The sequence below is a fragment of the Marmota flaviventris genome, chromosome 1, assembly GCF_047511675.1.
Source record: "Marmota flaviventris isolate mMarFla1 chromosome 1, mMarFla1.hap1, whole genome shotgun sequence".
NCBI lineage: Eukaryota > Metazoa > Chordata > Mammalia > Rodentia > Sciuridae > Marmota > Marmota flaviventris.
Window position 1 is genome coordinate 118,201,110 of NC_092498.1, and position 69,142 is coordinate 118,270,251.

At 43.9% G+C, this 69,142-nt stretch overlaps 2 protein-coding genes and 1 non-coding gene across 5 annotated transcripts; all 3 read right to left on the reverse strand.

Annotated features, from left to right (window-relative positions):
* Positions 1-9,102: 9,102 nt before the first annotated feature.
* On the reverse strand, positions 9,103-28,541 carry LOC114083950 (SEC14-like protein 4). Of its 3 annotated transcripts, XM_071615289.1 has the most exons (14): positions 28,325-28,541; positions 28,066-28,188; positions 27,759-27,918; positions 24,432-24,507; positions 18,795-18,838; positions 18,450-18,509; positions 18,135-18,323; positions 16,722-16,817; positions 16,355-16,415; positions 15,328-15,411; positions 14,925-15,031; positions 14,708-14,847; positions 14,445-14,614; positions 9,103-12,545 (listed from the first exon to the last, which is right to left on the reverse strand). In XM_071615289.1, exons 3-14 carry the CDS (start codon positions 27,810-27,812, stop codon positions 12,406-12,408), a joined length of 1,221 nt encoding a protein of 406 aa, XP_071471390.1. In that variant the 5' UTR covers positions 27,813-27,918; positions 28,066-28,188; positions 28,325-28,541; the 3' UTR covers positions 9,103-12,405. The 3 variants fall into 3 exon arrangements, with proteins under 3 accessions (XP_071471390.1, XP_071471397.1, XP_071471392.1); XM_071615296.1 differs by lacking the exon at positions 28,066-28,188; XM_071615291.1 differs by having other exon boundaries at positions 27,759-28,130.
* Trnag-ccc (transfer RNA glycine (anticodon CCC)) lies at positions 17,063-17,139 on the reverse strand. Its single transcript has one exon. It is a non-coding gene; the product is annotated as a tRNA-Gly (tRNA).
* Positions 28,542-38,218: 9,677 nt separating the features above from the next.
* Positions 38,219-60,626, reverse strand: LOC114106476 (putative SEC14-like protein 6). Its single transcript, XM_071608787.1, is given in 12 exon segments — positions 38,219-38,331; positions 38,573-38,742; positions 38,835-38,974; positions 39,052-39,158; positions 47,970-48,053; positions 48,175-48,235; positions 49,998-50,093; positions 50,666-50,854; positions 50,933-50,992; positions 52,512-52,555; positions 58,691-58,766; positions 60,573-60,626. Coding segments are annotated over 12 exon segments (1,194 nt in total).
* Between the last annotated feature and the right edge of the window lie 8,516 nt (positions 60,627-69,142).

Genomic DNA, 69,142 nt, shown 5'->3' on the forward strand with positions numbered 1-69,142 from the left:
TGGTTTAGCTTTAGTCCCCGTGGCTGGCCCATGACTCCTGGGCTATCTTGTGCCCTCTATTCTGGGCTATCTCAGGGCACAAGAGGATGATTCAGAGGTACCAGACTCTGTATCCTTCTTGGTCTGGACCCCTGATACAGTTGTGTCCAAAAGAAGGTGGAGGCATTTCTGTCTGTATCCCTTTGTGTGAGGCACAGCTATGTCACTTAGAAGCAGTTAGGTAACTCTCCACACCCTAGCCCCACCCCACTTCACATTCCAGCTTCAGTTTACACAAAGCCTGGGCTACACCCCTCTCATCAGGCTGGCAGCATGCACAGATTGGGTTTCTCCACTGCCCTATCATTAGATCCTAATCCTGCCTGTTTCTCACCAGTCTCCTTTCTCACCTTAATCCCTCTAATGTGAAGCATCCCAGTTGCTTCTGGGGGCATCAGAGGTTTGGCTGCAGGGAAGTAAGGAAGGGTTGCTGATCCTCCCAGAAGCTGTGGACCTTCAGAGACATCTTTAAGCACCTTTTCTGGCCCAGATCACAAGTGCTAAGCAACCTATTGTGTACACTATGTGGTACTGGGGTCAAATCCAGGGCCTCATGCATGCTGAGCAGGTATTCTATCATGAGTTATCTCTAGCCTCAGAAACTGAAATTTTAATTTAATTGAATTCTGATTAATTTTGCTCTAAATTTCCCCAATGTGATTGTAGCTACTGTATTAGACAGTGCAAAGGGATCATATTTCTTGAAAGCTTATTACATGGAAGGGCTCATTCTGAATGTATCACCTCTTTTAAACATTAGAAAATCCCTTGGGGGTAGGTTCAGCCTCATCAGTAAGATGAGGAAACTGAGGTAAAGGGAAGTTAAGCAACTTATCCAAGGTTAAGCTCACGTTATTACCCACTCTGCTTTTGCACTGCTAGGTTATCCCATAGTTTTGGCTCCAGGAGCTTCCACCCTAATTAGGGAGAGAACTCAGGCACAGGGGTCACCCCGATGTGATGCAGGTGGCATTAGAGCCAGGCCTGGGAAGAAAAGGGAAGATGCTGATTGGTGGAGAGCCAAGTAGAAGACTGAGCATCCCAAGTGGAAGGAATAGTTCCTTCCAAGCAAAGATGAAGAGGTGAGAACAGGGGGGAAGTGATGGGGATATTACATTAAACGAGATGGATTAGAACTTTATGTCATTATCAAACCATCTGGAAGCAGATATGAGTATCCCCATTTTACAGCCAAAGAAAAAGGAAATTCAGAGAGATCAAGAAAATTTTCTGAGGTCATGTAGTCAGAATTCGAACCCTAGTCAGGCACAGTTGTGCATTCTGAAGTCCCAGAGATTTAGGAAGCTGAAGCAAGAGGATTGCAACTTCAGGTCAGCCTCAGCAACTTAGTGAAACCCTGTCTCAAAATAAAGAATAAAAAGGACTGAGAATGTGGGCTGGGGTTGTAGCTCAGGGGTGGAGTGCTCGCCTAGCATGAGCGAGGCCCTGGGTTTAATCCTCAGCACCACATAAAAATAAATAAATAAAATAAAGGTATTGCATTCAACTACAACTAGAAAATAAATATATTTTTTAAAACAAGTCGGGGGGAAGGACTCAGAATGTAACTCAGTGGTAAAGTATCTCTGGGTTCAATACGCAGTACCAAAAAAAAGAGTTAGAATTTAAACCCAAACCTGTCTGAACCTTCACTGGAACTACAGCAAGTCCTTCCATCTCTCAGAAGTTTCAACATTGTGGCTGTAATATAGTGAGAGATCAATAAGTGATCTAAATCATCATCATAGCTTAGAAAGCTGGGATCCACCCTCTTTTGGGGGGAGGGCAGGCATCTATCTCTTTGAGTTTCAGGCTGTCTTGGGGCCAATAGGATTAAAGTTCCCTTCTTTAAATCAAAGGCCTGGGACAGGAGAACCCCCCTCCCCCACCTTCTGTACACACCCTCTCAAAGCAAGGCTCCCATGGTGTGTTTAGCAACTTATTTGCCAAGCTCCCAGGGGACCATGACAACAACCACACATAAACAAATTACCACAGGCGGGTAGACAGAGTTGCGAGCTAGGATCCCTCCTTCCAGGCTGTTACTAGGAAACATGAAAGGGCTGCCCCTCTGGCCCCAGTGTCCAGCACATTCCTGTCCACTTGCTCTATGGGAATCATGCCAGAACTAGTTGAGCGAGTATGGGGTGGGTAGAGAGGGTACAGGAGTCTCAACCTGGGGCAAGCATTTCTGGGAAGAAGCAAGCGGGGGGAGAGGAGGGTGTTCAGACCACAGAAATGGGAATTAGGGCCTAAAAAGGAGATTTGGAAAGGGAATTGGGGTGCTCCAGAGTCCCAGTGATGCTTTGAGTCACCCCCTGGGACAGTTCCCGTACCAGCTTTTACCCTTCAACATATTCATCTTATTTATTTAAGAAAAAAATTTTTTAATGGCACTGGGGATCAATCCCAGGGTTTTGTGCATCTAGACAAGTGCTCTATCACTGAGCTACATCCTCAGCCCTTTACTTTCTTTTTTAAATTAAAAAAATTTAAGTGTAATATAATTCACAGACAATAACCATATTTCCCCACACAATTGTCAACACTGCGTAATCAATACACCTTGCTTTTTCAGTCCAAAAATTGATTTATAACCTCTTATTATGTATTCATCACATGGTCTAATTCTCTTCATCATGTGGCTTAAAAGACAAACAGCTCAGCAATGTATTCATTAGAGGAATATGGAGGCACATTTGTCTTCTTGCACACTGAAACCCTAGAATCCTCAGTCCACATGTATTGTCAGTATATTTCTGAAAGCTGACTTGCATGGTAACCACATTTTATATGAATGGTACTGAGGAAGATTAAAATTTGTAAGTCCACACTTGGCAACATTATAGTAAATTTCTCAATAACAGCTGATGTGTTAACATTTTTTCAGACTGGAAAACGGTTCACTATACTGTCACAAAGAAATGACGTGCATTGTTTGAACTATTCAATTTTAAGATATATTCACAAGTATTCCATGCATCCCAATCTTGTACCCAAAGACAATCTAGTAATAAATATTTTTAAGTAATACCAGCACAAATTTTAAAAATTCACATAATGTTTACATCGGACTTTTTTTGCAAAAAATTATTAGCATAAAATCTGGGACAATTATGTGGTGAAGCATGGAATTTCCTTATTCTTAAAAGGTATAATTCAGTGATTTTTAAATATATTCTCAAGGTTGTATGCAACCATCACCACTATCTAATTACACTAATTTACGTCATTCTTCCCCAAGCCCATCATTAGTCATTCCTCACTCCTGCTCCCCTACTTCAGCCCCTGACAAACAATAATGTACTTTCTTTTTTTAAAAATTATTTTTTAGTTTTAGGTGGACATAATATCTTTATTTTTATGTGGTGCTGAGGATTGAACACAGTGCCTCATGCATGCTAGGCAAACACCCTACCACTGAGCACAACCCCAGCCCCAACCACTAATGTACTTTCTATATAGATTTCCCTGTTCTGAATATTTCATATTAATGAAATCTTTAAAAGTATGTTTTCAAAGTTCATCCAATTTGTAGCATATACCAATATAGTCAGGAGCCACATAACATTTTGATGAACAATAGATGGTTATACCACAGTGGTCCTATGTGATTATAATGGAGTTGAAAATTTCTTAGTTTAGTATTTTTTGCTGTACCTTTTCTATGTTTAGATGTTTTAGTACACGAATATTAACCATTGTGTTCCAGTTGCTTATAGTGTTCAGTAACATGCTATACAGGTTTGTACATTTGTACCCCAGGAGCAATAGGCTGACCATTCTATACCCTATAACGCATGTAGGCTATACCATGTAGTTTGCATTAGCATGCACTATAATGTGTGCACACAATAAGAAAATTACCTAGCAAATAATAACCAAGTAATATCAGAATGTCTGTCTTCATGTCTCTACCAAATGGTATTGATTACTCTAGCTTCATAGTAAATTTTGAGTCAGGTAGTATCAGACCTCCAGCTTTATTTTTTCTAACGATTGTTTTGGCTATTTGGAAGCTCTTTGTCTATGTGTGATCTCTTGAAAGTTCATATGAATTTCAGAATTTTTAAAAAATAGTTCTTAGTTGTAAATGGACAAAATATCTTTATTTATTTTTATGTGGTACTGAGGATGGAACCCAGTGCCTCACACGTGCAAAGCAAGCCCTCCACCACTGAGCTACAGCTCCAGCCCAGCAAATTCTTTTTTCTACAAAAATATTATTGGGTTTTTGATAGAGATTGCATTAAATCTGTAACTAGCTTTGAGTAGTTTTTACATCCTAACAATAGTAAGTGTTCCAGTCCATGAAAATGGAATTTCTTTCCATTCAATTTTGTTTTCTTTAGCTTTTTCCTACAATATTCTGTAGTTTTCGGTGTACAAGTCTTGCATCTTCATGAGTAAAGTTATTACTGAATGTTTGATTCTTTTTGATGCTATTATAAGTAAAATTGTTTTTTCTTTTTGATGCTATTATAAGTAAAATTGTTTTCTGAATTTAATTTTCAGAGTGTTTTAGTGTATAGAAGCACAACTAATTTTTGTATATTAATGTTGTATCCTGAAAACTTGATGAACTTATTAGTTCTAATGGTTTGTTTTTTGATTTCTTTCAATTCACTGCTTATTCAATTTTTAACTCAATAAATGTTTATTGCACATTTACCATGTATAAGGTTCTAGTCAGAAATGCAGTATATCAGAGAGACAGTCCAGTGAGAGATGTAGACATTAAATTAATTCTTTATTATTTAATTTTCTTCTCCCTTTATAATCAGAAAATAAAGAAATGTATGAAAATGATGACAATGATGTTGATGATACTATTATTGCTGATGCCTGAGCCAGGAAGTATGAACAACCACTAAGAAGTCAAGACTTTTACTGGAGGAGACCCTCAAAGACACCTAAATCGGCAACACAGCTCTTGGTTAAGCTTATCGGCTCTTCCCTTCCCTCTCTCATATGATGCTCTCTCTGGTTGCTTATCACAGGAATGGGTTTCTATGATTATAAGCATGGAGAAGAGTAACAAAAGATGCCACAAAGTGAAAGAGTTCTTAATATATACCCTGCCCAGGACTGGCACAACCCTTCCCATAGTGCCTGGGGGCACACTGAGGACAAGGAGTGTCCTAAGTTTTTCATATCAATCTTTTGTCTACTTCCATCACCATCCTTGGGGAGACTGGAGTACTCAAGACTACTGGGGAGGGGAACTGGGTCTGGAGATGACCACATAAAACAGCTCAATTAGTGGTAATCACTCTCCCATCACCAAGCAAATAATATCCAAATAGTTCAAAATGGAAGGTGCTGAAATACCATATGAAATGTATGGGTCTGGATTTGAATACTAGCTTTGCCTTCAACGTGCTATGTGATCTTGAGTCTCAGTTTTCTGACTTGTTAAGTTGGGGCTGATAATATCCTTTTCCTATGGGGTTAGCAAGATGGCCAATGGAGAAGAGGGTAGTAATTTGCCTCATTCACCACCTGGTATGTGGTAAAGCTATAGAAATGGGCATGAGGAGGCCCATGGACTCCTTCTAATGATCTATCAACAATGTTGGTTTTTCATGTTATTATTGATTCAGTCACCCAGCCTGCCATCAACTCCAGGACAAGGACACAGTTAGGCAAGTCCATTATTTCTGCTTCCTTCTTTCCTGATATGTTGCTGCCTTGCTCCCCATGTCCTCGAGTATCTCTTCAAGGCTGAAGGACTGGAGGTCAGGGAGGTTGCTATGGTTTGGGTGAGTGTCCCCCAAATGCTTGTGTATTAAAGACCTGAACCCCAGAGTGGCACTCTAGGAAGGTGGTAAAACCTTTAGGAGGTTGGTCCTAGTGTGAGGTCCTTAGGTCACTGGAGGTTTTCCCTGGCAGAAGATGTGCGACTATGTGGGACTGAGGCTCAGACCCTGGGAAACAGATTCAGGATCCTGGCAGGTGAAAGAAGACGTGAAGTGCAGTTGGGATAGTAGACACGCTTTATTCAGAGGTGGCAAAACCTCAGTCCCCCAGTCTTTTTAATATGTTTAGTATACATTAATCTTTTTAATAAAGTCCCCATAGGCTTTTTAATATGCAGACCAAATAAAGAAGGCACATTGCCAACAGGTTACATAAGAGTGCATGCTCACAAGCTAATGTTTATGACCTTGAATACCTATGCTGAATCAAAGTGTTTATGAACTTGTCTACACACTAAAAACATAGCTCACCAGAAGCCTCTGTGAGGGAACCTAACTATAGCCATTTGGAGCTTGCCCTACAGACTCCAGTCTCTTCCTCCTCTGTTTCCTGGCTCATTACATAAGTTATTTTGCTCTGCCATGCACTCCTGGTGTGCTATCTTCACCAAAGGCCTAAAAAAATGGGGTCACCTGATTTTGGACTGGAACCTCCAACACTGGAAACACAAATAACCCTTTCCTCTTTATAAATCAGTGGCCTCAGGAATTTCATTATGGTGATGGAAAACTGACTAACAAAGAGACACATGCCTGTGGAGTCAGATATTCCAAATTCCAGTCCTAGTGCCACCACTGAGTAATGATGCTGTCTCTAAGACTCACTTTGTTTCCCTGTAAAAAATGGAGGATGACTAGTACATAGGGCAGCAGGACTATGCAGGTGCTCAATAAATTGCATCTATTTTATTATTTTTTTTCCAGGATTTATGGAGCATCTGGGGAGTGCAGCTTGGGTTAGCTGCTAGGGGCAAATAGGAGACAAACATAAGATAGATGATGGCTCCATTATGTGACAAAAACTGGTCCTCCATGAGTATGGAGGAGGGACCCTAATTCTGCTAGGCCTAAGTGGAGGTGGGGCCTATGGAAGACCTTCCAGAATAGGACTCCAGTGGTCTTGAGGGTACACAGAATGAAGTTGGGGAGGGAGTCCTCGCAAAGGCAGGGAAGAAGAAAGGAGCTTGAAGAATTGGTAAATTCAGGTTGTTAGGTGAAACTGGAACAGGGGTGTGGTGCCAGATCACTGAGGCTCTTGTAAGACACCAACAAGTCTGATTTGATCCAGGGGGAAGTAGGAGCCAGTGAAGCCACAGGGAGCGATGTGATCAGACTTCCATTTCAGAAATATTTTTATGGCTGCCCTGTGGAGTCAGGATGGAAGGGGATAGGAATGGGCACGAGGAGGCCCATGGACTCCTTCTAATGATCTAATCCAGAGTTGATGGAGGCTTGATAAGGCACAGGAAAGAAGATGAAGTCCAGCCAGCAGTGGCAGAGCCACTTTCTGTCACTCCAGGAGGACTGAAACACCCCAGACCTGGTGAACTTGGCCTCTCAGGCCTTAGCATGCCTGTGATGCAGCCATTCCAGGAGCTGTTTGGAGGCAAGAGAGCCCTATTCATGCTCTCAGAGCAACACTGACCCTGGTGGCTGAAGGCAGGGGTCACCATGGCCGTGTGAGCTCCTGAGCTGGCTCAGTTTGCTTTCTCTCTGAAGCCACCAAGCCTATCTATCCCCTTCCCCCTCCTACTGTTCACATCTTACCTCCTCCTCTTTACATTGTGCAACAGGACAGTTCACTTCCTGCCCTGAGTTTCACTCTCCTCATCAATAAGCTGGAGACGATGCTTTGTGCCTCAGCTCAGCTATGGCACACAGTAGGTGTTAAGGAGTTAAGCCTGCACTGTCACAACCCACTGAGAGGCACAAATTTCTTGGAGGCTTCTCTAAACTCTGAGCCTTCCCTCCTACTCCAGAGACCCCACATGTCACTTTGTCCTATCTTGTGTCCCCATCCCAAGTTAAACCTTCTTATCAGGGCCCACATGCCCACAGCAATCCTCTCCTCTCAAGAAGCAGAGCAGGGGGCTGGCAGCTGATCTGGGTCCCTTCTCCAATTCTGCCATTGGACACCAAGCCTTTGGCCAAGGCAGTACCCCTTGCTAAGCCTCAGTTTTCTGGCCTGTAAAATGGAGTTATAATCCTGGTCTCCTTTCAGGTTGCATATAAAGGATTGTGCAAACTGAAGTGCAGTGCCATGGAGCACTGCCGAAGACCTGCCCTGGACACTTGTGGTGACAGATGTTCCACAGTGCTGTCCCCTCTGGCATGGGTTCCTTGGAAGGTGAACTGGGCTGGGGTGAAGATTTGAAGGACACCGGAGAGGAGACTTTCCAATTGCCGTAAGACACCCCTAAAATCCCCTACCTGCTTTCCTCCAAAGATTGTGAGGAGTTGAGCTGGGAAGAGTAAGTCTTGTCTCCAGTTCCTGGATAAGTGAGGCCTCAGTATTTCCAACACCTCATCTTGAGCAGGAGTTTAAATGGATGGCCTCCTGCTAAAATTTTGCCATTTTTCCTGACTGTTTTTCTTTAACTATTTATTTTTTAGTTGTAGTTAGACATAATACCTTTATTTTTATTTATTTTTATGTGGTGCCGAGGATTGAACCCAGGGCCTCACACATGCTAGGTGAGTGCTCTACTACTGAGCCACAACCCTAGCCCAAGACTGTTTTGTAACCTGCATTATAACATGCTTTAAGTTTACTTATCTATCTATCTATTGTTTATTTACTAGGGATTGAACCCAGGGGTACTCTACCACTAAGCCACATCCCAGCCCTTTTTAATATTTTATCTGGAGATTAGTTCTCACTGAGTTGCTTAGGAGATCACTAAATTGCTGAGCCTGGCTTTGAACTCGCAATCCTCCTGCCTCAGTCTCCTGAACTGCTGGGATTACAGGCATGCACCACTGCCCCTGACTGCCGCAGTCTGGCTGGGCACAAAATAACCACCACACAGCCTTGTAGGTTCAAAACAGGAACTCCTTTATTCTCCGCACTCCCGCGAACGCCACACACACGGCCTTCTCCCGGGACATACCACACCAACCGGAAATCCCTCCTCCGGAAATCCCTCCTCCCGCACTTCCCTAACCAATGGGAACTCTCCGGGAATCCCCAGGAGAACTCCAAAGTAGCAGGCTGAGGCGGACAGCAGGGGTCTAATATACAATTGAATACACAGCTTAACATAACCATTATCATCTCAATGGCTTGCTGGCCATTTTAACCTCTCAACCACTCCATTCTGGCAAAAATGCCATGCATCATTCCGACTCAGCTGTGGCCCTCAACACCTGACTAATTTTTTAAATTTTTGAGACAAGGTCTTACTATGTTGTTGAGGCTATCCTCAAATTTGTGATCCTCCTGTCTCAGCCTCCCAAGTAGCTGGTATTATAGGGTGTGTTACTGCCGTGCCTGGTTAATTAAAAAAAATAATAATCATTATCTAATGTGTGTAGTCATTCTGAAGAAACAAAAAACACTGGGAAGTTGTTATCAGTTTTACCCCTGTTGGGAAAACATATAACGGCAGCAGCACCCCAGAGAAAAACCCCAACATGGCGTCTAATGACCCTCTTTCTCCTCTTTGTTTCTTTCACTGGCGCGAAATGTTCCCGCCGGCGCCAATGTTCAAACCCTGCTGGTGGGAAGCCTTAGCCCCAATAAGAATTAACTTCTTGGGCTCCGGAACTGACATATGGAAGAGCTTGCCAATAAATGGGCGACCCGTTATCTACCTCAGCCCTGCGACCTCTCCTTAGGTCTATATAAACCCACAGCCTTTTGTAATAAAGTGGAACCTCTTTGGTGATCTGTGTTGTGTGGTGCGGCGTCTTCCAGTCTTACAACCCCCAGCCAGGAGAATGCTCCCACCTTTCCTCCAGTCCCAGGAACCCCGTGGCTGTCCACACCTCATTGCTCAGTCTAGAAAGGCTTGCCTGCACCTAAACAAAAACCCCATACATCCTTCAGTGGTCGCTTCCTTAGGCAAAGCTCATTTTACACCTGTCAGGTTTCTTTGTTGGATGGTCCCCGAAAATTCAGCTCCTGCCCCCCACAAGTGCACATGATGACCACATGAATATTTGATTATTATTAGAATCACTTCTGCTTCCTTCAATGTAGGCAAGTTTCCTTTTAGCAAAGTTGGGTCAGTTCAACATCCTTGGTGTCCCCAGAGCTTGTGGTGCCTAGTGCTGGGCATATACTCAATAGATGTTTAAGAATGAATGAATAAATGAAGAAGCAAACTTGGAGTGAGCCAGTGCCCTGCTCTGAGTGACTTCCTTTTTTTTTTTTTTAAAGTGATACTGTTGAGAGTTAAGGATGATGTTGTTGAGGACAAATCCCTTGCTGAACTCTCAATGTGCCCCTGTCCACCTTGCCAGGTAGGAGACTCTGCTGTCACATCTGCTGGTGACTGCTGTACTTATTGCTTAACCACATAGTACACTCACTGTGCCTGCTCTGGGATCTGGAGCCAATAGTGCCCTTACATGGTCTCCTTGTTACTTATCACCCCGCCTCCCAGGCAGCCTGTATTTGTGTCTGGTTTTTGTAAATAGGACCTCAGGAAACCCTTGTGCAAGGGCAGAGCAACATTTGCAACTTGCATGAGGCTGTGCTGGTAATGGAAAATTGGATGGTTAGAAGGGTAAGGGTCAGGGTTCAAATCCAGAAATGTTGTTATTAGGCAGGAGGTTTGAAGGCTGAACTGAAGCACTTCTGAGTCCACATTATGATAACAGATGGGCTTTATGATATCTGGCACAGGGTCCTCCCAACTGCAGTTGCCCACACACCCCATTTTTTTTCCCTTGCCAGTCTGCTTAAACACCATGTTGGACAGGAATTCCTCATGGCACTGGGATTTAGAAGTTTAGTTTAGTTTGTTTTTTATTGCAACAGAGCTCCTGCTCAGATTCCAAGCCATGAACAAAACAGCTGCCCCAGTTGCAGGGGCCAGGAGGGATAGGGAGCTGAAACTCCCACAGGGCTCTCCTAAAGACTCCTTGCCTTCCTCAGCCTTATCATTTTGTCTCTTAAAATACATCTTGGGTAACAGAAAGCACCTACCAACTGAAGAAAATGAAATCACAGAATCTTGAGAGAAGAAAAGGGGCTGGTGCCTGGCATCTTGTTTGCAAAGTGCCTGGCCGGGTGGCATGTGCTGAGACCTTCTGGTCTCTGGGAGGGGCTGTGGCAACCAGAATGCTAATGCTTTGCAGCAAAGATCCCTTTTACAGCAACATCTGACCACTCACTCCAGGGGATATAGCTGGGTACTCAGTATTCTTGCCATGTGGGATAGCAATGCAAAAAGACCAAGAGGGCAGGATCAGTGATTCTGAGCCAGAGACTAAGCCCACCTGGGTGGGACACAGTCTTTTGAAATATTGGTGGCCCCTGGCATGGCCCAGCCAGAGACCAGGGTGCAGGGCAGCATAACCTGGGCTCCCAGGCTCCAGGTGATGGCCTCATTGCCACCCAGAGTCAACCCACCAAGACACTAGCTCAAGTTGATGGCTTCCTCAGCTCATTCCTGGGCGAGGTCTACTCTGTTGGGTACAGTCCACACTGCAGAGCAGGTGGCTGTCCTAACTGGGCACCAGGAGGGTCAGCCTTAGAGCAACCATTGCCATTATAGCCAGCTCCTGGATCACAAAAGGGGAGGGACATTGGCAGCAGACTTTCTATTCTCCCCTTGATGAGATACAAAGATGGAGGAAGAGTTGAATGGTTCTCCAAGAAGTAAGTCTGAGACCAGCATGAGCACCCTGAGGTGGCAGCTCACACTCTTTATCCCAGCACCGTGACACCTGCTTCTAGCTGTACTTTGGTCTTGGCCCCTACTCGATCCACAAAGAACCAGAGCTGAATGTGGCAAGACCCCGACAAGGGTGGAGGGGAGGAGAGGTCATTGGAGACTCAATCTTTATCTACCAACTTTGTGGGGCTCAGCATGGCTTCCCCCAGCACTGATGGTACCCCTGCAAGGACCTGCCTCTTCATTTCTGACTTTCCCTAAAAGGCGGGAGAACAAGCTTAAAGAGGCCCTGTTGCTCAGCTGGACCTGAGCCTCCTACTCCTGCCCCGTCTTCTACCCAGCTACCTCAGCTGGCCTTTCCTATTCCTATTGACCTCCTGCATGCAGAAAATGGGGCTTCCCTGCTCTTTAGGCCTGCACCTAGCAGTGCTCCCTGCCAAATCTGGTGCTCACATATACCCCCTGCCCCAAGCTAGGACACTAAGCATGGGTAAATGCTGGGATGGGTAGACCTTGTGGGAGGAACCTTCCTTGGTGAACTCAGGGTCATGCTATTCTCACTCTCTAGGAACAGGGGATGAGAAGCTCATCTGGTTCCCTCCCCGCTGCTTGGCCACTATGCAAATGGGCCCACAGTGGGCTGAGATGATGATGTGGGATAGATGGCTCTCTGTGACCATCAACACCATCCTACCTGGGAAGGCAGGAGCAAGGAGCAGGGTGTAAAGGGGTTGGAGAGAGCAGGACAGAGGCTGTTAGGGTGCTCAATGCACTGAAGAGGGTTTCGTTGCATTGAGACTCTGCAGTTTATCCTCAGATGCCTTGTCAGGGAGCAGCACCTCCACAGTATAGCTGAGATTCTTGGCATGCAGCAGGCTGTAGGTGTTGTCAAAGCGCAGGACATCTGCAAAGACACGTCAGGCAGAGTGAGCCCAGCACATATGGACAGCTGGTGGCCCTGGAAATGGGCTGTCCAGGGCCTTGGGTGGGGCCTGAGGATCAGTCACTGCCCAGCCCCTAGCCCATTGCTCACTCCTACCTCCTTGGATGGTGCCTGTAGTACATAAAGGAATCATGAGACCCACTACATGCTGTGTCGCCCCTTTTAGCCACTAGGCATTACATCAGCCCTTCCAGCTTCCTGAATCCTCAGAATGACCTATGAGGAAGGTGCTGTCATTCTCATTGCTATGGATAAGTGTCTCCCAAAGGTCCACATGTTAAAGGCTTGATTCCCAGGGTGGTGCTACTGGGACATGATGGAATCTTTAGGAGGTGGGGCTTTGTGGATGTCCTTAGGCCATTGGGGGTACCCTTAAAGGGGATCGTAGGACCCTATTCTCTCTCTCTCTCTCTCTCTTTTTTTTTGCATCCTGGCTTGTGATGTGAGTGGTTTTATTTCACAGTGTGCTCCCACCATGATTTGCCACCCACCAGAGATCCAAAGTAATGGGGTTGCTAGATCTTAGAGTGGAAACTGCCAGACCATGAGCTAAAGTAAACCTTTTCTCTTTATAAGTTAATTGCTTCAGGTATTTTGTTATAGTGACAGAAAGCTCATACATCCATTGTATGAATGAGGAAACTGAGACTTAGAGAGGTGATATGACTTTTCAGTGACCAGAGAGCAAGGGAGAGGAACTGGGACTCCCTTATCCCAATGGCTCAGCCCAAAGAGCAGCCCTACTTCCTCTGGAGGCAAGCACTAACTGAGCTACATGAGCAGCTTTTCCAGCTCACAGATGGAAGGCATTTCCTATAGTGCCAAGGTCTAGCATGGACTTTGGGACATGGAATCATCCAGACTTCTCTTTCACCACCTTCCTAATACTCCCTTTCCTCAGGCTGCACTAGGTAATGTATTGGTTAAAGTTTTACTAACACAAATCCTCCTTCTTCACAGGAAATTGACCTTGTCTTCCCTCCCTCCTTGCTCTACTCACTATGAAAGTGGAAGGTGAGCAGTTTCTTGGTGCTATAGTTAGATTTTGAATGCCCCCTAAAAACCCATGTATTAAAGACTTGGTCCCCAGGATAGTGCTATTGGAAGCTATTGCAACCTTTAGGGGGCGTGGCCACTCCCCCGTCTTTGGTCATTGGGACATGTCTTCAAAGGGGGTTGTGGGACCCTGTCTCTTCCTTTCTTCTTTTGCTCCTTGACTTATAAGCGATTTTGTTCTACTTCACGCTCCTGCCATGATGTGCTGCCTTGCCATAGGCTCAAATCAACGAGGTCCATTGATCATGGACTGGAACCTCCAAAACTGTGAAACAAAATAAATCTGTTCCCTTAAAAGTTCATTATCTCAGGTATTCTATTGTAGTAACGGGATGCTGACTAATATACTGTGCAGTACTGTTTCTGGTAAAATTAACCAAACTGCCTCTGTCCTGGGTGATCTGAGAACAAAGGATAAGCAGCTAGAGGAAGCCACCTTTTGGGGATTCCTGGAGCAGGGTGGTCCATGCAACTAGCGGTATGCCCATGGCTATTTACTCTCCTGCCTCAGCCTCTTATGGAGAGTTCCCAGGACTGAGCTCACAGCCCCAGACTCAGAACTCCAGCTCTTCCTCTGTAGTGAATCTCGCCCTTGTATTCACATGTAGGGGCCACTTTTCAGATCTCAGATTCCAAAACCGACTCCCCTGGACCCTGTGGGACCTAAGAGCTTATAAGGTCCCCAACACACTCCCTGTGAGCTGGAAATAGTGGGCACACAGAAGGCTGGACTGGCAAGAGATGACCAGCTCTTTTCTCTGTCAGGAAGAGGACAATAACTCCAGTGAATCCTGCAGCTCTTACAGACACCAGCCTTGAAGCAGACGAGGCTCCCATCCTCAGGCACTAGGTGGGCATTGTAGCGCTGGCTGGGCAGCACCTCTGTCATCTCCCCAGCCCTCTGCCGCTCCCCCATCTTGGTCTTCAGGAAAACCCCAAAGCCAATGTCTCCACCATCTGATGCAAATTGCCACCTGCAACAGACAGAGCCCCACTGATGACCTCCTGCCCGGGGCCCTGGAGCCTCTTCCAGTTGCACCCAGGTGTGGAGCGGTCGCTGTCCCTACCTGAGCACACAGCCTGGGAACAGGATCTCATTTTCCACATGCTGGGAGGAGCCACGGCCCACGGTCACTGTGTGCTCATACTGCATCCTCACCTGCTTGCACAGGTGGTAGCTCTTGGGCACCTCACCCCCGTAGTTGATCTGTGGGTGAAGGTGGGTGAGTAGACACTAGGCCACGGTGGTCTCCCCTCTGTCCCCATCCTCTGGGCACTCCATACCTTAGTTATGCACTTGGGGTTGCCATCAGGGTCAGTCAGAGTCCCCCCAAACTCCACAGGCAGCTGGTCGGGGCTGACGAACTTTGACAGCTCCTGCTTCCAGTTGTCTATGTGGGAACAAGAGGGGGCCTCCAAGGGGCTCAGGGAGATCAATAGAGAGCCCAGGAAGGAGACATAGTATGTCCCTGGCTGTACCCTGGGCATCTACTCCTAAGAGTATCCAAGAGCTTATGTGGTTTCCAGGCCATTGGTCTAGGAGTCAAAGCCTTGCTTTTGTATACAGAAGCTGACTGGGTCACCCAGGGTCAGTGACTGAGTCAAGATGAGCCAGACAGAAATGGGGCCTTCAGCATTGACCTCTGCAGATGCAAAGAGGGTCTCTCCAGGAGACCAAGTCACTCACCTCCCAAAATCACTATCTTCTTGCGTGTCTCCTCACTCATGAACGATTTAACCAAGTTGAAGGCCACTGGGAAAAGTCTGGGGGCTGAAACACATAAAACTCCCTCAAGAAGCTGGACCAGAGAAGACACTGGTATATAAAGCCATGCCCAGGGGCATGTGCTAGACAAGATTTGGACAGATCTGGATTCTGCCACTCCCTGCTATGTGACCTTCAGCTAATAACTCACCTTCTCTGAGTCTTAGTGCTGTGAAATCATGTTATGGGTAACACTTGGCACAGTAGCTGCCTCTCAATAAATGGCTGTATCCCCTATCCCAGTTGTAAGGGGTTGGGTCCAGTGTCAAAATTGACCCCAGTGGTGCCTCTGTGTACTTGTGATTTTTTTCAGGTGGCTTTGGGATCCTCTTTAGTACAAGTAGATAGGGCATCTGCTTTAGACTTCCTGTCTCATCCCAACTTGGTCCCTCTCACTGAGTACTTTCTGTGAATTGGGCTCTGTGCTGTCTTCTCCATAGAGTGTCTCATACCAGCTTTCTTTCATTGCCTCCTCATCCCACAGAATGAGAAAACTGAGTCTCAATGGTGTGAAACAGACTTAACTCAGAGTCACAGAACTAATTAGATTCAACCCAGATCATCTGATTGCAGGCACCCATGGCGATCCCCTCCCTGCATGACCATTGAACACAGGGATCATTCCTGCTCAAAGAGTGTTCATTAGTCAGCATGGTCCATGGACTGTTACCAATCTAGAATGAAGTAAGTAAGGAAAATAACAGCAAACACGGAGAAACTTAGAACTTATTCGACATTGCTGCAATATACCAGTGTAGGATTCTGCATGTTACAAAAGTATCAGTCTGCCCTACTGAAAGGCCTGGAACTCAGAACCCAAACAAACAAAAGAACCAGTTCTTCACAAAGGATGGTTTGAGAAGCCCTAAACTCAAAGGCTGACCTACTGTCCCTCTTACCCCGTTCCCCACTTCTCCCTCCCCAGAACCCATCCCAGACATGGGCTCACCTCGAACAACAATTAAATTCTTCATTGTCTCAGGATAATTTGCTTCCACCATGGCAAAAAACTGTGAAGTCAAGATGAGGCTGGTCACGGCCTTACCCCTCCATTTCTGTGGCCTCTGACACTGCTGAGACAAGAAGCCCACCCCTGGCCCCTCCTGACTTCCCCAGGAGTGTATGTTCCCTCCTCTGTGTTATTCTAGCTCCTGTCTCCCCTTGGAGGGTGGACTCCAGGTGAGCATGGCTGGCTGGTCTGTGGCGCCCCTGGAAGGCATCTCCACTTTCCCACAGACCAGAAGCTAGTGTGGACTGCAGCTCCCTATTAGCCTGGGAACCACCGCCACTCCAGCCTCTGGCAGCACCTGCCTTACCTGCTGGTAGACCTCCACTGCCGGCTTCCACAGATGTTTCAAGCCCAGTCCCTCCATGTCAAACACCAACAGCACCATCTCAATCTTCCTACCCAGCTGCATAGATCAGAACAGTTATACTGGTCAGACCATAGCTCCTGGAGAGCCTGGCCAGAGAGTTTCAGGCACTTCTCCTGACCTCCCTGCCGCCCACACCCTTGGCATTTTACAAACATCTGTAGTTTCATGACTGTATTCAATCCAGAGCTATGCTTTTGGCAGGCGGTGTGGCCCTGGGTGGATTTTTTTTAGTTGTAGTGGGACACAATACCTTTAATTAATTAATTAATTAATTAATTAATTAGTGGTGCTGGGGATTGAACCCAGGGCCTTTTGCATGGGAGGCAAGCACTCTCTCTACCAACTGAGCTACATCTCCAGCCCCAATACCTTTATTTTATTCATTTATTTGTATGTGGTGCTGAGGATCAAAACCAGCACCTCGCACGTGTTACAAGAGCGCTCTACCACTGAGCCACAACCCGTGGATTTTTAACCACTCTGATTTTTAACCACTAGCTCTCTTTATTTGTGAAATGGAGATAATTCTAGGTTCTGCTAGAATTGCTATGAAAATTCAGTAAAATGATGCATAAAGAACTCAGAGGCTGGCATTTGTTTATAGTATCATCATCATCATAATTATCGACTTCAATTGGGAGCCTCTATGGTCATGATGATGACACAGGACTTGCCCTTGTCATGTGGAGTCAGTCATTTGCCAAATCAGGCCACAGTGACATATCAGCTCCACCAGAGGAGACTTCTTAGCCTCATTACTTATGTAAACACACAAAACCAACTAGGCCACATATGGCATTAGATTCAACCTAAAGGATACAGAGGATCAAAGAGCAGCTCAAGGCAAGGAGAAGAGATCTGCAAAGGAGGATGTGGAAGCCTTCTTGAATCAGAAGCTTCATGCCCCATAAAGCTCAATATCTGTGTTTCAGCAACTCCCGAATAGCTTCAAAGGCCCCTCAGGGGATGCACCTAGTTTCAGGGCTACTGTTATCAGGGACGCTCACCCAGTGGTGTTTGTTGTTATAAAATTTGTAATGGTGGGATATTGTTTCCATAAGCCAAGCTGAGTATCCACTGTTCTCAGAATTCCCAGAAGAACAGAGCTAGATCTTTATCTGCACCCAGATCAGCGTCTCATGTAGAGGCTTTGGTGACCCTAGACTGATGCAAGTAAAGTATGATGTACACCTTGGATACTCACGGAGGGGGACAGCAGGAAGAGCTCATGTTTCACCAGACCTCTAAGTATGAGGGGTAGGGGGACAGGGTGTCATCCTTCCCTGGACCTGGGGCCCCAAACTGGACAGACTAGGTCCCCATGTGCCCCACCCCCACTCCCCAGTTGCTCACCTTTTGACTCTGCAGCTCACACTCCTGCAGAAGCAACTCAAAGGCCTTGATGCGTTTCCGGATCAGCTCCTGCTTGGAGGCTGACAGGAGAAGACCCTTGGGGTCGAGGGTCCCAATGATGTCAAACCACACAGGACAGCCTTCATAATCGTAGCCACACAGACCGCCCGAGTCATACCGCTGGATCACCTGGACACATGGGTAAGGCCCTGACTCAAACTGGCCCACTAGACCATGTCCCTGCTCCCTCAGGTGGTTGTGAGTTGGTGGACAGAGGGACATCAGATGGCCTAGGAGATGCTGCATGGGGCTCACCTCTGAGGGCTGCCATGAAAGGATATTGTCCAAGTCCTGTTGCTTCCGGAACTCCATGTGCTGCAGAGACATGAAAGGGCTTGCCCCCAAAGGCCTCTGCAGGCACCTAGGGACACCAGACCAGGTCTCTTTGCCCACAGCCACCAATGTCCTGTCAGAGCATCTGCAGGCTCCACTACACAGAACTAGGAATAGGGACAGGAGGAGGGCTTGAAGGGGAGGGACCCAGGTCTGATGTAGACAGGAAGCTGAGGACGAAGACATTTGAGAATGGGCACACTTTCTCACTGACTACTCGGGGAACAGCCTGCAGGAAACAGGACCCTAGGGATGATGGGTCCTCACCTTCCGGAGCATGTCCTCTGACTTCTGCAGGTCGAAGTTCCGAGCTGAAAGAAGAATGAGGGAAGAGGCGCTGGAGGCCAGATGGAGAATAAGCCGCTTTCTGAAAGCTCGTGAGGACATGATGGGGGTGTTCCCAACCTTTTCCTGACACTCCAAGAATACTCTGGGGTCTGGAAATGTTTTCTTTTCTTTTCCTTTTTTTTTTTTTCCTTAAGCAAGGATCTTTACTCCTCTGGAAGACACTGGAGGGCCCTTGATTTCTGTTTCCAGGCCTTTGAAAACTTTGAAATCTAGAAGTCAATCTAGCCTGCAATAGTTGGCATCCTCCAAGGAGCTGAGACCCACAGTGTTAAGGTGCTAGGAAGCATGGGATTTGCAATCAGACAGACTTGGGCTTGAATTCTAGTTTTGTCTTTTTTGTTTCCTATGCAACCTGGAACAAGCCATTTACCTTCTCTGAGCTTTATTTTTAAAATATGTTAAATAGGAATAATAATTTGTTTAGTAATTCAAAAGAAAGTGTGAGATAAAGTAGATAAAGTGCTTGGCATAATACCTAGCTCACAGGAGGTTCTCACTTTTTTTGTGTGTGCTAGGGATTGAACCCAGGTGCTCATACATACAAGGCAAGCACTCTACCACTGAGCTATGTTCCCAGTCCACAGTTAAATTCTCAATAAAGAGTAGCTATTGTTGTGATTACTTATTTTGAAGAAATTGTTATATTTTAATAAAAAATGTTATGCTCGATTTGATTTAATTAATTTTTGGAGACAAGCTATGTTACCCAGATTGACCCTGAACTCCTGGGCTCAGCATCCCAAGTGTCTAGGGCCACAGGTACATGCCACCACACCCAACTATGTTCTATTTTAGAAATGCCATGACCATTGCTCTCTAAGACCACTGTCTCACTGTTGAATTTGTTCATTGATGGAGCTGCTCTGAGATGCAAGATTAAAGATTTTCAAGTGGAAAGGGCCTGATATCACCCAGAATTCCTCTGCCCTAATCATGAACCACCTCCAGTAATAACCATTGAGGCCACTAGCTCAATTCTGATTATCTCCCATAATGTACCGTTCATTGCCTAAACAAATAGCCCACAGCTCTTTTTAAGTACTGGAGATTGAAGCCAGAGGCACTTTACCACTGAGTGTGCCCTAGCTCTCTTCTTTTAATTAATTCATTTATTTATTGAGATAAGGGCTCACTAAGTTGCTGAGTGTGGCCTTGAACTTTCATCCTCCTGTCTCAGCCTCCCAAATTGCTGAGATTACAGGCTGTTGCCACTGCTTCTGGCTCCTCAGCAGCTTTGACTGAGGCTAAATCTGTCACACAAATGATCCTAGTCCCATTTTCAGAGGTCATATATATGTTTGTCAATGGAAATCTGTGCAAATATATCAAGAGGAGCTATCAAGTGTAAATGTTTTTTTTACACTTGTAAAAAATATTTTCTCCCAGTTATATATTTATTTTAAAATCACCTCTGTGTCAGTGATGTTCAACAGAACTTTCTATAATGATGGGAAACGTCCTATCTTTGGTTAGTATGACAGAAGATCTCAAGTTTTAATTTGGCTTAATTTAAATTTTAATAATTATATGTGCTTAGAGGCTACTGAACTGAACAGAGCAGTTATATATACTTCAATGATTTTAAGATTTTTTTCATATATAGATCTTCTGTGCTCCAGGTTAAATGTCTAGTTATTTTATAAGCTTTGTTGTTACTTGGAATAATATACATTTTTTCATGATATTTTACAATTGGTTGCAGCCACAGAAAAAAATACCATTGAATTTTGTATCTGGAAATATGGTTAAGTTTTCTCTTTAGATCTAGAGTTTTTCTGTTGATCGTGTGGTTTTCAAGGGAGATATGTAATTAATCTGAAAAACTTTTAACTCTTTCCTTCCAGACTTTAAACTACTGATTATTTTTTCTTTTCTTATAGCATTAGCAAAAGTCTCTAGTTCTGTTTAAATCATAATGTTCACTGGTGTCATCCTCTCCTTGTTTCTGATCTTAAAGGAAATGTATCTAAAATTTACCCTTATTCATAACATTTGTTAGGGGATTTGTGCTATGTTACCATTACTACCAAGTTAAGGAAATTCCCTTCTATTCCTAGTTTGTAAGAATTGTTTGTTTTTGGTTTTGGGTGCTAGAGATTGAACCCAGAGCCCTGTGCATTCTAGGCAAGCATTCTACCACTCTCCAGTCCCCAAGACATTTGTCTTATAAATAGGATTTGAACTTTTTCAAATGCTTCTTCTGTGTTAATTGAGATAGCCATATGATTTTTCATTTCTAAATCTATTAATGATTTCAATGACACTGACAGAGTTTTTAATGTTGAACTATTCTTGCAGACCTAAGATAAATTCTTCTTGATGATGTCACATAATTTTAATACGCTAATGGATTCTATTATGTAATATTTTATTTATATTTATTACTATATTAACAAGTAAAACAGGTATAGACTTCCACTTTTTTGTTTTAATTGTTCTTATCTATATTTGAAATAATACTCAAGCCTCATAAGAAAAAAACCTCATTCTTGGGGCTGGGGATGTGGCTCAAGTGGTAGTGCGCTCGCCTGGCATGCGCAGGGTGCTGGGTTCGATCCTCAGCACCACATAAAAATAAAATAAGAGATGTTGTGTCCACTGAAAACTGAAAAATAAATATTTAAAAATTCTCTCTCTCTCTTTAAAGAAAAGAAAAGAAAAAGCCTCATTCTTTCATATATCCTAAAACAATTCATATAAGATAGTAATTAACCAGTCTTTAAAATTTTGGAAGAATTTTCCTATAAAGCCTGGAGTTTGAGTTTTGGGGGAGTAGAGGTTTTTACTACCTTTTCCATTTCTTTCTTTCGTTTTCTTTTTCTTCTTCTTAATTTTTTCAGTGTTGAGGATCAAACCCAGGGCCTCTAACAGGCTGAGCATGTGTTCTACCACTGTGCTATATCCATAGCCCCTCAATTTCTTTAAATTTATTAGTTTGTCATTTTCTATTTCTTCATGCTGGATTTTAGCCCTATATATTTTTTCCTAGAAATTCATCTATTTCATCTATATTTTTAAATTTACTAGTACATAATTATTCACAATATTATTCTATTATCTGTTGGGGGTTCTTATCCTATAAACAGTGGTTTGGGTGCTGATGATGGGATATGGGGATAGAGTTTTTAGTTGTACCTACTATGTGCCAGACTAAGGGGACCAGGGCAGGCATAGATACTGCCCTTATGGGGCTGGAGGTGACTGGGAGAAACAGACACTTATGAAGAATGGAGATAAAGAAACAGAGGGGAAGGACATCAGAAGGAGGTTTAGGGAAGGCTTGTAATTATTATTTTTTTAAATATTTATTTTTAGTTGTAGTTGGACACTATACATTATTTATTTATTTTTTATTTTTATTTTTTTTTATGTGGTGCTGAGGCTAGATCCAGGGCCTCGAAAGTGCTAGGCAAGAACTCTACCACTGAGCCCCAACCCCAGCCCAAGGCTTGTCATTATTAGGCCTGAGGGAGAAGCCTCTGTGAAGCTCAGCTCCATCACTCAAACTTCTCTTGGTCTATATTCAGGGTAGGTAAGGCAGGGAGTAACATGGCTGACACCCACGTGGATGGTCATATCTACAGTCCTGTCACCTACAGCAGGAAGTAAAAGGCCACACTCGATCTGAGATTCTTTCCTTTTTCAATGATCTGGCAGCTTAAGGTATCTGTGATCTGTGATCTCACTTACTTATCAAGAACACACCAGACACCCAAAAGCTGGATTTAAACCCAAAAAGACTTCACAGGAGGAGAAAAGACTGATAGGCTACGGTTCAAATGCGGTTTGAGCATGTCCCCAAGGTTTCATGAGTTGAAATTTAATCCCCACTGTGAGGTATTAAGAGGGTAGAAACTTAATCTAATTCTGGTATTTAGAGATGAGGCCTCTGGAAAGTGGTTAAGATTAGATTAAGGTCATCAGGGTGGAGCCCTCATGGTTGAATCTTAGCAACTTGATTAGAAGGAGAAAGACCAGAAGAGAGACAGACATGCATGCTCCTTGTCTCTTGCCATGTGATGCCCTGTGTCATCTGGAGACTCTGCTAACAAGAAGGCCATCACCATATGTGTGAACCTCCAAAATGGTGAGCTAAATAAACCTCTTTATAAAGTTACCCAGTCTCAGACATTTCCTTATGGTAATAAAAGAAAATGAATGAAGATGTGCCTTGTCAATTGGTTTCTAGAAATACTCTGTTCCAACTCCTTCTTTAGCTCAGGCACATGACAATGATATGCTCCCTTTTAAAGCAAAACAAAACAAAAACAAACAGAAACTACTACAGAAAAAAGGATCTTAAGGAGACAAATGATTAAATGTAATGTCAATGTAAAATGAAATCTGGCAATAGAAAAACTAAGGAAATCCATATAATATAGAGTTTTTAGTTATAATAATGATGATGTATTCATATTGATTCATTAATTGTAATAAATGTATCATACAAAGATAAGATACAATAATAGAATACAGGGTATATAGACCATTCTATGCTATCTTTGCAATTTTCCTGAAAAATCTATAACTGTTTTAAAAAGTAAAGTTTATAAAAAAAGAATTCTTAAAAAAAGGATGGAACAAAATAAAAGGAAACAACCAGCCTCTGGAGGCTTCCTTCATTTGGGCCTTGTACACATCTGTGACCTCATGTTTGACCCACAGACACCGTAAAGGTAGGGACAAATATGCCTGTTATATATAAGAGGAAAGTGGGGATGAGAGATAATGAATGACTTGCCACAGCCTAGAATGTTGCATAGCTGGGGTTCAGTTGCAGGCCTATTGAAGACTGGTGTTTTGTTTTGTTTGTTTGTTTTGAATAAACCAAAACAAACATTGGAACTTCTTTTAATAATATTTTTTCTCATCCCCACATCCCCACTCTTCCCCTCACTCTTCTCTACACAAACCAGAGTTCTGAAGACTGGTGTTTTAAACCATGCAGTGTGTGTCTAATTTCTGGGCTAATCTCACCTCAAGTACAAAATTCATCCTGTGAGATGCAGTGAGTTAAAATGATTTTTTCCCCTAAACCTTGCTGTGGTTTCTGTTATTCGTTTGTTAGGCTGTTGCTATAGTTACTTCAAGAAACTCTTTCTCTCCCTTTATTTAAATCCACTTTCTTAATTGTTGGCTGTACTCATTGCCCTCGGGGACATGCAGTTTCCTCAAGGAAATAAAATAGCTCTGTCCACAGGCAACTGGATGTAGGTCCAAATGCAAGTCCTGAAGATGGTGCTCAATGGTATCTCATTCAAGGCCAGGCCAGTTAATTCCTGAGGACCTTCTGGGTGTTCACTCTAACTTTACCTCGACTCTGTGCCTACTCACTGACTCATACCCATTTTGCAGATGCAGAAACTAAGATTCAGTGGGGATTTTGTGTGGTGTTAATGCACATGGAAGCTCAGAATTTAACCCGGAGCAGGAGGATGCAAAGCCTGTTATTTACTGCTCTGCAGCATTGCTCCCCAGGTTTACCATGCTTTCTCCTGAGACCCCCCCCCCATTCTTTTCCTCCCTCTCTGCCTCTCCCAACTCTTGCAGTCAAACCTCGAAGCCAGCGCAGGAGGAAGTAGTCATCAGCCTTGGGCAAGGTGGGTAGCAGGTCCTGGAGGTTCTCCTGGAACTAAGGTGGGGATATGATGGTCAGAGATATTCTTGTGATCCATCTGCAATCCTCATCTGCCACCTGGGGACCCTGCATAGTTAGCACCTGCCCTGAACCACTTGGGTATCTGGGAATGGTCCCCCTTTAGCCCACCATAGGAGGAAGGAAGCATTGGGTCCTTCTTAAACTTGGGGGAGCCTTGCCCCCACAAGACTCTCATTCCACAAGTCTGAGGCAAGGCCATGGCATCCTTGTTTTCACACACACACACACACACACACACACACAAAATTAGTAATGTCACCTCCTCTTGGAGGCCTGGATTTGGAGGCAAGTTACATAAACTCTCTGAGGCTCAGTTTTCTCATCTGTAAATATGGATAATGATAAATTTGTGCCAGTCAAAGGAAAGTGTGCATGTAAAGCAGTTTAGCATAAGGCCTGGCTCAAGGCAGGTGCCTCACTCAACAAATGTGGCCTGCTGGATGCTCTGGACAGTGAAGCATCTGGGGACAAAACTAGAGGTCACTAAGAAGGGACTGCAAAAAAGGCTTTGGGGGGATTGGAGGAAAGGAGGGCAGACAGTCCACTGGAAGGTGCCTTTTTTTCTTTCTTTCTTTTTGTTTCATTTGGTCGTAGCTTTTGCTCCTGGCAAAGTTTAGAAAACCTCTAGGAGTTTGGGCCTGAGATTGAGGCTTTGGTCTGGGATAGAAAAAAGATCTCACTTCTATAGGAACAGAGGGACCTGAAAGCAAGGGCCATGTTTAGAGGTGAATCTGTGAATCTGATTTGGGGGTCAGAAACAGATATAAGCAAAGCTACAGGAAGTGTTCTTGATGGTTATCCACCAAACCTCCTTTAGCTTTAGGAAGGATATTTAAAATAAGAATGTATTCCTGTGTTGTTTACACAACAAAAAAGGGAATAATCACTTTACACATTTCTTGGTGTTAACAAGTAACAGGCACCTAAAACAGACATTGTTACACATGAAAACTCCTATAGCCTCTGGGCACCTGAGGAAGCTTTTTGGCAGATATGGAAGGGGATGAACTCCCCCCCACACACACACCCCAGAAAAGCCATAACACTGCACTCCTCATATCCTCCAGCTTACTGAGTTCCCTCATTTGACCCTCAGGATGTGACCTGATACAGGAGGTGCAAAGGTCATATTCGATTTTGAAGATGAAACTGAAGCTGAGGTGGGTGGTGGAGAATCTTCTCCCCAGAAACAGAGTAGGAAAAGTGGCAAGGGCCAGGAGTAATCCATGTCTTCTACCCTTGCCAGGATCACATAATTCTTCAATGAGCATCAAGAAAAAGAGAAAGCTTCCAAGCAGGTGCTGGGGAGGGTCTAAAGTAATGTGGAGTAAACTCTTCTCTACCATGATGCCACACGGAGACAGCAGCATCTAGCAGTGTAACTAGAATTGGTCAACACCTGGTCAGGCTGATGATATGTTGTGGTGTGAACTGATAAATACAATCAATAAGAGTGTAAGTTATAAGTTATAGATTAGTTAAAAAATATAGATTATAGATATAAAATTTTGATGAGTGAGATAAGACAATTATAAAGCAAGAACAGGCCTAAGACTCCATTTTGCTGCCTTCTATAAAACACTGCTACAAGAGCTGTTTCTGAGAAACTGAAATCAAAGCTGTTTCCTTATTTAAAAAATTGTCTTTCTGTACTTTGTATCCCACAAATTGTACCCTACTCAGGATGCAGCGGTGGTCATGGTGAGCTCCCACTGGGTTTGAATGCCCTTGTAGGTCTACATAACTTTGAAGCAGATTCTCGCCCACCATACCCCCACCCAAATTCAGGATGCGACTGTCCAGCACCTGCTTGAACGGGGATTGTTGTCAACTGAACTGCAAAGCTAATGCTTTTTTTTGCTTCTGTTTATCGCTTATTTGCTGACTGAAAAATTCCAGTCCTGCCTAGAGCCCATAGGTCCCACTTATTAATGTTTTAATTTCTATGATTGGCTAGCTTACATGATGCTAAGCAAGTCACTGAGTTGTGGTTTTTGTGCTTATATTCTCTTTGGATGGACCAGGAAGCTGCTGTCCTCCCACAGAGCTTGAGTCTCTGCTGTGGGTGACAGTCCCTAGCCAGGTAATTATTTATCTCTTTTGATTTGAAATTCGGACTTAGAGTGCTTTTTGAGGCATCTCCCCATAACATATAGACCTCTGGGACCATGGAAAACTTTTCCCTATTCTTCCTACTTTCCTCCTTTCTCCCGTGTTTTAAAATAATAAGAATTCATTACGTTAAATAATGGGAAAAATAAGAATAAACTTTTTACATTGTGTAAAGCTCTGACCCACAGGCATATCCATTATAATTCATCCCCAAAGGCCAAGTGTCCAAGTCCCTTTGAAGAGCTTCGTGTTAGGGGCTTCCCTGAGGGCATCAGCAGTGGGAAGGGCAAGGACTCACCAAGGGACCCCATCTCCTTCATCTCAGGACCCTCCTTAACTGGGGACCTCTTTCCTTAACTCAGGACCCTCCACCTAGGGATCCCTCTCTCACCCATAGGTGTTTTTTTTTGTTGTTGTTGTTGTTTTGTTTGTTTTTCATCTAGGGGACCCTGAGTGGATTCCCAATTCCCAAGCCCCTTTTCTTCACCTTGAGTCCTCATTCCTACCTGGAAGTCCTCAAAATAAATCATTCCCCAAGAATTTTAAGCTACCCTTTCCTTCACAAACAAAGTGTGAGCCAGGGTTGTGTCACCTAAGACATATACATTCTCTCCTTTTCCCATGATCGTGTCCCTCCCAAGTGCACCCACCAAGACTATCTCAAAATCATCAAAACCCCCTCCAGTTTCCTTTATTTTTTAATAATTTTTATTTTTTGACCACAGAGAGAAAGCTTAGGCCCCGAGGAGTTAGAGAGCCATGAGAAACCAAATAAACAAATGTCGCAATCTGAGCACAAGATCTGAGAATCCCTTCAGCCCAAGGCTCACGCCACCCCCTCCCCAACAAGCGGGGGAACAAAGGTCAGGGCAGGGTGGTGGGGATCCCGCAGGGCTGGAAGGCAGAATCTGCCTGTAGAGTCTCCCAGGGAGGTCTCCCGCCCAGGGCACTGCTGCACAGGGGCCTCAGAGCTGTGCCCTGGACAGGCAGGCAGGACTGTGGCACTCCCCGAACTTCGAGTTCCCGATCCTACCTTAAGGACTCCAGACCCGTGAGGCGGCGGATGATTGCTGGATCCCTCCCCAAGCCTCCCTGCCCGCCAAGCCGCTCACCTTGGCCAACGCCTCCTGTTGTTGGGGGCTCAGGTCCCCTACTCGGCCGCTCATGGTGTCCGGCGGCACGGAGGGGTGCCGGGCGCAGATGTGCAGATCGCTTCTGCCTGCCCTGCCCGCCGCCTGGCTTCGCCGCTATCACCGCCGCTGCCACCGCCGCCTGGTTTTACCAGTCCGGGTCAGATATTGGTTCCGCCCTGATCCGAGAGCCGCTGGTCCTGCCCTGCCCTGACGGATCCCGTGCCACCACAGGAGTTTCTGCCCCAATCGCCAATCGCACCCTACCCGGGGCGCCGAGGTGACTCACCCCAAGAGAGTCTGGGGCAGCGGGTGGCCCCACCTCCAGGTCTTCTCTAAGTGCTCCTCCCGATTCTCAGGAGGCAATGAAGAAAGGATACGTGGAGGGGTTTCAGATCCCGTTCTGAGCAACCTGGAGGAATTTTTATAAACCTCCGGACATCGATGTACCCAGTCCTTTTGCCTAAGGAACCCCTAGCCCTCTCCCCTGACTTGGAACACAGGCTGGACTCTGTCAGTGCTCACTGGGTAATAAGGGAAACCCTTACCTGACAAATAGCTCTGGCCCTCAAAATGTTGGGAAGGCAAATTGGTGCCCATGAGTTAGCAAAATGCCTGGCATTTTGTGCTCAGGAAGTGTTGGCTCTTAGGAAGAAACTTATGAAACTTTTTAGGAAGTTTCATAATTATTGAGGATGTCACCAGAGCCAGGAGACATAAGGGTAGAGATCCCCATGTGGCCCATTTGGTGAGCCCAAGTGCAATCCCAAGGTTGCTGATGAGAGGGAGCTGAGCTAACTTCCGGGAAGGAGAAGGAGATGGTAAACAGGCCACTGAGAACTTTTCCCTCAGTCCTCCCATTGGGTCACACCAAGTTCTGGATCTGAGATGACCAGTGCCATGATGTGCTGTGAGTATAAAATACAAACCAAATTTCAAGGACTTGGTAAAAGTAAAAAATCTTACTCATTTTTTTTCCTGTTGATTACTTGTTGACATGATAGTTTTTGATATGAGATAAATATAATATTATTAAAATTAATTTTACCTGTTTATTTTTATTATTTTAAATTTAAATATATTTAAATGTAAATTTATATATATTTATATATAAAAATATATTTAAATATAAATTTTTATATATAAATATACATATAATTTTATATAGGGTAGTTTTAGGTTCACAGCCCTTTCCTCTGATACATCTGAAAGAACAGCATTCCCAAATAGCCCCAGTCCCCACATAGCCACCAACTCTAGTATCAGAATGGGACATTTATTATAATTTATAAACCTAATTGATATTCTGTTCTCACCCAAAATTCAAGGCTTATATTAGTGTTCACTCTGGGTATTGTTCATTTTACGGATTGTTACAACTATAAGATGACACGTATCCTATTGTTGCATAATCCTATAGTTCCACTGTGCTCTGTGCAGTTTTTTTCTTTTCTTTTCTTTTCTTTTTTCTTTTTTTTACTTTTTAAAGTCATAGCTGCAAGGGGCTGGGGTTGTGGCTCAAGTGGTAGAGTGCTCACCTCGCACACGTTAAGCACTGGGTTCGATCCTCAGCACCACATAAAAATAAAAGAAAGATATTATGTTTACCTAAAACTAAAAAATAAATATAAAAAATTTGTAGCTTCCAGAATATTTTAAATTACATGTGTGGCTCACATTTGTGACTTGCATTGTATTTCATTTGAATATGTTTGCCCTAGGGGCATTTTAAATCAAAGAAAGAAATTCACAAAAAAATGCTAAAAGATCTTCAATAGATGAATGGATAAAGAAACTGTAATATATATATATATATATATATATATATATATATATATATATACACAATTGAATATTACTCAGCATTAAAAGAGAATAAAATTATGGCATTTGCAGGTAAATGGATGGAGATATCATGCTAAGCAAAGTAAGCCAATCCCAAAAAAACCAAAAAGTCTGAATGTTTTCTCTGATAAGTGGATGCTGATCCATAATGGGGGGAGGGACATGGGATGAATAGAGGAACTTCAGATTGGGCAAAGGGGAGAGAGGGGAGGGCAGCAGGCACAGGAGTAGGAAAGATGATGGAATGAGATGGACATCATTACCCTAGGTACATGTATGATTCACTAATGGTGTGACTCTACTTTGTGTACAACCAAAGAAATGAAAAATTGTGCTCCATTTGTGTATAATGAATCAAAGGGCATTCTGCTGTAATTTTAAAAAGCTAAGAGAAAGCAAAAAAGACACCACATTTATAGAAGGGCATGGTTTGCATTTAAAAGCAATGAAAGAAAATCATAAAGGGAAAATGAATTTATTTGACTATATAAAAGTATGAAAATCTGTTAAACAAGAAAAAATTACGATATTGTCAGTGTTTGCTGATGTGAATTTGGGGAAATGAAAATGTAGGAAAATTCATATTTTAAAAAGAACTCACAAAAGTAGACAAGAGAAATAGTAAGATGCAGATAAATAAATGGACTATTTGCAGAAAAGAAAATACACAGGGCACATTTATTAAATGGCTAAATGCCCAGTGTCCAGAAAAGAAATGTGCAATCAAGTGTTATAGTTTGGATCTTGAAATGTTTCCCAAGGGCTCATGTGTTAAAAGTCTGGTCCCCAGTTGGTGGTGCTATTGGGAAGTGATTAACCTTCAGGAGGTGAAGGCTAGTTGGAGGAAATAGGTCACTGGAGGCCTTGCCCTTGAAGAGTATATTTTATCCCTGATCTCTTCCTCTTTCTTTGCTTCCCCACCATCAGGTGAGCAGCTTAATTCTTCCACACCTTCTAGACTATGATGTTCTTCCTCATTATAGGCCTAACAGCAATGAAGCCAGCCTTTCATGGACTGGAACATCTAAAACTATGAGCCAAAGTAAATATTTTCTCCTTTAAGTTGATTCTGTAAGATATTTTGTCACACAGACAGAAAGTTGACTAACACATTGAGCAATGAGATGTTTTTTTCTTTTAACAAATGAGAAAACAAACAATAACAAACCCCAAACAAACAAAACACAATCTTTTTAAAAATGATAATAAAGTTAGGTAGAAGTTGGTGAGATGGAGATAGTTACATACTGCTGGCAGGAGTAGAAACTGATTGCTTCTCTAGAAAACTACAAGACCATACACATCAGGATGCTTAAATATTTTACCACTTTGCCCAATGATAATCCTGACAGAAAAATATTTTAAGTTTAAAGTAATCTGTATATTGTTAACAGGAAAATCTGAAATAATTTTTAAAGAAACTATGGTGCTTAACATGGTTGATGAATCCTTTATAATGGTGTGAGAAAAATACTACAGAACAATTTGAAAAAAATAGGACCACAGAATATTTGCTATATGCTTCTGGAATGTAAAACAACTCATTCAATGCAGAAAGGTCTGGACGAGAAAAGAAATTTGCCCCAACCTTTCTCAGTCCCTAAGGAATAGGTAAAGCCATATTTTAAAATGCCACAGGGAACGAGTCACCAGCAAAGAGAAGTCTTTATTTAACTAGCACTTACAGGTATTTTCTACTTACCAGGCTCTGCTTGAAGGGCTTGAAAATATTAGTTCAGTGCTGTCCACTAGAAAAATAATGTGAGGGGCTGGTGATGTGGTTTAGTGGTAGACCTCTTGCTTAGCATGCATGAGGCTTTGAATTCAATTCCCCACACTGCAGGGTGGGGGGGGGGGAATGTAAGTCCTTTGGAAAAATGTGAGCCACCCAGGTGACTTTAAGTTTTCTAGCAGACACATTAAATAGTCATTTATATTTTATATCCAGAATGTTATTATTTCAAAATGTGATCAATATGATTAACAAACAAGATAGATTATCTCCTTAATAGTGAATTAATGGTGACATATCATTTTGTTGTTTGTACCAAGTCTTTAAAATCTGGCATGTGTTCATACAGTACACTTCATTCCAACTAATCACTTTTTTTTTTCCCTTTGGTACAGGGGATTGAACCCAGGGTGCTCTACCACTCAGCTACATCCCCAATTCCCAGCCCCTTTAATTTTTCATTTTGAGACAGGGTCTTGCTAAATTTCTGCGGCTGGATTTGAACTTGGAATCCTCGTGCCTCAGCCTCCTGAGCTGCTGGGATTACAGTCTTGTGTCAGCACGCCTGGCAACAACTAGTCACATTTTTGAATGTTCAATAAGCCACATGTGGAGTTATGCATTGAATCATGCCCACCCACCCCCCATTCAAATGGGAAACTCCTAAACCCTAGTAGTTTAGAGTGTGACTTTACTTGGAAACAGGGTCATTGTAGATGTAATTAGTCATGATGAGGTCATAATGGTATAGGGTGGACCCCTACTTCAGGAACTCCTTATAAAAAGGGACAAATTGGACACAGAGAACCACACAGGGAGAATATCATGTGAAGATGAAAAAGGATCAGGATGATGCTTCTTCAATCTGAGGGTTGCCAAAGGTGGCTGGAAAACCTTTAGAAGCTAGGGGAGAGCACATGGAGCACATTCTTCTTCCGAGTCCTTAGAAAAAAACTTATGTTGCTGAAATCTTGATGTTGGACTTCTGGACTCAGGAACTGAAAGAAGATAATATTCTGTTGTTTAAAGTTTGGGATGCTTTGTTTCAGCAGTCTTAGCACACTGGTGAGTGGCTGCCATATTGGATGGAGAAGGGTTGGCTCATTGAACTCCTCCTGACTGTGCTCAAAGAAAGGACTATTATTATCCCCATTTATGGGTCAGGAAATTGAATTCAAAGAGTTTCCCAAGATTTTGTGGCCACTAAGTAGCAAGGCCAGAATTGGAGCCCAGGGAGGTGGTATGGGACCCCATGTTCCAGGTCACCCTTAAGTCCCTGTCTTTCCAATGCAGGGCAGATAGCTTGCGGTCTACCAGTCCTCCTTAAACCTTAAATGTTGCTGGGCGTGGAAGACTAGTTCTAACCTCTGGGCATCAGGGAACCAGATGGTTTCTCTCTTCCATAGTGTACTCTTATCTTCCTTCCTTCTGAAAGGTGGCTCATGCCTTTGGTCCCTCCTGAACTGTGAGCAGAAAAGTTGGACCTCAATGATGCTGCTGTCCTGGTATGATCCACATCCATGCCTCATGGCCAACTCAACATGGTGCCTTTTCCTACCACCTTCCTGATTCTCCTAAAATTCCTGGATTCTCTCTTGGGCCACAGCTGCCCTACTGGGAGTCCTAGCTAAAGCCTATGACCTGCAAAGTGAAGGAAACCCCTTGAGGTAAATGATACCTGTATTCTAGACAGTGAGAGGAAGATTTGCAGAAGCTCCTGCTGGCTGTGCCCCACATTGTGTGTGGCTACATCAGCCCCACTCTGCAGATGACTTGGCTGAAGAGATGCCACTGGATGTCCCTCCAAATGCATGGGACTTGGCTTGGGTGGCCCTGGCCAGAAAGTTGGAGGAGGGAATGTCTGCCTGGTAGATGCTTAGGGAGGTGGCCACAGGCCTGAGCCTGCTTAAAAGGTAAAGATCAGGTTCCAGGGATGCTGAGGGAAGAATTTTTCTGTGCTCCTTCCCCAACAACTCAGGGTGACCCCAGGAAAAGTTTTGGCCTGATTGGTCCAAATCCACTCTATTTCGCAGGAAGGGACATGGCCACAAAGCTAGGAAAAGGGAAAGGGTTTACCAAGGGTAGACTGACTAACTGCCCTAAAGACCCAGCACCAGCAAAAAGTCAGGTTAGAGTGTTTGGGTCCCTGGGTCCCCGCTTAGATTTCTGTCTTTCTTCCCCTACAAAAGCTGGGAGGTCCTTAGTTCTTGTCAGGCCACGTGGCACCAGGTGGGGAGTGTTTGGTGCTATCTATATTCCCTTGCTGCTTCCTTCTACCACAGGGCCATTGCACATGCTTTCCCTCTGACTTGAATACTCTTCCTTTACCTACTCCCTCCACACTACCATTTAGTGACCCCTTACTCTGATCCACCAGAGTAACTGCTCACATAGAATTTTACTTCTCTTTTTTAGGGTATTATTCTCATTACACATAGCTTGTGATTATTTCACTCTCCTCCTTAACTTTCAGGCCCATGAAAGCATGGACTGTTCTCATCATTGTACCTGTATTTTCATTTCATTTAGATGATGACTGAGCTTAAGAAACTAGTCAGGACCAGGTCGAGGTTTAGACACTTATCCATCTATACCTAAGTCCTGGGTCAAACACTTTCTGCCCTGGCTCCCTAAAAATATAGTAAGGTCTAAGAAAAGCATGGAACTAGTGGATCCCCAAATGTCCCCCAGAGAAGGTGAGCTGAGCCCTCAGGGTGGAAATAGGAAGATATTCTAAACAAAGGTGACAAAACAAAATCACAGAGGTGAGAAAAAGATGCCATAGGACACATTGCTCAAAAAGTTTGAGGTCAGGTCACCAAGAAACTTCAGACCATATTGGGGACTTTGGGTTATCCCTTCTCAGTAGTGAGGAGCCATTGGAGGTTTTAGAGAAGAAACCAATGGGACTGTACCTATGCTGAGATAACCTTTGGCCCAGTGTAAAGAATGACCTGGGGACATTCAAATGTTCAGAGTAGGGAAAACAGGAGACTACTGCAGAGATTCATGGTAGGTATGGGAGAGGACTTCAGAGAAGCCAACATGGACAGGGAAAGGCCAGCGCCTTACTTCTGTCCCATGCCAGAGCTGTGTTGGCAGACTTACTCCAGAAATTTTGAGGGCCAGAGATTATTCAGGGCCCGATCTAGGGAAGTTATGTTCTTCCTGTAAATTATAAATTTATTGCAGCTGATTCTTCTGACTACTTCAAATACTTTCAATGACTGGGCACAGTGGCACATGCCTGTAATCCCAGCAGCTTGGGAGGCTGAGGCAGGAAGATTGTGAGTTCGAAGCCAGCCTCAGCAACTTAACAAGGCACTAAGTAACTCAGTAAGACCCTGTCTCTAAATAGAATACAAAAGAGCTGGGAATGTGGCTCCATGGGTAAGTTCAATCCCCAGTACTCCCCACAAAAAAGATAAACAAAGCCAGACACTAGTATAGACCAAAAAGATAGACTTTATTAAATAATAACTATAATTATATGTCATTTTATGATAGGGACATGTTCACAGAAATGTGTCATTAGGCAACATGATTGTTGTGCAAACATCTTAAAATGTACTCAAACAAAGACAGCTGTGGCTTTGCTAGATGATACAGTCTTATGGAACCCGATATATGCGGCTCATTGTTGACTGAAACTTCATCATGTGTCATGTGACTGTATTACAATCAGGAAGCAAAATTAATGTACTTCAAAAGACAAAAGTCAGGAGACATTTTTAAGTGCCAGGATGGGCTAATGAATAACATTTGGTCCATGTGACCAGGCCATTTGGTTTGCTAATGAACACTTATTCAGAAGAGGCACAAACTTCTTATATCTTTACGACATGTGATAGTGGTACAAGGTGCTCACCAAAGTTAGGCCTTCACTCTCCCATAGGAAGTAGGAGCCAGACAGGTAGTACCTCTTGAATGTTTGCATTTCAAAGAGCCAGTCCTGGAGGAGACTTATCTAGGTGGTAGTTTTAGGTGGTAGAAAATTCTTATCTCAAAAGAGGCCTGAGGAATCTCATTTATCCTTATAGCAAACAAGCTATGAAGGAGGTACTATTATGTCATCCATTCGCCAGTGAGACAGAAGCTCAGAGGGCATCTGGTTACTTGCCAAGGTCCCAAGTAAATGCCAGAAACAGCACTTGAACTCAGGTCTGTCTTATCTTGCCATACCCTGTTCATGAAAATATACTCAACATCACTGGAGAAATTGAAGAAATGTAAATTAAAACTACAAGGAGACATAGCCAAGAACCTATTAGAATGACTACCACCAGAATACCTGAGAGTACCAAGACAAGGATGTGAAGCAGCAGGAATGTTCCCATGCTGCTGCTGGGAATGCAAAATTATGCAACCTCTCTGCAAAATAACTTGGCACTTCCCCATGGCATTAAATGTACCCACTTCACATGGCCCAGTGGGAATCCCACTCTAGAGAAAAGAAAGCTTTCAATCATGCAAAAAAAAAAAACACCTTAAATATGAATGCTTATAGCAGCTTTATTAATAATCACCCCAGATTGGAAACAAGTCAACTAGCCTTCAATTGAGAATGGATAAGTAGCATCATACACTCAAATATATATCCACATAATTGAATACCACTCAGTTGCAAAAAAGAGTCAATCACTTTATACAACAATGTGTTTAAATTTCATAGGCATCACGGTGAGTGAAAAGCATATCCAAAAAAACTATATATCAAATGATCCCATTTATTTTGCATTCTGGGAAATTCAGAACTGTAGAGATAAAGAACAGATCAATGGTTGCTCAAGGTAGGGTAAGGGGAAGGTTTGACTCCAAAGGGGAAGCGTGAGGGAATTGAGGGGGTGGCAGAGCTGTTCAACATGTCATTTATGGTGGCGGTATGTATGTGCTTGTCAAAGCTCAATGAATTAAGCAATTAAAAAGGGATAATCTCACTGGTTCAAATTATGGGTCACCTGTGCATCCTAATTCTGATTCAGCATAATTGAATTGCTGAATCAGAAAATTTGGACATCGGAAATGGTGGGCCTTTTGGGTAGGAAGGACAGATTAAGCAAAGATAGGGATGAGGGCTGGTGAAGGCTGAGTGGAGGCTTGGGTTGGAGGATAGTGGGAAGGAGAGGAAGTAGCCAGGACCAGTTGTGAGCACTAGCCATCAGCCTGTGGAAGTTGTGGGGCTGGAGCAGATCATGGGGCCAAAGGGCCAGAGGCAGAGAGACCTTTCTGTCTTCACCTTTGCCTCCCAGTGCCCTCCCTTCAACAGCTAGGTTGCAGCCCTCAGGCATGTGCCCTGCTCCTTGGTGCCATCTGTGCAGGGGAATATGGTGGGTATGAGCATATCAGAATCAAGGAAGATAAAGGAACCAGCCATCAGATTTCAGAATCCACTGAGTAAACTTGCTGTCAAAATTTTGCAATAGATTGTTAAGTAAGGGTGGATGGTGAGCCAATGTGGAATCTCTGAGAATAAGGCCTACTGAAGGGCCACATTTCCACTTGGGGCCAGAATTTCTGGAAAATGGCCAATTAGGGAAATACGTTGACAAATGACTGGACATTGAGGACAAGCTAGGGCAACATTGTGCACACAGCTGTGGCAGCAGGGGTGATGCTTGGTCAGAATCTCTGTTAATGGCACGACACTGCCAGATGCAAAGAGGCTTGATGGCAGGACAATGCTATCCTAGTAGCATTGTGGGTCCTCATACTCAGCGAGTTTCAGACTTAGGCTAAAATTGCAATCAGAAGCTTGGAGACCCAGAGGGTAGAAAAATTTTCAGAGGCCGTAACACTGGGAGTAAGAATATATATGGAAGATGGAATTGACTTCCAAAGTTCTTTCTAGATGGGAAAGCTGTGAGGTTGGATTTGCATTAGAAACTGATTGTACAACCACATATGGGTACTGTGTTAATCATGTCATTCATGTTCAGTATTCTGATGCTTTGACACCTGGGGCCTTGTTGACCTTGGAATGACTGTCCCTCCAAGTGTTAACCAATTCCTAGAGAGTAAACAACATGTCCACAAGCAAGCTTTCCAAATACAAACCAAGTGATATAAGCTCACATTCCAACCATCTCCTTTCCTAGGGTCTCACTCTCTGGGCCACTATCCATCTGCCTTAATTATCCCAGGACCAGGACCAGGTACCAGATGATTAAGGATTGTACTCAAGAGTATACTAAAAGTATTCAGACTAGCAAATCGTAAGCCTGCTTGCCCTACCTGGCCCATTCCTCCCCATTGAAGTCATAATAAATGCTCTTGGCTCGAGTTTTTTCCTTTCTTTACATCTCATGGCTGAACATGTTGTCTACCATGGTATAGCATCTCCCCTTATCAGAACTGAGTCATAATTTTTTTTTATTTTATTTTTTTTTTATTTTTTTGGTGCTGGGGATTGAATCCAGGGCTTTGTGTCTGCTAGGCAAGCACTGTACCACTGAACTATGCACCTCATTGAAAAACTAAACTAGTTTTTCAATGAAAATCATTTATCAATCTTTTCATCCCACTATACCTCCAATTTTCTACTGATATACTTTATTTTAGAATGGCAACTCATTTCTCAGTATCAGTTCATAGAAAAAGGCCTGGGGTTTTTGATTCAGAGTTCAAGATCATAAGAGATAGGAGTAAGGATAGAGTATCTATGTTGCTTTGTTGGGCCACCTGGCCTCCACTAGACCACCACCCCAACAGCTCCTGAGGAACAGGCCAGTTGTGATGGCAAGGCTGCAACCTGCTAGAGTGGGATCCCTATTTCTGGAGAGGTTGGACAGGGGTCTGACCAGGGAAGGCCATGAACTCACTGAGGATTCAGAGATCAAAGAGGAGGATGTGGAACCGAAAGATTTGCCTAGAATTTCTCCACCTTTTCCATGAAGGTTTGGTCTGGGAGTAGCACTTCCACGGTGTAGCTGATGTGTTTAGAATGAACCAGGCTGTAGGTGTTGTCGAACCTTAAGACATCTGCAGTGAGCAATAGACATTCAGACAGGATGCTCCATCTGGGACCCTGCCCTCCATGGTGGTAAATACATGTGTGGGTGCCCAGCCAGGGAACCATTGCTAGGGCTGAGAGCCCAGAGCCAGTCCCACACTGTGTCTATCAGAACCAGGGGCCCTTACCTGGTGGGAAGACCTGGATGACCTTTGAAGACTCCTCCCCCGCCCCCACCTCCAGGTGGAGCTGTTTCCTGCCAACACTCACAGACACCAGTCTTGAGGCAGGTGAGCCTCCCATCCTCAGGCACCAGGTGGGCATTGTAGCGCTGGCTGGGCAGCACCTCTGTCATCTCCCCAGCCCTCTGCCGCTCCCCCATCTTGGTCTTCAGGAAAACCCCAAAGCCAATGTCTCCACCATCTGATGCAAATTGCCACCTGCAACAGACAGAGCCCCACTGATGACCTCCTGCCCGGGCTCTGGAGCCTCTTCCAGTTGCACCCAGGTGTGGAGCGGTCGCTGTCCCTACCTGAGCACACAGCCTGGGAACAGGATCTCATTTTCCACATGCTGAGAGGAGCCACGGCCCACGGTCACTGTGTGCTCATACTGCATCCTCACCTGCTTGCACAGGTGGTAGCTCTTGGGCACCTCACCCCCGTAGTTGATCTGTGGGTGAAGGTGGGTGAGTAGACACTAGGCCACGGTGGTCTCCCCTCTGTCCCCATCCTCTGGGCACTCCATACCTTAGTTATGCACTTGGGGTTGCCATCAGGGTCAGTCAGAGTCCCCCCAAACTCCACAGGCAGCTGGTCGGGGCTGACGAACTTTGACAGCTCCTGCTTCCAGTTGTCTGTATGGGAACAAGAGGGAGCCTCCAAGGGGCTCAGGGATGGCAAAGGGGACCCAGCCCAGTTTTGACCTATATCCATGTGTTCCCCTCTCCTTGGAGTGCTTCTGGTCTTCATTCCCAGGAGCAATCCTGTCTCTAGGGATGGAAGCTGAGTAGCTCTGGGCCTAGGCTTGGAACTCAGCATGTGCTTCTGTGACTAATTCCTGCTCCAGGCCTGCACCATTCTCACTGCCCCTCTAGGCCTGACCTGTCCAGGTGTTGGCTCATTGATTGTCTTGACAGGGAGTCAGACTAGCAACTTCTGAAGCCTGGGGTCTAGGACAGGGAGACCGTGACCTAGGTTTTGCCATCCCTTAGAGACTGAACTACATTCAGTCATTCCCTGCTCTTGGCTCTCAGAGGTTTCTAGCAACCTCAGGCCAAGCTTGTAACAATTCCTATCAAGTTTGTTCACCCCAAAGGAAAAAAGGCATTGCAGGAACAAAGTGAAAGAAAGCAGAAGTGAATACCTAACATACCATGGTACAGAAATGGACTGCTGAAGCATAAAAGTGATGAAATAATCAAAGGGGAAAATCCCCCAAATTTGACATGAAAACATAGCACTAAGTTAAAAATCAGATAATAGGACAAATATGAACTGGGGAAAATGTGTGCCATAAATATGCCAGGATTAGTCAATGTACTTAATAGATAAAGAGCACTTATAAATAAACAAGAAAATACTTCTCTAGAAAAGGGGTATGAGACCACAGGAGGCAAAAAACAAGAAATTCAAATAACCAATTTGAAAAAGTCCAACAACACAAGTCATAAAAGAAATCCAATGTAAAAAATAATAATTATGGCCAGAGTCTTTTAAATTATTAATGCACAATTTTGACAAGAGTGTAGAGAAATGAGCACATTCATGCATAGTTGGTGAAGTTAAATTATGCATTATGCATGGAGCACAACATTGTTAAAGGTACCATAGGTCCTAATAAGTGTTTTTCTTTGAAGGAAGAAAAAAAAATCCCTCTTGTTTTTATACAATGGAAAAAATGTGGATGTGTACAAAAATCTATAAAGATATTCACTATTGATTTGTTTCTTTTTTTAAATTTTTTATTGTTGGTTGTTCAAAACATTACATAGTTCTTGATATATCATATTTCACACTTTGATTCAAGTGGGTTATGAACTCCCATTTTTACCCCATATACAGATTGCAGAATCACATCAGTTACACATATTGATTTACATATTGCCATACTAGTGTCTGTTGTGTTCTGCTGCCTTTCCTATCCTCTACTATCCCCCCTCCCCTCCCCTCCCCTCCTGTCTTCTCTCTCTACCCCCTCTACTGTCATTCATTTCTCCCCCTTGTATTATTTTTCCCTTTCCCCTCACTTCCTCTTGTATGTACTTTTGTATAACCCTGAGGGTCTCCTTCCATTTCCATGCAATTTCCCTTCTCTCTCCCTTTCCCTCCCACCTCTCATCCCTGTTTAATGTTAATCTTCTTCTCATGCTCTTCGTCCCTACTCTGTTCTTAGTTACTCTCCTTATATCAAAGAAGACATTTGGCATTTGTTTTTTAGGGATTGGCTAGCTTCATTTAGCATAATCTGCTCTAATGCCATCCATTTCCCTGCAAATTCTATGATTTTGTCATTTTTTAATGCAGAGTAATACTCCATTGTGTATAAATGCCACATTTTTTTTATCCATTCGTCTATTGAAGGACATCTAGGTTGGTTCCACAGTCTTGCTATTGTGAATTGTGCTGCTATGAACATCGATGTAGCAGTGTCCCCCTGTGGCATGCTCTTTTTAGGTCTTTAGGGAATAGACCGAGAAGGGGAATAGCTGGGTCAAATGGTGGCTCCATTCCCAGCTTTCCAAGAAATCTCCATACTGCTTTCCAAATTGGCTGCACCAATTTGCAGTCCCACCAGCAATGTACAAGTGTACCCTTTTCCCCACATCCTCGCCAGCACTTGTTGTTGTTTGACTTCATAATGGCTGCCAATCTTACTGGAGTGAGATGGTATCTTAGGGTGGTTTTGATTTGCATTTCTCTGACTGCTAGAGATGGTGAGCATTTTTTCATGTACTTGTTGATTGATTGTATGTCGTCCTCTGAGAAGTGTCTGTTCAGGTCCTTGGCCCATTTGTTGATTGGGTTATTTGTTTTCTTATTGTTTAATTTTTTGAGTTCTTTGTATACTCTGGATATTAGGGCTCTATCTGAAGTGTGAGGAGTAAAGATTTGTTCCCAGGATGTAGGCTCCCTATTTACCTCTCTTATTGTTTCTTTTGCTGAGAAAAAACGTTTTAGTTTGAGTAAGTCCCATTCGTTGATTCTAGTTATTAACTTTTGTGCTATGGGTGTCCTATTGAGGAATTTGGAGCCCGACCCCACAGTATGTAGATCGTAGCCAACTTTTTCTTCTATCAGACGGCGTGTCTCTGATTTGATATCAAGCTCCTTGATCCATTTTGAATTAACTTTTGTGCATGGCGAGAGAAAGGGATTCAGTTTCATTTTGTTGCATATGGATTTCCAGTATTCCCAGCACCATTTGTTGAAGATGCTATCCTTCCTCCATTGCATGCATTTAGCCCCTTTATCAAATATAAGAAAGTTGTAGTTTTGTGGATTGGTTTCTGTGTCCTCTATTCTGTACCATTGGTCCACCCGCCTGTTTTGGTACCAGTACCATGCTGTTTTTGTTACTATTGCTCTGTAGTATAGTTTGAAGTCTGGTATCGCTATACCGCCTGATTCACACTTCCTGCTTAGCATTGTTTTTGCTATTCTGGGTCTTTTATTTTTCCATATGAATTTCATGATTGCTTTCTCTATTTCTACAAGAAATGCCGTTGGGATTTTGATTGGCATTGCATTAAACCTATAGAGAACTTTTGGTAATATCGCCATTTTGATGATGTTAGTTCTGCCTATCCATGAACAGGGTATATTTTTCCATCTTCTAAGATCTTCTTCTATTTCTCTCTTTAGGGTTCTGTAGTTTTCATTGTATAAGTCTTTCACCTCTTTTGTTAGGTTGATTCCCAAGTATTTTATTTTTTTTGAAGATATTGTGAATGGAGTGGTTGTCCTCATTTCCATTTCAGAGGATTTGTCGCTGATATACAGGAATGCCTTTGATTTATGCGTGTTGATTTTATATCCTGCCACTTTGCTGAATTCATTTATTAGCTCTAATAGTTTCTATGTAGACCCTTTTGGGTCTGCTAGGTATAGAATCATGTCACCTGCAAATAGTGATAATTTAAGCTCTTCTTTTCCTATTTTTATGCCTTTAATTTCTTTCGTCTGTCTAATTGCTCTGGCCAGTGTTTCGAGAACTATGTTGAACAGAAGTGGTGAGAGAGGGCATCCCTGTCTTGTTCCAGATTTTAGAGGGAATGCCTTCAATTTTTCTCCATTCAGAATGATGCTAGCCTGAGGCTTAGCATAGATAGCTTTTACAATATTGAGGTATGTTCCTGTTATCCCTAGTTTTTCTAGAGTTTTGAACATAAAGGGATGCTGTACTTTGTCGAATGCTTTTTCCGCATCTATTGAGATGATCATATGGTTCTTATTTTTAAGTCTATTGATGTGGTGAATAACATTTATTGATTTCCGTATATTGAACCAGCCTTGCATCCCAGGGATGAATCCTACTTGATCATGGTGCACAATTTTTTTGATATGTTTTTGTATCCGATTCGCCAGAATTTTATTGAGGATTTTTGCATCTAGGTTCATTAGAGATATTGGTCTGTAGTTTTCTTTCTTTGAAGTGTCTTTGTCTGGTTTAGGTATCAGGGTGATGTTGGCCTCGTAGAATGAATTTGGAAGTTCTCCCTCTTTTTCTATTTCCTGAAGTAGCTTGAAAAGTATTGGTATTAGTTCCTCTTTAAAGGTTTTGTAAAACTCTGCTGTATACCCATCCGGTCCTGGGCTTTTCTTAGTTGGTAGTCTTTTGATGGTTTCTTCTATTTCCTCAATTGATATTGGTCTGTTTAGGTTGTCTATATCCTCCTGACTCAATCTGGGCAGATCATATGACTTAAGAAAGTTATCGATGCCTTCACTATCTTCTAATTTATTGGAGTATAAGGATTCAAAATAATTTTTGATTATCTTCTGTATTTCTGAAGTGTCTGTTGTGATATTGCCTTTTTCATCCCGCATGCTAGTAATTTGAGTTCTCTCTCTTCTTCTCTTCGCTAGCATGGCTAAGGGTCTGTCGATTTTGTTTATTTTTTCAAAGAACCAACTTTTAGTTTTGTCAATTTTTTCAATTGTTTCTATTTCATTAATTTCAGCTATGATTTTAATTATTTCTTGCCGTCTACTTCTTTTGCTGTTGTTTTGCTCCTCTTTTTCTAGGATTTTGAGATGAAGTATGAGATCATTTATTTGTTGGTTTTTTCTTTTTTTAAGGATGAACTCCAAGCAATGAATTTTCCTCTTAGAACTGCTTTCAATGTGTCCCATAGATTCCGATATGTTGTGTCTGTGTTTTCATTTATCTCTAAGAATTTTTTAATTTCCTCCTTGATGTCTTCTATAACCCATTGATCATTCAGTAACCTATTGTTCATTCTCCAAGTGATGTATGCTTTTTCCTTCCTTCTTTTATCGTTGATTTTCAGTTTCATTCCATTATGATCAGATAAGATGCATGGTATTATCTCTACTCCTTTATATTGTCTAAGAGTTGCCCTGTGACATAATATATGATCTATTTTTGAGAAGGATCCATGTGCTGCTGAGAAAAAAGTGTAACTGCTTGATGTTGGGTGGTATATTCTATATATGTCAATTAAGTCTAGGTTATTAATTGTGTTATTGAGTTCTATAGTTTCCTTATTCAACTTTTGTTTGGAAGATCTGTCCAGTGGTGAGAGAGGTGTGTTGAAGTCTCCCATGATTATTGTATGGTGGTCTATTAGACTCTTGAACTTGAGAAGAGTTTGTTTGATGAACATAGCTGCACCTTTGTTTGGGGCATATATATTTATGATTGTTATGTCTTGTTGGTGTATGGTTCCCTTAAGCAGTATGTAGTGTCCCTCTTTATCCCTTTTGATTAACTTTGGCTTGAAATCTATTTTATTTGATATGAGTATGGACACTCCTGCTTGTTTCCGAAGTCCATATGAGTGATATGATTTTTCCCAACCTTTCACCTTCAGCCTATGTATGTCTTTTCCTATCAAATGCGTCTCCTGTAGGCAGCATATTGTTGGGTCTTGTTTTGTGATCCATTCTACTAGCCTGTGTCTCTTAATTGGTGAGTTTAAGCCATTAACATTTAGGGTTATTATTGAGATATGGGTTGTTCTTCCAGCCATATTTGTTTATTTCTGTTACTAAACATGGTTTGTTTTCCTCTTTGATTATTTTCCCCCCTTTACTGTCCTACCTCCCACTGTTGGTTTTCATTGTTATTTTCCATTTCCTCTTCCTGTAATGTTTTGCCGAGGATGTTTTGAAGAGATGGTTTTCTAGCTGCAAATTCTTTTAACTTTTTTTTATCGTGGAAGGTTTTAATTTCATCTTCCATCCTGAAGCTTAATTTCGCTGGATACACAATTCTTGGTTGGAACCCATTTTCTTTCAGTGTTTGAAATATGTTATTCCAGGATCTTCTAGCTTTCAGAGTCTGTGTTGAAAGAGCAGCTGTTATCCTGATTGGCTTACCCCTAAATGTAATCTGCTTCCTTTCTCTTATAGCTTTTAAAATTCTCTCCTTATTCTGTATGTTGGGCATCTTCATTATAATGTGTCTAGGTGTGGATCTCTTATGATTTTGCACATTCGGCATCCTGTAGGCTTCTAGGATTTGGGATTCTGTCTCATTCTTCAAGTCTGGGAAGTTTTCTCGTATTATTTCATGGAATAGATTGCTCATTCCTTTGGTTTGGAACTCTATACCTTCCAATGACTCTTAAGTTTGGTCTCTTTATGTTATCCCATATTTCTTGGATGTTCTGCTCATGGTTTCTTAACAGTCTTGCTGAGCTGTCTATGTTCTTTTCAAGTTGAAATACTTTGTCTTCATTGTCTGATGTTCTATCTTCTAAGTGTTCTACTCTGCTGGTAGTATTCTCAATTGAGTTTTTAAGTTGGTTTATTGCTTCCTGCATTTCTAGGATTTCTGTTTGTTTGTTTTTTATAACCTCTATCTCCCTGTATAGTTGATGTTTTGCTTCCTGGATTTGTTTGTGTAATTCATTGTCGAAGTGATCTTTCATTGTCTGATTTTGCTGTCTAATGTCTTCCTTGATACTCCAGATCATCTGAAGCATGTATATCCTGAATTCCTTATCTGACATTCCATCTGCTGCAGCTGTTACCTCTTCTAAAGTTGAGTTGACCTGCATTGCTTGTGGTCCTTTCTTTCCTTGTCTTTTCATACTGCTTGCGTTTCTTTCTGCTTGGTGAAACTGTTGTGTTTTTGAAAAAATTTTCCCCCTATATATTTATATTGCTCTTGTATAGTTGAAAAGTCTCCCTTGCAGGGTCGGGCGGTGGTCTGCCTACCTTGCAGGCGTGGGCGGCGGCTCTGCTCCTCCTCCAATTGGTGTGAGGTGTCTACCACGCCCACGGACCCCTGGGCCTGTTCTGCTGGTCGGTCGCAGGTCTGCCTACCTTGCAGGCGCGGGCGGCGGCTCTGCTCTGCCCTTACTCCAATTGGGGTGTCGTGACTACCACGCCGGCAGGTCACTGGGCCTGTTCCGGGCGCGGGTGGCGGCTCTGCTCTGCCCCTACTCCAATTGGGGTGACGTGTGTACCACGCCGGCAGGCCACCGGGCCTGATCTGCTGGTCGGTTGCAGGTCTGCCTACCCTGCAGGCGCGGGCAGCGGCTTTGCTCTGCCCCCCCTCCAATTGGTGTGACTTGTCTACCACACCCGCGGACCGCTGGGCCTGTTCCGGGCGCGGGCGAAGGCTCTGCTCTGTTCCTACTCCAATAGGGTGACGTGCCTACCACCCCGGCCGGCCGCTGGGCCTGTTCCACCAGTCGTTCGCAGGTCTGCCTACCTTGCGGGCACAGGCGGCGGCTCTGCTCTGCCCCTACTCCAAATGGGGTGACGTGTCTGTCGCACCGGCAGGCCACTGGGCCTGTCCCGCTGGTCGGTTGCAGGTCTGCCCACCTTTCGGGCACGGGTGGCGGCTCTGCTCTGCCCCTACTCCAATTGGGGTGTCGTGACTACCACGCCGGCGGGCCGCTGGGCCTGATCCGGGCGCAGGCGAAGGCTCTGCTCTGCCCCTACTCCCATTGGGGTGACGTGTGTACCACGCTGGCAGGCCGCTGGGCCTGATCCGCCAGTCTGTCGCAGGTCTGCTTACCTTGCAGGCGCGGGCGGCGGCTCTGCCCTGCCCCTCCTACCACGCCCACGGACCCCTGGGCCTGTTCTGCCGGTTGGTCGCAGGTCTGCCCACCTTGCGGGCGCGGGTGGCGGCTCCGCTCCACCCCCCTCTCCAATTGGGGTCACACGACCACCACGCCGGCGAGCCGCTGGGCCTGCTCCGGGCGCTGGCGGCGGCCCGGCTCCTCCCCTCTGGCTCGACGACAAAGCGAGAGAGACTCGGGTGTCTGTGACTCACCCTCCCTACCAGGAGACCAACTGTTTCTGTCGCCGCTGGTATTGATGAAGTTCTCTCTTCCGCTGCTTTCTGATGACATCAGATCTCTGCCATGTTGTTATCCTATACAAATGGCAGCATTTCGTTCCCTTTGCCGGGTGACCAAAGCAACGGGTGAGTCCTGACCGGCCCTCACAGGCCCCGTCTCAGTCCTGTTGCCACTGCCCACGAAGGCTCGGTTGGTATTTACCTCCACAGTACTCAGCAGGACCCGGACCGAGAAGCAGTTTCCACGGACTCCTTAGCCCTGGGCCAGAGCAGTTCCGGGAGCCGGAACTCGGCCGCTCCGTGCTCGGTGTATGCTCTGATAAGAGCAGGCTCCAAGAAGCAGTTTCCACGGGTTATTTAGCACTGAGCCTGAGTAATTTGTCTGCAAGCCGCAGGCGAATGGCAGCCTGAAATTACCTGTTCTATGGCTGAATGAGCTGCGGTCAGTCAAAAACAGGGATGGTGACGTCAGCTCTCCAAGATGGTGGCCGCTGGCCTCCTCTGTCGTCTGACCGGTGTGGAGAACCGAATTGGACCACTTCCTTCCCCCGTCTCGAACCCAGAATTCCTTGATTTGTTTCTAATGGTAAAAATAATACAACCTAAATGTAATTTTGCTAAAATGGAAAAATGTTTATCACATGATAAGTGATAACAAAATGGTAATAGGTGGGAAGCACATTTTAATTTTTGGAAGTATATTCCTTTAAAATAGACAGTAGATGTTACCAGTAGTTCCTTCAGTGACAAGATTTTCCCTCCTTCCTTATCCATTTCTGAATTTTCCATATTTCTAAATAGAATGAGTTGTATAACTTGGAAAAACCTGGGTCTCATTCTCCTCACTTTATGGATGGATGAGAAAACTGAGACAAACACAGCAAGTGATACATCTCTCTTCAGCTAGTAAGTTGCAAAGTCAACCCTTAAATCCAAACCTCCCAACCTCAAATCAGGGCCGCCCCCCATCCTGCCTCTGGAGATGACCCTCGAAGACCCTCCTGGTCCCTTTGCCCTCTTGCTATTATGCACATTACCAGAGCAGTTGCCACGAAGCTGTGGGTCCCAAAGCCTGGTGCCCTCAGATGCAGGTATCATCAGGTCTGCTGAGGGGCAGAACCTAGCTCAGGCTCCAGGCTGCAGAGGAGGCCCCAGACGACTCACTCACCTCCCAGAATCACCACCTTCCTGCATGTCTCCTTACTCATGTAGGACTTAATCAGGTTGAAGGCCACGGCAAACAGGCTGGGGGCTGAAACAGGCACAGAGCTCTCCCTTGGGCAGTCAGCTGGGGGAACTGGCTCTCCTGGGGTCTCAGGTGCCTACCCATCACCTCCACATCCCCCAATCCCCAAATGGGTTGATTCACTTACGTCTCACAATAATTATATGCTTTAAAATCTCAGGGTAATTTGCCTCGAGTGCAGAGAGAAACTGTGGAGTCAAAGACAGAAGTGAAATGTGTATAAATACTATCCCCTATGTCTGCCCCACCCTCAAGGCTCCAGAGGGCACACCCTTGGTTGTCCTTTACTGCCAGCTATCCAAGACATGCACACAGATGCTCAGGCACATAGTAGAGCCACACTTCCCAGTTGAGTCCTGGTCCCAGTCATCTCCTTGATGCCATTGATATATATATATATATTTTTTTTTTTTTTCAGGTACCAGGGATTGACCTCAGGGGCACTTGACCACTGAGCCACATCCCCAGCCCTATTTTGTATTTTATTAGAGACAGGGTCTCACTGAGTTGCTTAGCAAGCCTTGCTAAATTGCTGAGGCTGGCTTTGAACTTGTGATCCTCCTGCCTTCACCTCCCAAGCTGCTGGGATTATAGGTGTGCACCACCACGCCCAATCTCATTGGTATATATTCTTGATAGGTAGGTCCCCACTCATGCAGACAAGAAAATTCCCATTCAAGACTCTAGAAGGCTCCCTCCCCTATGACTCAGACAATAGTTCAACTTCAGGACTGAGACAGACTTGCTGTATAATATTCAAAATTGCAAGGCATGTTTTTTAAAATTAAGTTATTTTCATATCATACATCTTACCCTATCCAAGTGTAAAATTCAGTAGCTTTTAGTCACAAGGTTGTGCAACCATCACTGCTATCTAGCTCCAGAACATTTTTAACTGACCCAAAGGAAATCTTGTACCCATGAACAGTAACTTCCCATTCTCCTTCCCTCTACCCAAGGCAATCATGAGTAGACTTTCTGTCTCTTGAGCTTAGACTACTCTGGATGTTTCATCTACAGAAGCTTCTTGACTTTACAATGGGGTTGCATCTAGATAAACCCTATGTAAGCTGAATATACCCTAAGGAAAAATGCATTGAATCCACCTAAGCTGCAGGACACCCTGGCTTAGCAGCACAGAGCGAGAGTTGTTTCCCCTTGTGATCGCAGGACTGACTGGGAACTGTGGCTCACACAACTCAGCATCACAAGAATACTGTATCCCATATCACCAGCCCAGGAAAAGATCCAAATTCAAAACTTGAAGGACAGTTTCCAATGAATGCCTATTGTTTTTGCACCATGGTAAAACCGAATGATCATGAAGTAGAATCGTTTTAAGTGGAGGAACATCCCTTTTTTGTTCAGCTGGATTTCATTTCATACAATGTTTTTGTGGCCTTTTCTTTAAACAGATAGTAAGAATACTAATCAAGCCATTACAAAAAAAAAAAAAAAGTTTAATTTAGGTTCTTTGCTATCCCGAGTGAAACAAAAAGAAAGGAAAAGTAAAACTTCTGCTTCTGTGGCCCAGGCCTCTACTCACTTTTCCTTCCCTCCTCAGAGCCCCTAGCACCTACTAACTCCCAGGAAAGAAGCAACAAAGAATGTCAGAGGCTTGAAGCTGGGGGGGTGGGCAGCTCCTGGGGAGAGGAAGATCAGTGGGTATCTGGAAATGAGATGGGAGTATGAAAAAGGAAGGCATCCACAGGTCCCCTGGTAGGTCTGGGATAGACTTCATTGTGACCTGTTGGGTACCAGATGGTGACTTTGGGATGCCAAGTCTCAATGCAGGACTGTGGCTTTGACACATTGCTGCCAATGCTTGGGTGGATACTTACCTGGCAATGGGAGACAGGAGGACCACCCACATCAACAATTGGAGAGGGAAAGGCCCGGTATTTGGGCCACCTGGAATCCTGCTGGGGAGGAGGAAAGGGATCACCTCACTTCCTGAGCAAACTCCACTCCTGGCTTCCACAAATGCCGCAGGCTCAGCCCCTCCAAATCAACAATGGCTGTGATTTTCTCCACCTTCTTTCCCAACTGCAAGATAATATCAGGAGATGAGTGTCTGTGAGAGTCAGTGTCCCCCATGTCCCAGCCAAGACAGGGCTAGGCTTAATCCTAGGGCATTGGTTTGTCTTGGTTTTTCCTGGCTTGGAGGTTTCATGTCAAGGAGAGAGGTGCAGAGAAGGGGCTATTCTAAGCAAGGCCAGAACCAGAATGGCCCAAGGCCTGCCTTCTTCATCCGTCCACTATAAGGCAAATCACTGTGTCTCAGTTCCCTTCTCTGTATAGGGGGAATGAGATATCTCCCTCTTCAAATGAGGCTGCAGAGGGCGGGTTAGCCCAGAGGCTGAGCACAACCCTGGGGACAGTCAGGAGAGGAATGAGTTCTAGCTCAGCCATGTGTTTTGTGGCCTTGGGTAGATCTTTGGCCTCTCATTCCATCCTGGGTGCTACTAGGAGCACAGGAGTCAAGGAGCTTTGGGAGGCAGATTCTGGATGTGGGTCCAGAATATGGGAAGGTGCATGGATGCTGTGGGGCAGCCTTGAGGGTGCCAGGCAGCAGGCCGTGTGTGTGGCGGGGGTGGGGGGATGGCAGGTGCTCACACCTTCTGAGTCTGCAGTTCACATTGGTGCAGGAGCAGCTCACAGTTCTGGAATTTGTCCCTGAGCAGATCCTGTTTGGTGGCGGAGAGGAAGAGGCCCTTGACGTCCAGGCCTGCTGCGATGTGGTACCAGAGAGGGCCACCCTCACGGTCATGGCCACAGATGCTATTAGCGCCCTATATCTTGACCACCTGGATGACCACAAGAAGGGGGCTCAGGGTCTTGGGTTGAGGGTCTGGGGAGCAGGGGCAGGTTTGAGGGAGACACACCTCAGGAGGCTGTCATGCAAGGATGTTGTCCAGGTCCTGTTGCTTCCGGAACTCCATGTGCTGTGGAGACAGGACAGGGGCTTAAGACTTGGCTTGTCTCAAAGGCTTCTACAGAGACCTGGGGATATCAGGCCAGGTCCTTCTTCCTGCAACAACTAGGGGCCAATTAGAGCATTCTCAGACCCCACCTACATAGAACTGAGGATGGGTACAGAAGGGGATACCATTCTGAGAGGGAAAAGGAAGAAAAGATCCAGAAAGGGCCAGGTGAGGCTTGATTCTCTCCCTGCATCCTCCATTTGCTCTGTCTGTTCCACCTATCCCATGGCCAACCAATATGGAAAACAGTACGGGAGCAAAAGTCAGCCAATATGGAAAACAGTACGGAGATTCCTTGGAAAACTGAGAATTGAAATACCATTTGACCCAGTTATCCCTCTACTCAGTGGGCTATCCTCAAAGGACTTAAAAACAGCATACTACAGGGACACAGCCACATCAATGTTTATAGCAGCACAATCACAATAGCTAAACTGTAGAACCAACCTAGATGTCCTTCAGTAGATGAATGGATTAAAAAAGTAGTATATATACACAATGGAATATTACTCAGCAATAAAAGAGAACAAAATCATGGCATTTGCAGGTAAATGTATGGAGTTGGAGAAGATAATGCTAAGTGAAGTTAGCCAATCCCCCCCAAAAAACAAATGCCAAATGTTTTCTCTGATATAAAGGAGACTGATTCATAGTGGGGTAGGGAGGGGGAGTATGGGAGGAATAGATGAACTGTAAATAGGGCAGAGAGGTGGGAGGGGAAGGGAGGGGGCAGGGGGTTAACAAGGATGGTGAAATGTGATGGACATCATCATCCAAAGTACATGTATGAAGACATGAATTGGTATCAACATACTTTGTATACAACCAGAGATATGAAAAATTGTGCTGTGTATGTGTAATAAGAATTGTAATGCATTCTGCTGTCATTTATTTTTTTAAAAATTAAAAAAAAAGTCAAACTCTATTCCTTGGACTCTAGTCCCTTTTAGACAAAAAACCTAGACTCTCTATGGAAGGAAGCCTGCAGGGCATGGCTGATGGGCCTGGATCACCCATGCAGCCTTGTCTCTCTCATTGTTCTCTACAATGTGACCTCCCTGTACTTCTGGAGGCTCTTGGATTGTGCCTTCTGCTTCTTCTCTTCACATGCCTGCCTCCTTTGGGGCATTCATGCCCCAAATGACATACCCATGACCAACCCTTCTTCCTTCCTTCCTTCCTTCCTTCCTTCCTTCCTTCCTTCCTTCCTTCCTTCCTCCCTTTCTCCCTCCTTCCCTCTCTCCATCTCTCCTGTTTTACTGTTTTCATTGTACTTCCCACTCTCAGGAATTCTCTTATTTGTCTAGTTTATTTGTTCATCTGTTTTCTTTTTTCTCTCTCTTCCTGTCACCTCACTCTTCTCCTAGCACAGAGCCAGGTTTACTGTCAGGACTGAATAAATGCTGAATGAATGAAAGAGTGAATTTGTGTCTTGAAATAAGAAGCAGGACCAGGCTAGGCTGGAGGATATTGCACTCACCTTCCGCAGCATGTCCTCTGATTTTTTCAGGTCAAAGCTCCGAGCTGCAACAAGAGGACAGGACCACGACTATAGAATCCTAAGGCTTGCTTTGGGCATCAGGAAAGAGCAGCCCTCCCTGCCCCACTCTCCAGGCTAGTTTTGTCTCCTCTTATTCAGAGCACCCTGATATCCACACCTGGAGGCACAGGGGGCTCAAGCAAGAACCAACGTACCCTTCCTGAGTCCCAGGAAAATTTGGTTCAGACCACTTGGTTCCCTAGGCTGATGATGGTGGAAATGTCCCTCTCTGGGCCTTGGAAGTGGTGGGAAGTGAAACCACTAGCCAGGAGGAAGGTAAGAAAAGAAGGTATCCAAAGAAACAGAAAATTAAGTCCCTGCCATATCCACTGCTACTGCCAGGATCTTGGGGGCCCTTTTCCTGTTGTTCCAGAAAAATCAGTGAGAAAGCAGACCCTCCAAATCTTGTGGCTGATAATTGTTTAAATCTGCAAATCACAAACTTTTTGGCCTCAGAAACCCTTTATGTACTTAAAAATCATCAAAGATGGCAATGAGCTTAAGTTCATTTGGATTGTATCTGCCCATATTTACCATATTAGAAGTTGAAATTGAGAATTTTTTAAATACAAGAATTCATAAACACATATTCCCTTTTGTTCAAAGCAATGATGTTATTTCACATCGCGGAGCCTCTGGAAAATCTGGTATAAGAAAACAAGAATGAAAAATGCAAATAATGTTAGAGAATTATTAAGAAAATAGTTAAGGGTGGGGGTTGTGGCTCAGTGGTAGAGCGCTTGTTTAGCATGCATGAGGCACTGGGTTTGATCCCTGGTACCATATAAAAATAAAAAATAAAAAAAAAAGGTATCATGTCCATCTACAACTGAAAAAATTTAAAAAAAAAAATAGTTAAGACATTAGGAACTAATGATCCAGAAAGATCTTGGAACACTTTGGGTTTCCTGGAGCATATTTTGAGAACCACTGGTTTAAGTTGTGAATAACTTAAAATACATAAAGAGTACAAATCAAAACTTATTTTCCAATATTGTTACCAACCTTCAGTATGACTTCGGGACAATCTTTTCTCTCTTGTAGTGCAGTTTCCTTACCTCTCAATTAAGGCTGTCCATTACCCAAAAGCCCTACTTCTTAGGATCCACCTGACAAAAGCATTTGCATATATGTGCAGAAGGGAAGTGTATTCAAATACTTCTGAAGTATTTGTAATAAAAAAAAATGGAAACAACCTGAATGTCCAGCTCTAGGGAACTGGTTAAATAAATGGAGGGTCCCTCTATACTGTAAAATACTATATGACTATTAGAAATGACAAGATGAATTAATATATAGATTTTTATGATGTGACTATGTTCAGAAAGTTCTACTGTAATTTAAATTTTTAAAAAAATGATAGTGCTTTTCACTGTCAGTGTGACTCAGCTTTCTATTACTTTAACAAGTCCCTGAGATAATCAACTTATAAAGAGAAAACGTTTATTTTGGCTCACAGTCTTGGAGGTTACCCTCCGTGATAAGGCAGACCTATTGTTTTTAGGCCTTTGGTAGGAGGGCAGCACATCAGGCAGAAGCAGATAGAGAAGCAAAACTGCTCTCCTCATGGCCAGGAAGCAAAAGAGAAAAGGAGTGGGCCATGTGCCCAAGGACCAGAGGACCTCCCACAAGGCCCCACCTCTTAAGGGTTCCACTACCTGCCAGTAGCACCAAGCTGAGGTCTAACCCTTTAACACATGGGTCTTTGGGGGACATTCTGAATCAAGACTGTAGCAACTAGTCACTCTTCAATATTTAAATATGTAGTTCAACTGGTCCATGGAGCAGATGAGGCCAACTTTGTCTTGCTGAGAATCAAGGGCTGCCAAGTGGGGGTCTTTTAAATCAACCATATAGAGTCACTTTTCAGAACATTCTGCAGTCATACAACAACACTGAGGAAGAAGAAAAATTTCAGTGACTTGGGGTAATGTTCTCAAAATAATAGGTGAACAGCCTGGTGTGGTGATGCACACCTGTAATCCCAATGACTCAGGAGGCTGAGGCAGGAGGATCGCAAGTTTGAGACGAGCCTGGACAACTTAATGAGACCCTGTCTCAAAATAAAAAATAAGTTAGGCATGGTGGCACACATGTGTAAGCCCAGTGGCTCAGAAGGCTGAGACACAAAGATAGTGAGTTTGAAGCCAGCCTCAGAAATTTAGCAGGCACTAAGTGACTCAGAGAGACCCCATCTCTAAATAAAACCCAAAAAAGGGCTGGGATGTGGCTCAGTGGTTAAGTGCCCCTGAATTCAAACCCTGGTACCAAAAATACAAAAAATAAAAATAAAAAGGGCTTGGGATGCCAGACATGGTGGCACATGCCTGTAATCCCAGTGGCTTGGGAGGCTGAGGCAGGAGGATCTTAAGTTCAAAGCCATCCTCAGCAACTTAGCAAGGACCTAAGCAACTTTGTGAGATGCTGTCTCAAAATAAAATATAAAAAGGGCTGGGGGGCAGGGGTTGTGGCTTAGCGGTAGAGCACTCACCTAGAACATGTGAGGCCCTGGGTTCGATCCTCAGCATCACATAAAAATAAATAAATAAGGGTATTGTGTCTAACCACAACAAAAAAATAAATATTTAAAAAAATAAAAAATAAAAAGGGCTGGGTATGTGGCTCAGTGGTTAAGTGTCCCTAGGTTCAATACCTGGTAACCCCCCTAACAAAAAAGCTTGGGATGTAACTAAGTGGTAGCTCACACTCCTGGTTTGAAGCCCCAGAAATGCAAAATCATCATCATCATCATCATCATCATCATCATCGAACAAAACAATATAGAGTGTATTAATTTGATGGTACTTTAAAAAAAATGATACATGTAAATTTACCTCATGACCATGGCGGAATTATGAGTGATTTGGATAGCCCCTTTTCCCAGACCTTCCAGATTTTCCATGATAAATATGTCCTGGTTTTATAATCCGAAAACTATCTGGGGATGTTATAAACAAATGAGAGTTAGGTCCCAGCAGTTTCTGCAGGCTGAGAAGGTTTTCAACACATGGACTCTTGGGGGACAAACCATAGCAAAACTTCCATCAAATCAGAAAAGAATCCTGATTAGAGTCATGAAGACCTGTATAGGACCTGGAGCAGGTGGCCTCCTTCCATTGGAACTCAGTTTCCTCATCTGTTTATTGGGAAAACAGCTGTCTGGGCCAGTTCCCAGCTCTCTTTCTCTTAGAGTCAACTTATCCTTCTTGGCTCATTCCACTTCCAACCTGATTCAACAGCATTTCTATTAAGTGTCCTTGGCTGGTGAGAACCAAGTGGTTTCACTTGGTCCCTTGTACCTTAGGCTGGTTCCCATTTTGACTTCATTTGGGCCTCAATACAACCCTGAAAGCTGAGTAGGAGATAGACTCTATTTTCTTGTAAAGAGATGAGAAAACTGAGACCCAATAAAAGGAGGCCATCTGTCTCAAGTCCTATGCAGTTAGTAAAAGACACAGGTGTGGTTAGACCCAGTCTTTGGGACTCCAGTTGGGATTCTTTTCTGATTTGGTAGCCCATTTTTCTGTGGTTTAGAGGTGGTTTGTCTCCCAAGGGTTCATGTGTTGGAAGATTGGGTCTCCTATATAATGATGTTAAGAGGTGGTAGAAACTTCTAGAGGTAGAGCCTACTGGGAAATTATTGGGGGTATCATCTTTGGAAAGGATTTAAGTTCTCATGGGACTCCAATTAGTTCTTGTGAAAGGGATGTTGTAAAAGAACAAGATCCTCTCTGAATCTTGCTCTGGCTTCCTGTCTCATATGTGATCTCTCCCTTTGCATATATTCCCACCATAGTGCCACCCACGGTGACATGACTCATTCAAGAGGTTCCTCACCAGAGATCAAATTGATAGTGCCACCTGATTTGGGACTTTCAATTTCAAACTGTGAGATAAATAAGCCTCAGTTCTTTATCAGCTACTTGGTCTCTGGTATTTCATTCAAGTAAGAGGAAAGGGACAAACACAAGTTTGAAAGGAATTCTAGGTAAAGAAAACTGCCTTCGTGAAGACCTTGAGCTGGGAATCCTGTTGGTTAAAGTATCATGACTTATAAAACAATACACCAGGCTCAGAGGCAAGTTGCCCTCACTGATTTTATGAAGACAATTCATCACCTACTAGGTTTTCTCTGTCATTCAGTGATTTGAATCCCTATGTAATCTGCAATAGTTGGGGTAGGCATGATAATTAACATGGTTTAGAATGATTTCCTCACAGACCCTGAAAACAATTCTGACCTTACTTTCTATCAAGAAGGAGTCTGTGTGGGAGTTACAGCTACATTCTCAGAGCCACAGAATAAAAGGATCTCCTGTCTGTGCGTTTGGATTCTGGGATTCCAACATTTATCTCAAATGCAAATTCTTCCCCAGACTCATTCTCTGAGAAGATATTAAGTGATTGGCATCTGTATTACCTTTAAAGAAAAGAGTAATAGTAAAAAAAAAAAAAAAAAACCCATATCCTATATCCCTGAATGTCCCCTTTCTGATCTCCAAAACTTAGCCAAGTTAAGAGAACAATGAGAGTAAGCTTGGACCATATACACTGGGGGAAAGGGCAAGCTAATGTTATCTGTAGAAAAGTCATTTTTACATGTACACCAGAACAGTTGGTCCTTGGGATACTGATCATATAAACAAACTGTCTCTGTTGCCTAACTTATAAAATTGTCCTCTCAGCAGAGACTGGTGTGAAACTGAGGGCACTGTGGAAAGGAAACATGTCACTCATCCAGCAGGCCACCACTGGACAAAATGCAATGAGGGAGAGGAGGCACTGCTTGGCAAAACACCTTGAGGGATGGAGGTGTTATGTGTTCAGACTACAACCCCTGGACCTTCCTCATAGGTATTTCTCAGTAAAGCCTTATGCCTCATACCATCTCTGGGTATTTTCTTTGGTATCTCACCAATCTATCACCCTTTCCTGGCACAACTGGGCTGTGAACATGACAGCCTCTAAAATCAGACTGACGTGGATTTGCCACTTGCAAGCATGGTGAAATTCGTCAAATAGCTTAATTGCTCTGAACTACAGTTTCCTCCGATCAAAAAAAAATGAGGCTAATAATAATCTCTACCTCATTGGGCTGCTGTGTAAGAAGAAGAAAGAGGAAATAAAGGAGGAAAAAATAAATTAAAATTGCTTTATCCAGTTCCTAGTACAGAATTAGTGCTATGAATATGGAAGTTAAATAATACTATTCCTTGAGGGAGCCACCTCCAAGATGGCTGTTAGTAGTCCTCACCTCCTGGTATTCATGTCTGTTTAGATCCCTCCCACACTGAGCAGTGCTGAGCTGCATAACCAATAGGATACTGCAGAAATTATGGAGTATGATCATAATGGTGTTATCATTGGGATCACAAAGACATTTTTTCCTCATTCTCTCGAATCATTCACTGTGGGAAAGCCAGCAGCTCTGTTCTACAGATACTCAAGCTGTCTTCTGGAAAGGCTCCTGTGAGGAGGAACTGAGGCCTCCTGCCAACAGCCAGCACTGACTAGCCAGACATGTAAGACATCTTGGAAGCAGATCATCCAGCCCCATCAAACCCTCACTTGACAGCAGCCTTGAGCAACATTTTGTCTGCAACCTCATGATAGACTATACCAGAACCTCCCAGCTAAGCCTCCCTATAAATCCTGGCCACAGAAACTGGGAGATAATAAATGTTCCTAGATGTTTAAAACAGCTCTGTTTTGGAGTACAGCAGCTCACTCTAGCCTTGGGTTCTATCTACATCCATTCAATAAATAGCTACAGAAGAAAAAAAATAAATTGTGTCTACATGGAGCATGTACAAACTTTTTCCTTGTCATTATTCCCTAAATAACTCAGTATAATAAAACATTCACATAGCATTTGCATTTTTATTAGGTAACATAAGTCATCTACAAATGATGTAAAGTATATAGGAAGAGGTGAGTAGGCTATATGCAAATACTATGCCATTTTATGTGAAGGACTTGAACACCCATGGGTTTTGATATCTTCAGGAGGTCCTGGAACCAATCTTGTGGAAACAGAAAGATGACTGTAATTTGTTACCCAGCAACAGATACCTTTCACATGCCCCTGACTCTCATCCCACTGCATCCTCTATCCTCACCTCGGAGCCAGTGCAGGAGGAAGGAGTCATCAGCATTGGGCAAGGCAGATAGCACATCCTGGACATTGACCTGAAACTTTGGACAGACAGATCAGGAAGAAGACTGGGATCAAAGAGTTTCCACGGTGCCCCCGATGCCTTCAGGGGGCTGGCGAGCCACCCTCAGGCCTGTTGGGTTTGCTGGCCCCTGAGTGAAGATGACACACCAAGGCTGGGAGAGCCAGGACCTGAGTTAAGCTGTGGCAATTCTTTTTCTCTCTATGGAAAATGGGATAATAATCAACTAGCTGCTCAAACCCTCAGAGAGGATTACATGTGGATTAAAGGTGGAAAGGATCCATGAGCCTGACTTTTCCTTCAGGGATGTGGGGATAGGGAACAGCCTGTTTCAGGGACCTGATCTTTATCATCAAGGAGCTCCCAGGCCAGATCAGGTGGCACAGTAGCTGCAAGAAGTATGAACTATAGAGATTGAGCAGTTTGCCCAATGTCACCTGGCCAGTGAGTGGCAGAGCCAGCAGGCTGAACTGCCCTGAGCAACTCCTGGGGACCGACTGAGAAGGAATGACTTGGCACATCCTGGGAGAGAGTCCTTCTCAGTCGGTCCCCAGGAGTTGCTCAGGGCAGTTCAGCTGGCCCTGCATCCACCAGACAGGATCTGAGGGCTGAGGTGCTGCTCTTGGATGGATGCTGCTGGCTGTACTATGGCTAAAGTCAGCCTTTAACACTGATGAATCTGGAAGGTGAAAGAGCACTGGACAGAGCCAGCTTCCCCAGTGTGGCCTTGCCTGAGTCACTTTCTCTATTTCTGAGTATCTATCTCTTTGGCCTTCAAAGAGAAACTGAACCTCCTCCAGGTCTCCCACCTAAAATGAGCTGATAACTTTTGTCTTCAGTATCATGAAGGAGTGTTTAGCTCTGAGATAAACTAATCCTGACATGAACTGCTATTGTATCTATTCCCTAAGTGAGGAAACTGAGGCTTAAATGCTTAACCAAGATGAGCATTTCTTTGATCTATTCTTGACCCCAATGAGTTTCTTGTTTTGTTTTGTTTTGGTTGTTGTTTTATTTTTGGTACAGGGGATTGAACCCAGGGGTGCTTAACCACTGATCACATCCTCAGACCTTTTTTATATTATATTTAGAGACAGGGTCTTGCTGAGTTACTTAGGGTCTCACTAAATTGCTGAGGCTGGCTTTGAACTTGTGATTCTCCTGCCTCAGCCTCCCGAGCCACTGGGATTATAGGCATGCTCCACTGATTTCAGTGGTCTTGTAAGAGGATTCATTCCTGGCTAGGGCAAAATATCACTTTCTCAATGTTGAAATTTTGAGGGCAGAATTGGGGCCTCCTGTGCCCATGGAAGTGTGTGATCCCTACAGCCATGTAAGAAAAGACCTTGAGAATCTCTGAGGGACTCTCCCCGGGATAGAGAGGAAAATGTACTTTGTTCATGCTTCCTCTTGGGTTGTAGCTGAGGATGTAACCTGCCATGCCAGCCTCTCCCCATAGGGCCTGCAGCCCTCACCTGTGTTGCCCACTATAATAGCCATATATGCTTAAAACATGGCTAGTCTGAGTTGAGGTCTATGAGTATAAAATACAAGATTTCAAAAACTTAGTAAAAACAAAAACGAAAATTCACAATGAATCTTACACTGACTACTTGTTGAAGTGGTAATAATTTAACTATACTGGGTTCACAGTATATCTCTACTGGCTAGGGCTGGTGTAGCTTCTGGCCACCAAGATCCTAAGGGTTGGAAAGAGACCCAGAGCCCAGAGGAACTTCAAGGGCCTTGGGTCCTTTCCCTTGTGGGGCAGAAGAAAAAACCAAAGCTGGTGTAGAACTCTCTCCCACTCCCTCTGCCCCCTCACCTGAGCCAGTGACTTCTCCTGGGATGGGCTCAGGTCACCCACTTGTCCACTCATGCTGCTTATGGTATCAGGGGTGGGATCCAGCTCAGTGCTCCTGGGTTCAGGCCATCCTCTGTGGTTCCATCCAGACTGCCTGCCTTTTGCCCAGCTGGCAGCTCCACCCACAATTATCTCTGTCCAGAAGACCTGCCCCTTCTTATTGGACCTATAGTTCTTACCTTGATGTGACTGGCAGGGCTCATTCTTTGCTGGATGCCTGAGACACTGGCCCTTGAACTCAGACTGGCTTGGATTCAAAACCTCATTTGTAAAATGGTGACAGTGTAAGTGTTGCTTGCCTCACAGCATTGATGTGGTCATGTTGAAACTGACACTACTGTTGGCACCCACATGGAGGCTGGCACCCACATGGAGGCTGGCACCCACATGGAGGCTGTCCTCCACCCTGCCTCTCAGTTCCTTACCTTCTACTCCTATGGTCCCATCAGATGCCTCCTTGAACCAAGGAAGACCACTTCTCACCACAGACAAAATGGAAATCACTTGTGATCATATCCCAGGCTCTATTTATCATCTGTGTCCAGAGCAACTGCTCTTGGGGCATGTGGCTTCAAGGTTGAGAAAGAGAATTTCCAGGCCCAGCATATGTGTGTATAACTGTGAATTGAGCCACACCAGACCTGGGAACCAGGGTAAAGGATAAGGGGTGAGGGAGTGGGTGGGGAGGACTCATTTACAGGCAGAGAACAGAACAGGTTATGCCTTGCTTGCAATTACTCCATGCTGTATAGAACAGCAGTGCCTAGCTCTAAGTTATTTCATTTTATAAAGCAGTAGTTCACCCTGAGCTCCTCCATTTTGAGTACAAGTGCTAAGACAGAATGACTTGGCAACTTGTCTAGACAAATGGGTAACCACTAGATGTTGGGCATTTAGAGCTTATTGAAAAGAATAACCTCAAACTGCACAGGATAATCATAAGGCACAAGCTGATAAAATGATGACCTGTGAACTTACTGAATTAAATTAGAAGCAGATGGATATATGGGCATATGAAACCCAAACCATGTCTGTAAGCTTATCAGACACACCAGATGTAATCCCCTCACCTGGAACACATAAAAGGGGAGACACTTAAGAGAGTGGTAAGGTGGCACACACTGACCTGTCATCTCAACAGACCATCCAGTGAATTCTGCCAGGAGGTTGACAAAGCAATGAACTCCGGACTCTATAGCAACTACCATGTGGATCTTTCCTGAACAGCTCTTCCATCCTGAATAGATTGGTACCCTGAACAGGTTCTCTGGTTCCTAAACTTATCTGACCACCTGCGGTGATTCTTTTCCATTTGTATCTGCTCTCTGCCTTTGTTTTCAGTGTGGCCTCTTGAAACCCTCAGGCCCCTTTCTTAGCCTTTTGTAACTTACATATAATTGTGTAAAGTGTGATGTGTGACTTACATCCTGTAGATATTAGTAATAAAGATTGGAATGGAAACAAAGAGCTTGTGATTGCCGCAGGCATGGCACCAAATGAACCATGAGTATTTTCAGTGAATTAAAGCTGGCCAAATTGAAGTGGCTTGTGAATTTGTTATTCTATAAATTCTGACAGTTCAAAAAGATGTGAAAAGACATAAGTGTGTCTGGTCTATGTGAATGGCATAGCTCACTCATGACTCTACAACTGTCCCCACCACCCATGAGATCATGCTGTGTTTCCAGGGCCTGGCATACAGTAGGTACTTGTCTTAGTCTGGGTAGCCAAGAGGCAGAACCTGAGACAAAGGGTCCAGGGCAGGGTTATCTGGGAAACAGAAGTAGGGGAGTGAGCTGGCTGTACAGGGAGGGTTAGTAAGAGAGTCAAGAACTCATTCCCAGTGGGGGATTCCAGGAGACACTGTGGAACATGCCCCTCAGAACTTTCCCACTTGAGGTGGGAGGGAGCTGAAGGAGCTGGGGTATTCATGCAGCGACTCTGGACAGTCCTGGGTTCAGAGTTGCCCCCAGGGATGTCACTTTGGGCCTGCTGGACTCTGAAGGCTGGAGAAGGGCCTTGGGCAGAGAAAAGTAAAGGCTGCATCTGGGAAACAGCACAGTTGGGAGGATGCAGACATACAGGCAGGGCAGGGATCATTTGGTGGGCTCCATGTCAAGTTCAAGGTCAAAGACTTCATGGTCTTTATGAGCTCCAGCCTATTTCTCCCTATCTAACAGAGCCTAGAAGAGGAAGCAGCAGGCCTGAGGACCTACAGCACTTGAATGACAACAGGATTGTCTGAACCTGGCACTTACTTAGGACACTATATCCCATGTGCTTGGCATCAGGCAAAGCAAACATACAGAGGAGAATCCGCCTCCCTTGCAGGACAGGGCCTACCTAGCATCCAACACACCCACAGGCTTGTGCTTTAACCATAAGGGACAAATTCAGGGACTTTCTCCTGCTCCTGCCCTGGCCCGAGTTCTGATCTTTTACCTTTGTGTCCCTGCCCCCAGCACCTCTAACCCACCTTTTTTTTTTCCTTTTCTTTTATGTACATTCATTTAATGCAGAATTAGTTCTTATGCTTCAAGTTTTTGTTTCTTACATTTCTTCTGGGATATATATTTCTTCTGTGAACTTCTTTTGGTTTACAGCAATTTGGTTTAATTTAATTTTTTAGTAAGGACATCTTACTGTGGCAGGGGATTAATCTGACCATGGGCTTCTTAAGTACAGCAGCACATCTTGGGTGCTTTGCTCACACCTGTATCTGTTCTATGACCAAAGAATTTACATCTAAATCCTTAAGTTCAACATTACTCTCAGCATTTTTAAGCATGTACAGCAAGTAAATAAATAATTTTAAAAATCCAGTACTCCTTTTGGACCACTGATGCTGGGTCCAACCACACCATTTGAACTGAGCATACCTATCAGCTCCACCATAACAATGGAATGATGGCCTAAATTCTTGAAGCTGGCTTCTGAGTACATCTCTCCTCTTCTCCAAAGCCTGCCATGGCTCCTTGCTACCTTCAAAAGAAACAGAAAATTCCTTAGCCTGGACTTAAAGGTCCTTTTGAATCCTTCCTGAGATGATTTCTCCTGCTCTTCTCTCTGGAAGCCTTTTCACTTTTCCCTCCCCTCTCCTCTCCTCCCCTTCCCTTCCTTTCCCTTCCCATGTTATTCTGTCTCCCTGGAAGGCCCTTCCTTGCAACAGCCTGCATCCCAAATGCTGCCTGCCTCAAGGCCTTTTTCAAATGCAACATCTTTCCCATTTGTCTTATTTGCTGGGAAATGAAATCCCACAACCCACTGTCATTTTCCATCTGTCCAGCTATTGTAATCAGGTCACCAGTTGCCCATTGGGTTCCTTGAGAGTCTACATATGCCCACCCCAGGAACCACTGTGATGCATTGTACACAGTAAGTGGTCAATAGAGCTTATGAAGATGGGTTGGCAAGGGGAGCTGGGAAGGACTACCACTCTGTTTTTGGTTTCCTTAACCAGAGGAAACACAGATCTGATGCCCCAGGTGGTTCCTGACCTACCTGTGTCCTGTCTATTCCCCAGAACAGGCATCACCCAAGCTCCCTGCCTCTTATCCATGTCTATCAAAACTGCCTGACATGTGTCCCATCCCAGCGACCATGGGTTTTCAACCAGTGAACTCATTCCTGCACTAGCCAACGTGTTACATTTCCCAGGAATGTGAGACACTGGTCAGTTATGAGGATGTTCTGAAAGGCCCTCAGGGTGGAAATACCTCCCTTTTCCCCTCCTTGTCTATTTCCTTTCTCTCCACCCTTTCCCTTTTCCCTTCCTCTTTCCTTCCTTCCTTCCTATTTCCTTTTTTCCTTCCTCCATTCTTCCCTCTCTTCCTTCCTTCTTTCTTTCAACATTTATTAAAAACCTACCATGTGCTAGGTACTGGCCTGGGCACTGGAGGCCAATTGTATCAATATGACCTGGTCCCTTTCCTGAAGGATCCCACCCCCAAAGGCTTGCAGATATGTAAATCAACAGTTGCATCGTGGGTAAGCTGAGCCAAGATGAGGAAGTCCAGGCAGATGTGGGAGCCCAGAGGCCCAAGATGAACCTAGGGACTGGATGTCGGCATTTATTTTGAAAACAGAACAATGTTAGGTCTGTGCTATGGTTTGAACATGGCTTCCCCTCCATCCAAAGCTCATGTTGAAATTTGGTCCCCAGTGTAATAGTGCTGAGAAGAGGTGAGACCTTTTAGGTATGATTAGGTTGTAAGGACACTGCCCTTGTGAATGGATAAATGATGCTCTTAGGCAACTAGGTCAGTTCTTGTAGGTGTGGGTTATTGTAAAGAGGCTGTCCCTGATGTTTTGCCTCCTCTTCTTGTGCCCACTGACTTCTCTTTTCCGTGTTATGATGCAGCATGTGGTCCTCACCAGATGCAGCTGCCCAATTTTGGCCTGTTGGCCTCCAGAATCATGAACTAAATAACTTTTTCCTTTATAAATTACCTAGTATCATTTATTCCAATATGAGAAAAGAAAATGGAAAAAGCTTGCAAAGGTAAAAGGGAACAACATTTGTGAAACCACAGAGGTGCAAGTAGCATGGCTTCAGCCCAGGGTAGTGGGGACCATGCAACAGAGGATGGCTGTGGACTGCAGATTGAGGATGGTTGGTAAGGGCGCCTAGGGGAGGAAAGTAAGGCAGAGATCTAGATGAAGCGCAGATACCTGGTATGAGCAGCAACAGAGCATGGTGGGAATATTAATTTTTTGAGTCCGTTGTAACAAAATACCACAAACTGGTCGGCTTAAAACAAAAGAAATTTATTCTTTCACAGCTCTAGAGAATACAGGTCTGAGATCAAGGTATTGGCCATGATCTCTCTGAGTCTTTGCACAGAATCTTTCCTTGCCTCTTTCTAGCTTCTGGTGATGACCATGGGTCCTTAACATTACTCGGCATTCTGCTGCAAGACTCCAATTTCCACTGTTCACATGGCATTTTCCTAGTGTATCTTTGTCTTCACATGTGGGCACATGTGGACAGCAGACATATTGGATGAGGGCCCACTGAATAACAGTATCTTAACTTGAATGCATCTACAAAGACCCTATTTTCAAATAAGGTCACAATCAGAGGGTACCAGAAGCTAGGAATTGAACATATTTGGTTGAGGGGGGCAGATACAGTTCAACTCATAACAGAAAGGGACAAGTAGGTGGTTTCATTGACGTTCTCAGAGGAGACAGCCATGACACCTACTCTGGATTTCACATATCCGGTCAGTAGAAGTCTGGTCACCACCAGTGCCCAGGCCCAGCCAGGAATGTCAGCGCTGGTCAAGGCCAAATTCGACACCATGGCTCCCTCTGCCACCAGGTACAGCAACAGCAGTCTGGCTTCAGCAGGCAACAAGCAGTTTAAGCCCCTTAGGAGACCAGTACTTTTTCAACTGTGGGAGGGACACTGGTCTGGAGGATGTGGAGGACAACTAGAATGATGCCAAGGATTTGCAGGCCTCAAGTCCTAGCCTCAGACCAGCCTATATTTGCATCCTATCTCTTCTGTGGCTGCCTGGTTCTGTGACTCTGGGCTGGTTGCTCAGTCTCTCATTCACTTCCTTAAGGAAGAAAAGGGAATCCCCCATGTTCCCACAAGGAACTGAACTGGGCACTGAGTGGTTGTTCAGTACCTGTTGACTACTTCTTAAAATATTAATTATATTAATAAATGAGTTAACAGGGGAGATTCAAGATGATGAATTTGAGAAAGGCTGCATTTCCAGTTGCTTTATGTTCTAGGATTCAAGCAGCCAGAATACTCCTCCTCAGTGAGATGGGTAAAAGAGGGAATTCAATGGGACAGCCAGAGATTTTTAGAGACCCAGAAATCTGAGTCCACTGAACAAGAGGCAAGAAGAGTACATTGGAACCAAGCCAGTGCCAAAGACAGCATTGGTGCTGGTTCACCACAGGGGGGAGGAACAACACCAACAAGAGAGAAACATGATGGACAAATTTGGCACGGAAAAACCCAACAGAAAAAAAAGGGTCTGAACTTAGCTGAACAAGAGGCTACAGAGGAAGCTGGTGTTTAAAAGTGCTCTGTGTTCCTCTACTGACAAGGAAATAGCTGAGAGGGAACCATCTTGAGGAGGCCAGATGCAGCTTGTTGCCCCATGAGCCCAAGAGATTATAGCAAATATTATCATCCTATCCAGCAATCACCTACTGTGTGGCCTAGGGTGTACCTAGCAAAACATGATTGAAACAAACACAGAGGATGACTGTACCCAGGAGGGTTCAAGTCAAAGATATGAAGGAGAGTGCAACTGACTTTCCCTTTGAGTCTGGTGCCTCACATGAATAGCTGAAGAGAGGCAGGAAACTGAATAGGCAGGTGTGATTACACAGGGATTATACTTGGGGACTGAGGTTGGGAAGGCTACCTTCATAGGCAGTGGAATGTGCAAGACCTGTAGAGAGTTGGCTCCCCCAACCTATGAGTAAAATTCTTAGGAGATGGCTAAATCTAGCCTTCAAGCAGAGACCAGTGTTTGCCCAGCACTAGGGGTGTGTTGATCTAATCTTTCCAGAGCAGATACCACCCAGTAAAGTCCCAAAGTCCTGACTGGAGCTAAACCTCAGCCATTGGAACTTCCCATTTAGAACTCTGCAGCAACCCCATCCTGAGAGTTCATCAATCTGATCTGTCCTGACAAAACTCTTAGAAAATATTTCTCATTCTGTTCTACCTCGTACTGGTGAGAAGGGAAGCTGAGAGCTATTTCAACCAGTTTCAATTCTAGGCCAGTCCAGTTGGCAGCTTGTTGAGCAACACAAAAAGAGGAAGGGTTTAACAAGCCCCATCCCTTTCTCTCCCGAAAGCATGCTTACCCTGCCCACCCCCCAAAAAAGAAGGGAAGTCTGGCATAGGCAGTGAATATCCACCTTTGTTGACAGTTTTGACTACCTCAGTGGAGACAATTCTTTCATTTTTTAATTAAGATTTTTATTTTCTTTTTCTTTCTTTCTCTCTTTTTTTGGGGGGTGGTGATGTTCTTACTATGCTGATTGGTTCATTGACATATATGCATGTACATTTTTGTTTCTTTTTTCATTTTTATCATTTTTAATGTTATTTTTCTTTGTCTTTTGCGAGTGAGGGAGTTTTGTTTATTTTTGTTTTGTTTTGTTTTTGTTTGTTTCTTTTTCTCTCCTTTTTTTCTCCCTCTAACAGCCAAATTTTATTGTTCTCTCTTTATTTATTTTGATTCTTTTATTTATTTTTTTCCTCCTCCTTCTTTATAGCCATCACTGGCTACATCTCTTCTGAGTTCTCTCTGTTCACATTTTGAACATTCTAAACTTTCTTTTACTTTTCTATCAGACTTTCTTTTCTCTTTATGAACAGCATTTTTACCATATTTTAAAACTATTTGGTTTATATAATTCCCATTCTCACTCTTCATGTTGTTGTCATTAGTACTGTGGATTGCAGAGTTGATACTTACTGTTTATTATGGATCTAGTTTATAGTTATTCCTTGTTGTTGGTATTGGCAACTGCTGACCCCACCATTCCTGTGTGTGTGCGTGTGTGTGTGTGTGTGTGTGTGTGTGTATTTTTAGATGTTGATGGACCTTTATTTAATGACTTATCAATATGCAGTACTGAGAATAGAACCCAGTGCCTCACACGTGCTAGGCAAGTGCTCTACCACTGAGCCACAACCCCAGACCCTACCATTCCTGTTTTTTTGGTAATTCATGTTGTAATAGTAGGCCCCCAGTATTTATTTTAATGCTGTGTATTGTTCACTGTTGATGTTCCTGTCATTTGTTTCCCCCTTTTCTAGGAGGTGCTGGGAATCTACTGGAATAGTGGAAGTGTAAGTCCACAGGGAAGAGCTTCTGCTACTGAACTAAACCCGGTCAAGAGAAAATGCACCTTACTCCATGCTCAAACTAGCTATGCTCAAACTTCAATGATTTTTTAACACAATGAATAGGTTAGACAGTAAACCCAAACCAATGACCAATCCCCAAGTAGGAATGGCTGGGCAGGGGGACTTTAAGTCCCATTTATGGACATCCCCCCAACAGCAAAGCAGAATTAATAAAAAGATTGGACACCACACCTGTAAGGGATCTCAATCTAGATAATATCCATACCCTTTAGAATATATAGAGTTGTGAAATGAACAATCACAGAGGGTACACCCCATATACCCTGCTATATATAACACAGTTTCCAGATCTACAAGAAGGACCCCACTCTTGTGAGACTCACAGGGAAAGTGGGATCCTTAAGCTCTGAGATAAGGATATACACTATTTCAAAATACACTAATCATTACCAAATAACTAGCAGGGAAATTATATTATAAAACTCACTTGTAAATATACTGAAAATCTCACAACAACCTGATATCCCAGAACACTTTGTCAAGAGAAGGCTGTAACCTAAAAAGGTCAACACATAAGAGTAGAACAGAAATCCATCCTAACAGATGCACAAAACCAAACATAGGCATACAAAAAATATATTAAAAAAAAAACAAGATAACACAGCACCTCCTAAAGTTC

Excerpts from the sequence above, each read along its gene's own strand:
- LOC114083950 (XM_071615296.1), bottom strand. The coding sequence starts at position 27,812 with ATGAGCGGCCGAGTAGGGGACCTGAGCCCCCAACAACAGGAGGCGTTG. Across the intron at positions 18,839-24,431 it reads CCTCCTGCGCTGGCTTCGAG|CTCGGAACTTCGACCTGCAG; the intron begins GTTTGACTGCAA and ends TTCTTCTTTCAG. Across the intron at positions 16,818-18,134 it reads GTGAGCTGCAGAGTCAAAAG|CTGGGTAGGAAGATTGAGAT; the intron begins GTGAGCAACTGG and ends TGATCTATGCAG.